Below are 71,769 nucleotides of genomic sequence, written 5' to 3' on the forward strand. Positions count from 1 at the left end.
CATGGAGGTTCTTAAAAAAATTTAATTGGAATTGTCATATGACCCAGCGATTCCACTTCTGAGAACTTATCTGAAGAAAACCGAAACACTAATTCAAAAGAATATATTGCCCTGTATGTTCCTAGCAGCATTATTTATAATAGCCAAGATTTGGACACAGCCCAAGCGCCCATTAGTAGATGAGTGGATAAAAAAATCATGGTACATTTACACAGTGGAGTACTACTTGGCCATAAAAAAAGAGGGAAATCTTAACCCGTTGCGAGAGAATTACACTAAGTGAAATAAGCCAGTCAGAGAAAGACACATTCCATATGATTTCACTCATTTGGAATTTAATGAACAAAATGAATTAACAAGCAAAATCAAGTTAGACTCATAGATAGAGAACAGGCTGACAACGGTCTGGAGTGGGGTTTGGGTTGGGGTGGGTGGACGGGTAGAACACAAAAGAAAAAAAAGGAGAAAAAAATTTCATGCACACTGACAACAGTTTGGTTATTGTGGGGGGTGGCAAATGGGGAGAGATTAAGGAGGGTATAGGGGATAAATGGTGATATTCAGAAACTTGACTTGGGGTGGTGAACCTGAAACCTGTATAATGTTAATCATTGCCACCCCAATAAATTCAATAAAAAGGAATTAAAAAGAGCAAATGCAATGTAGCAAGTACAGAGCCTGGCCAATAGCTTGCACTAAAATTCCCTGGGTTTGCAGACTGAGGGGTCACAGTGTAGGCAGCCGACACAAAGCTTAGCATACAGAGTTCTAAGTTACAAACAGCTAGGTCCCAGGCCTCCTGACTCTATTTGGCCTTCTCTGCAGGGAGTGTTCATTTGGAAACAATATACTTGTTGGCAGTTTGTAGCAAGCTCAGGGGACTATATGAATAGTAGTAAGTTAAGTATACTCTAGCCCCCAGAGTTTTCACTATGCCTTTAAGAAAGAGACTTCCTGTAAGGACTCCATCTTGTCTGGCCCTGAGGAAGTTGTTTGGGACCAGCTCTTGTCTTCCTCAGCAGCCCACCTTGATCTTCAAACCTCCAGCTCCAGACCTCACAGATTCTTTTCACAAGAAACCCGTGAGGACATTGGTGACAGGTCACTGCCTTCAGGCAACAGTATGGGTGAGTTGATAAGCTTGAGGCCTTGGCCTTAGATTCCCACAGGGCTAGAGGAGTTCTGGGTCCCCTCCCCCACCCCAACCGTTAGGACACCTAGGCAGCCTCCATTTTAAAAGAGGAGTGGTAAGGACAAGCCCAAGCTATTTCCCTTCCTCTTGAGGAAATGGGCCAAGTGGTCCCTGGCACACTCATCCTGGTTCCACCTGGAAAACCTCCCCTCCTTTGGATGTGGCTGAGGTGATTTTTTTTCCTTTCTTAAAGGGAAAGACCTGAGTTGTACAGTCCTCTTAAGTAGGGAGGGTCACTTAGGTTGGGGGCTATAAAGTAACATTATTTGGATGCATACTAGAGGTGGGGGAGGGGCAGAGAACCCACCAGTACCCTTGAATTTTTACATTAAGTATTCAGGGTAGATTGTATTACTCCCATAGAAGCTTCTCGAGGCTTGCTTTATGGCCCAGCATATGGCCTATTCTGGAATGTTCCCTGTGTGGTTGTTATGTGCATTGGTCTATGTTTCCATGTAGCTGAATATTTACCAGACATTTTATATGCCACCCAATGAGATGTGTTAAAATTTCTCACTGTTGCCCTGGCCAGTGTGGCTCAGTTGGTTGGACATTGCCCCATGCATCAAAAGGTTACCGGCTCAATTCCTGGTCAGAGCACATGCCAGGTTGTGGGCTCAATCCTCAGTAGGATCATTCAGGAGGCAGCCGATTGATGTTTCCCTCTCATGTACATGTTTTTCTCTACCTCTCTCTCTAAAAATAAGTAAGTAAATATATATATTTTTTTAATTTCCCACTGTAACTGTGGATTTGTCCATTATTCCAGTCACTTTTTGCTTTGCGTATTTTGGCTCTGAAACATGCATACAAATTTAGAATTTTTTAACTAATATCTTCCTATTGCATGAGACCTTTTGTTCTAATGAAATCTCCTTCTTTCCCTCTAGTGATATTTTTTCTTTAGATTACATGTTGTCTTTTATCAATATGGTTAAACCAGCTTTGAGTAGGTTCATATGTAAATGGTATACTTTTGCCACTACTTTTATTTCAAATTTTCTAGATAATTACATTTTGCATGTATCTCTTTTAAGGAGTATTTGTTGGAATGTTTCTTACCCATTCCGATAATATTTGTATTTGAAATATTTAGTCTGAAACTGTTAAGGTCACACAATGAAATGACCTTAGAACACTTTGATTCCATTTACTGCCTCACAGTTTATTGTCATGCATTTCAATTATCTATATATTTAACTCCCAGAATAAATTATTATTATTGTGCTATAGAATCAATATTCTTTTAGATTTGCCTACATAGTCACAAATATCATTAGTCTTTCTTTCCTGCATTTATGTGCCTCCATCTGGGATCATATTTCTTCTGCCTGGAGAAGAATCTTTAATATTTCTTTTAGTTTGAGCCTTCTGGTCACAAATGTTCTCAGTATTTTCTATGTTAACGTAACTATGAAATGCATGTCTTTTCTATAGGAATGTTTTTCCTTAAAGCATACTCTTTCCCCTATGAATATTGTTATACGGACTTGATATCATATTACTTTTGGACACTTCACAACCAAGATCTTTTCAAATACCACGTCTGCACTGTTTCCTCTTCTTTTTACCAGGACTCAAATTAAACATGGGTTAGATATATTCACTACATCTTCTTTAATTCTCTCCCCTTCTCACTAGCTTTTTATTAATCCTCACCCTAGGACATGCTTAGAGAGAGGGGAAGGGAGAGAGATAGAGAGAAACACTGCTTGGTTGCCTTCCGCAGGTGACCTAACTGGGGAATGAACCTGCAACCCAGGTATGTGTCCTGACCTAGAATTGAACCAGCAACCCTTAGGTGCACAGGACAGTGCTCAACCAACTGAGCAACTACACCTAGGCACTCCTCTTCTCTTTTGGTGGTATCCATATTATGTCTCTCCAGACATCATTCCTCTTTATTACATAGGATTCTCCCTTTTCTTCCTTTTTCTTGGCTCTCATCTTTTTTTCTCTCCTCGATATCCTTTGTGCTCTCTTTTCTCTCCCCTAATTCTCTTTTCTCAGGTGGTCACTTATATTGGGGTTATTGGTGGTGTGAGTACATTCGTGTTTTGTTCCCTTTGTGTCGTGTCTTTTTTACCGCAGCGTAGTATTCCATTGTGTAGATGTACCACAGTTTTTTAATGCACTCATCTGCTGATGGGCACTTAGGCTGTTTCCAAATCTTAGCTATGGTGAATTGTGCTGCTATGAACATAGGGGTGCATATATCCTTTCTGATTGGTGTTTCTGTTTTCTTGGGATATAGTCCTAGAAGTGGGATCACTGGGTCAAATGGGAGTTCCATTTTTAGTTTTTTGAGGAAACTCCATACTGTTCTCCACAGTGGCTGCAGCAGTCTGCATTCCCACCAGCAATGCACGGGGGTTCCTTTTTCTCCGCATCCTCTCCAGCACTTGTCGTTTGTTGATTTGTTGGTGATAGCCATTCTGACAGGTGTGAGATGGTACCTCATTGTTGTTTTGATTTGCATCTCTCAGATGATTAGTGACTTTGAGCATGTTTTCATTTTTAATAAATCTTTATTGTTCAGATTATTACAATTGTTCTTCTTTTGTCCCAGGTTTGATTTATTCCCTGGACCAAGAGACTTCTGAGGAAACATCTCTCTGACATTATTTCTTCAAATAGGTTTTCTAAGCCTTATTCCACTTCCTGTTGTTCTGGCACCCCTATTATTCATATGTTGCTTCGTTTCATGCTGTCCCATAGCTCCCTTAGGCTCTCCTCCTGTCTTTTAATTTTTTTCTTCAATTGCAGTTCAATTTGGGTGTGTTTTGCTTCCCTGTCTTCTAATTCGCTAATTCAGTCCTCGGCTTCTCCTAGTCTACTGTTGAAACTTTTCATGGTGTTTTTTTTTTTTTCATTTTTAATAAATCTTTATTGTTCAGATTATTACAATTGTTCCTCTTTTTCCCCCCATACCTTCTCTCCACCCGGTTCCCACCCCACCCTCTGCCCTTACCCCCAGCACTGTCCTCATCCATAGGTGTACGATTTTTGTCCAGTCTCTTCCCACACCCCCCTCAGCTCTTCCCCCACGAGAATAGTCAGTCCACTCCCTTTCTATGCCCCTGATTCTATTAACAGAATTAGTTATTCTGTTCATCAGATTTTTTTATTCACTTGATTTTTGGTTTCACTTGTTGATAGTTATGTATTTGTTGTTCATAATTTTTATCTTTACCTTTTTCTTCTTCTTCCTCTTCTTAAAGAATACCTTTCAACACTTCATATAATACTGGTTTGGTGGTGATGAACTCCTTTAGCTTTTTCTTATCTGTGAAGCTCTTTATCTGACCTTCAATTCTGAATGATAGCTTTGCTGGGTAGAGTAATCTTGGTTGTAGGTTCTTGCTATTCATCACTTTGAATATTTCTTGCCATTCCCATCTGGCCTGCATAGTTTCTGTTGGGAAATCAGCTGACAATCGTATGGGTGCTCCCTTGTAGGTAATTAACTGTTTTTCTCTTGCAGCTTTTAATATTCTCTCTTTGTCTTTTGCTCTTGGCATTTTAATTATGATGTGTCTTGGTATGGTCCTCTTTGGATTCCTTTTGTTTGGGGTTCTCTGCGCTTCCTGGACTTGTAAGTTTATTTCTTTCACCAGGTGGGGGAAATTTTCTGTCATTATTTCTTCAAATAGGTTCAGTATCTTGCTCTCTCTCTTCTTCTGGCACCCCCATAATTTGGATGTTGGTATGCTTGAAGTTGTCCCAGAGGCTCCTTACACTATCTTCATATTTTTGGATTCTTTTTGCTTTTCTGGTTGGGTGTTTTTTGTTTCTTTGTATTTCAAATCTTTGACTTGATTCTTGGGATCCTCTAGTCTGCTGTTGGATCTCTGTATATTATTTTTTATTTCAGTCAGTGTATGCTTAATTTCTAGTTGGTTCTTTTTCATATCCTCGAGGTTCTCACTAAATTTATCGGCCTTTTCTAGAAAATTATTGAAAAACCTTATAACCGTGGTTTTGAACTCTATATCCAGTATTTTGCTTTCCTCCATTTCTTTCATTTGTGACCTGTTTCTTTGTCTCCACATTCTGGCTGCTTCCCTGAGTTGATAGAGTGGCTTTGTGTGTGAGGTGTCCTATAGGGCCCAGTGGCTCAACCTCCCCAGTCACCTGAGGTGAACACTCTTGGTGCACCCCTTTGTGGGCTGTGTGCACAGTCTTGTTGTAGTTAAGCCTTGATTGTTGTTGGTATCACTGAGAGGAATTGACCTCCAGGCCAATTGGCTGTGAGGATCAGTTGTGTCTACGCTGGGAGGGCTTCTGTGCTGGAGACACCCTTATGAGACAAGACTTGCTTCAGTGGGGCTTTGGTGCTCACTGAGTCTGCCCTCTGAGTGTGTCTCTTATGGATCTGAGGAGTTGTAATCTGGATGGTCCCACTCTGACCCCTGGGTACACTGGCTCTTGGATCTCCAAGGAGGTGCTAATTTAGCCTCTGCCTGAGGCTACCCAGCAGGAGCTACAGAGAGATCTGCAGATTTCTCTTCTTTGTTTGGGTTTTGGAGGTGCCCAGATGAGGCCCAGCTGTGAAGCAATGCAAGCTGCTGCGGGGCCTTAGGCCTTCTTTTCGATGTTCTGGGTCTCACTGTCTCAGCTGCAGTTTGTTAGGTACGTTTAGAATTCAAAGGACCAGGTCATTCATATGCAAAACCTCTGCACTCAGCTGGGATGGGGCAGAGTTTCAGGGTGGAGCAAACAGCTGTGGCTTCGTGGGGCGGGATCTCAGGGCGGAGCAAACAGCAATGGCTTCCCATCAGCCCTGCCCTAAGAGGCCCCTGGGTCTCAGTGTCCCATGGTAATTGCTGCAAACCCCTCTGAGAGAAAGCCGTCCTCGAGTTTCGCCCGCTGCCAGACAGTCCAGTTTCTCTCCGTATGAGTCTGGGTCCCCAGAGTCTCACCCGGAACTGGAGTTCAGAGCATTTGGGAGCTTTTGTCTCCCTCCCAATTGAGAAAGCCAGTCATGTACTCAGTTGCCAGCCCTCTCCGCCCATGCACCTCCGTACCTCTGCCTTCTGCAGCTCCTGTGAGTCTCAGTGTGCTTTTCTCTTTCCTTCTAGTTGTAGAATTTCCACTCAGTCAGCCTTCCTGTGGTTCTGGGTGATGTTCCTTTTGTCCTTTAGTTGTAGTTTTGAAACGGTTGTGCGAGGCAGCAGTTTAGGTGTTTGCCTATGCCGCCATCTTGGTTTCTCCTCCCATTCATTCATCCTTGAATTTACTCCTTTAGCACATACTCTTTGGGTACCTAACAAGGAAGCTGCCAGACACACAGCTGGATTACAGCAAAGATAAAGTGATATTGCCCTGGCCTGCATTGCTCAGTGATTAGAACATTAGCCTGTGCACCGGAGGGTTTCAAGTTTGATTCGCAGTCAAGGGCTCATACCTGGATTGCAGTTTTGATCCCTGGCCCAGTCGGGATGCATGCAGGAGGCAACCAATCTCTCTCTCTCTCTCTCTCTCTTCCATGGTGTTTTTTATTGCAGGTATATCACGCTTCATTTCTTCTTGATTTTTACATAAGTTGTTGATTTGCAGCGGCTGCTCCTCAGTTGGCAGCGGCTACTCTGGTGGGTGCTGTTCGCAGCAGTGGTGGCTCCTCTGGCTGGTGTGGGGAGGCTGCTTGCACAGCTGCTGCTCCTCGGATGGGTGCAGGATGAGGTCTGCGTGCAGCTGCTGCTCCTTGAACAGGGGCAGGCTGCGCAGGGCTGCCACTCCTCACTTGTGGGTGGGCTGCTCGTGTGGCTGCTATTCCTCGGATGGGGGTGGTCTTGTTCACATGGTTGCTGCCCCTTGGACGGGGGAGCGGGCCGCTCACACAGCTGCTGCTCCTAGGACAGGGGCAGGCCACATGAGGCTGCTGCTCTTAGGCCTGGAGTGGGATGCTCGTGGGGCTGCTGCTCCTTGGACAGGAGTGGGCTGCTCACGTGGCTGCTGCTCACATGGTCACAGTGCCCTGGGCTAAAGCATTGGGCTGGTCAGAGGGGAGCGTGCTTCAGAACTCACAGGAGCCTGTGCCCAGGGTAGCTGGAGCCTTGGTGACCATGGGATCACAGCCGAGGTAGCAGGTCCTTGGCAGGGGTGGCTGTAGAGTCCCAGGTGTTCTCTGAGGGCACCCTGGGTGGAGGTGAGGCTGGGCTCCCAGTTACAGCATCTCTCTCCTTCAAAAAGGCAAGGCCTCTGAGAACAAGCCGGCTTCCCAGTAATGTTTGCAACAGTAGCAGAGGCTGCTTAGTTAGGCGAGCCCGGTTAGCCTGCCCCTGAAGGTACTGCAGGATCTAACTGTGCCACACACACACACACACACACACACACACACACACACACCACGACCACACACTCCTCTTTTGCTCCCTCACTCACTCACGCTTTTTCCCTCACTGCCGCCTTCTTCCTGCCTCTGTAGTTGGGTCTGGGGTGTTATTGACCCGTTCGTGAATGAAGTTTCCTCTCCAGGTGTCTGGTTTTGTGGCTCGCTCTCTAGCACATTGGCTGGACAGGATAAAATTCTCCTCGACAAGACACGACACAAAGGGAACAAAATACGAATGTACTCATGACACCAATAACCCCAATATAAGGGACCACCTGAGAAAAGAGAATTAAGGGAGAGAAAAGAGAGAACAAATGATATCGAGGAGAGAAAAAAAGATGAGAGACAAGAAAAAGGAAGATCAACCAAAGGACTTGTATGCATACATATAAGCCTAACCAGTGGTCATGGACAACAGGGGTGTGGGGGCATACATGGGGAGGGGTTTGGGATGGGAATAGGGGGATGAGGACAATTATGTGACAACATAACCAATAAAGAAATTTTTAAAAAAAGAAAAAGGAGAATCCTATGTAATAAAGAGGGAATATGCTAATTGACCCTCATGCTGTCTCAAAGATGGCGGTGCCCACAGCCAATAAGGAGGGGATATGCTAATTGACTGCCCTGCCCTCAAAGAGGGGAGCACCCACAGCCACAAGACGGCAACGCCTAGTCCCCTCAGCCCCACCGGGGCAGCACGTGCACGGAAAGGCCGGGCCCGCCTCCAGGCAGGCCTGGTTGTTCTGCGTGCCTGCCTCTGGAGTTCCCCAGTCTCCTCAGCCTCCCAGCCGCCCAGGGCCGGCCAGAGGTGTAGGCGAGCCTTGGATGGCGACTGCCCAGTTAATGCCCAAGGCACAAGCAAGCCTCAGCCGCCCAGGGTTGGCTGCCCAGCCACCCAGGGCTGGTCCGAGGTGCAGGCAAGCCTTGGATGGGGGCTGCCCAGCCACCCAGGGCTGGCCCAAGGTGCAGGTAAGCCTCGGATCTCAGCTGCCCAGCTGCCCAGGGCTGGTCCGAGGCACAGGCAAGCCTCAGATGGTGGCTGCCCAGCCATCCAGGACCGGTCCGAGGTGCAGGCAAGCCTTGGATGGGGGCTGCCCAAGGCTCAGGTAACCAGGGCCAGCTGAGGCTTGCACTGCCAGCAGTGGCAGCAGCAGAGGTGTGATGGGGCGTCACCTTCCCCTGATCGCCAGGTTATCTCCTGCCCCTGAGGGCTCCCGGAATGTGAGAGGGGACAGGCCAGGCTGAGGGACCCCCCCTCCAGTGCATGAATTTTCATGCACCGGGCTGAGAGAGAGAGAGAGAGAGAGAGAGAGAGAACACCACAGAACAATCAGATAAACCAAAAAAATGCAAACATCAAACACCCAGCAAAGAGGGTAGGGGCAGAATCTGTAGAGTCTGAGCTTGTATACAGAAAATAAGGTTAAGAATTGGATGAATATGAGGAGGACCTCAGTTCAGTATAGAGGAAGTAGAAAGGGGATGAGTGGATAAGAAGAAAGAGAAAGAGAAGAAAATAATAATGATAATAATAATAAATTTACAAAAATTGATTTAAAATGGTATAAAAGTAAAAAATAGCAAATAAAATAAATAGAATGATGGGAAAATAATGTGAAAAGAAATAGAAAATAAAGCAACAAACTAAAAAAGGAAAATAAAAAAAAGAAGAAAAAAAAGAGAACAAAATAATAATAAAATAAAATAAATAAAAATAAAAATGAAAAAGTGAAGTGTCGTTCCTTTGGCTGGCTTAAGATCCCACTCTTCTGTACTGTCTGCAGTTTCTGTTTCCTGTTGCTGGGACTGAAGGCCTCTCTTTAGACCAGTCACTGTGGACTCTCCGGGACTATTCAGATTTTTTTTTAAATCCTTTGTACCATTCAGGGTGTATTCTGGGTGTGGCTGTATTGGTTGCCTGAAGACTGGAGGGAGGGGCTATCTCTTCAGGAGAAAATGGCTGCCCAGGTCCCGGGCTCAGGTATGACTTGGTGCCAAACTCACTGCCACTTCTCCTGGACCCTCTCCTCTCCCCAGCCTCTCCCAGGACTCCACAAGTCCGCACCTTCTCCTGCACCCCAGCCACGGGTGAGTGTCCGTATCCAAAAGGTCCTATGAACTAGGTTCAGAGAAGAAAAGCAAAGGCCACAGAGAGGGGAAAGATTGTGCCTCTGCGAGCTCCTCTTCTGCCGGCACTGCGTGGTCTGTTCAGCCCTTCAGGCTGCCCCCTCTGGGCTCAGTCTGTCATGACTGTGGACCCAGATCTAGAATCCCCTGCCAACAGCAGTCCTGCGGACCTCCTTTACACAGTCAGACACTGTGCCTGTCCCAAGGGACGCAGCTCGGTGCCGTGTGGTTTCCCTCTGACCCTCTGGGCTCAGAGGTCTGGCAGACTCTCCTGCCCTGATCCTTTACTTTACCTTTCTCCATGGGTCCTCTGCCCTTCCCGGCTGCAAATTGTCTCACCAGATGAGTCTCCTTTGCCAGTTCAGGGTGGGTGTTATTCATTTCAGCTGCTCATTCTATCTGCTCCAAGACAAGGCTCGCAACACATCTGTCTATTCTGCCACCATTTTGTCCTCTCCCCCTCCAACATTTTGAGCACTGTGATATATTTCATTTTTGACTAGAGGCCCAGTGCATGAATTCGTGCATGGGTGGGGTCTGGCCAGCCCGGCCCTGATCAGTGGATCGGGGCCGGGCCTGTCAGGAGGAGGAGACGGCGGGAGGTTGGCCAGCAGGCCCACCCTAATCGGGGCTCAATCAGTGCCAGGCTGGCTGGAGGGAGGGGCCGTAGGCAATTAGCCGGCGGGCCCTACCCCAGATTAGGGTGGAGGGTGCCAATTGGGGGCAGGGCCGGCTGTGGGGAGGGTCTGTGGGCCAGCTGGCCCCGCTCCTGAATGGGGCCGGGGGAGGGGCCATGAGAGGTTGGCCAGCCAGCCCCACCCCCAATTGGTGTGTGGGGAAGCGATTGGGGGCGGAGATGGCTGCACGAGGGGCCGTGGGCTGATAGGGATGGTGGGGGCCCATTGAGGGTGGGGCTGGCTGGGGGAAGGGGCTGTGGGCGATGGGCCAAATGGGGTGGGGGCCTATCAGGGGCCAGCAGCCTGAGGGAGGGGCCATGGGTGGCTGGCCAGCCAGCCCTGCCCCTGATTAGAGTGGGGGGGCTGATTGGGGGCAGAGCTGGCTGGGGGAGGGGCCATGGGCCAACCAGGGTGGTGGGGGCCCATTGGGGGCAGGGCAGGCTCTGGGGAGGGGCTGCGGGAGGTTGGCCAGCCAGCCCCACCCCTGATTGGGCATTTGCTGGCCACAATGGACGTCATAGTGACCAGTCATTCCAGTAATTATGGCATTCCGGTCACTGGCTTTTTATATATATAGACTAGAGGCCCGGTGCACAAAATTTATGCATGGGTGGGGAGTCCCTCAGCCCGGCCTGCACCCTCTCCAATCCGGGATCCCTTAGACATCCCTCTCGCAATCTGGGACTGCTGGCTCCTAACCGCTCACCTGCCTGCCTGCCTGATTGCCCCTAACCCCTCTGCCTGCCAGCCTGATCGCCCCTAACCCCTCTGCCTGTTGGCCTGATCACCCCCAACTGCCCTCCCCTGCTGACCTGATCGCCCCCAGCCGTCCTCCCCTGCAGGCCTGACTGCCCCAGCCGCCCTCCCCTGCTGGCCTGATTGCCCCCAACCGCCCTCCCCTGCCAGCCTGATCACCCCTAATCGCCTTTGTCTCTGCCCCTGCCACTGTGGCTTTGTCCAGAAGGAGGAGCAGATGACTGGAAGATGTCTGGTAGACCCAGTCTAATTAGCATATTACCCTTTTATTAGTATAGATTATAAGAATCAGTAATATTTCTCCATTAGCTATGATATCTCCCCAGGACATTTTCTAGTATTGATACCATTGATGTGTTGTTCTTGATTTCAGGGCACAATCCAGAAGGTGACACCACAGATAGAAGACCAAGACGTTGGGGTATTTACCGAAGGAGATATAACAATGTGTCTGAACAAGTAAGTTCTGGCATTCATCCTTCATCCCACAAGCAACAAGATGGAGATTCAGCAACAAGTGATGCTCACATGGACAACCGAGTAAGATAGTAAGTGACCAGGTAGCATGGCTAAAATGCACCGCCAATGAAATACATAACCTTGGAGTTAAATATGTCATTCTTCTCTCCAACCAGGAAGAATGAGTAATGATAAGATCAAGTTAATCGTTCAGAAAACTTTATTTTAGCTGAGGTATCAATGGGTGTGAACATGTATAGAAGACTTCCTGAGTATATATGGACTACTTTCTCTCCACTGCCCAACAGTGCTCCCTATACCATTCCACGCTATCATTGGAGAGGCAATTTTCAGGATCGAGTCCAAACCCATATTAACAAGGAAAGAGAGCAAAATTCTCCAGAGACAAAAATGGAGAAGAAGCAGGATGAGACATCAGGAAGCTGGTTCAAGATCACAGTGAGTGTCCTAGAAAAGTGGAACTAATATGTAGAATGTGAACAGAGGGAGCTATGTTGGACTCGTGTAGAAATGCTAGATACCTTTTTGGGGCAGAGGAGTTGGCAATGTGTCTTTTTCTTAGTAGGAGTTAACATCCTAGGTCATCTAAGGGCAGACTTAGAGAAGCAATATAAAGAAAACAGACTGATTGCAAGGAGGATGAGACAGGTAGTCTAAAAGCAAAGGAGGAAACTACTGCCAAGGAGATGAGCAACTCCATACCTGAAGGCACAGTTTGGCCCAAGCTGAATGCAGTAGGACACTGAGTCCTGGGGTCCTTGTGAGAGATGCAGGCTAAGTCTGCCTTAGGTAGAATCTCTTAGAACTTTATAAAAGGAAGTACATGTTAAACATTTTTAATTGATTATTTGAGGAAATCTATTTGAATGCAAAGAATGGTATTTAGGGAATTCATGTCTGGTGCAAAAGTTAGCAATAATGGTTACTATCCTATCTTAAACAATTGTTTTAAAGGCTGAAAAAATATGAAAAGAAAACCTGATTGGGTTTATTCATAACCTTAGATCCCATTATGTCAATCTTCTCTTCTATCTTTTCTTTGGCTCCTAGATTCCATTCGGCATAAAATATGATGAGAAGTGGCTGCTGAATTTGATTCAGAAGCAATGCAGCACCCCCTTTACTCCAGTCGAAGTAAGAGGGAACAATAAGGTGGATGAAGTAACAGGGCCGATGAGCAGTGGCTCTGGTCTCATATTCTGTTCCTCTTGTCACTATCCCTATAGTTTCACTATGAGAAAATGCAGGCCCACTTCTTCGTTGAGAATGCCAGTATTGCCTTTGCATTGAAGAATGTTAGTGGCAATATTTACGATAAGAATAATGAGAAGGTACGTGTCAAAGGCATGACTAGGACTGGCGAGGGGCAAGAGGGCAGGACAGGGGCAAGGTCTTGCTTAATCCCAAGGCTCAGATTTCCTGGTGCTTACCCAGCCCCTCTTGTGTTCTCTGCAGATATCTATCTTTGTCATCCCCTCTAATGCACCCCAGGCTGGGCAGAAGGAGCTGAAGTCAGAAAAGGAGGATCAGATAAAGGTAATGCAGACTCCAGATCAGTTGTGCATCCATATTCAGACCCACTTCTTCTACCCCACCATTTGCCCCCCTTCACTACCTCAGAGTCAGAGCCACTGAACCCCATGGGGTGATGACAAGGGACAGTGAAGTGGATTTGTTAGAAAAGGAAGGGACTGGGGCTACAGGCATCTTGGCTCTCTTTCTCTGGTCTGTGTGGTTCCTTCCCATAATCACAGATGAAGTCAGCAGAGGAATTGGACCAGGGAAAAAGGCTGGAGCCAGAAGACATGAATGCAAAAAGAAACCCCTTATGCACCACCTTACCAGATAATTCAACCAACATAAGGTTAGTTGTACCCTCTTTCACCCCTGGTGAGCTTGACCTACCCTTGATAGTATATGTTTGCAGAGGTCTTCTGGGAGTATCATAGACCCTCCACTCTCTTTTCTGTGTCCTTCACCTGTGTTTAGAGGTGCCCTTTCCTTCCTCTGATCTGCTCATCTATTCTCCTGGTCTGGGGTCAGTCTCCTGACTCTGCACCCAAACTTATCTAGCATGCCCTCTTAAGACTGTATTCCAGGAAGCATGATATCCCCTCATCACCAGTACTAGGGGTGACCAGTCTTGGGTCAGATGCTGGTGACCTTGAATGGGAAAGGTCCTCCAACACAGGTCCTCATGTTGAGACAGGTCTTCCTATTCTGTGCTGAGAAGGGCTACCCTCCCCTGCCCTGAGAGGAGCCCTCTTTCCTTTGATCCAAAAGGGGCTCTTCTCCAAACCCAGGCAGACATGGAAAGTTTATTGCCCTATGTTAAGGGCTGAAGTCCTGGGTGGCTGCTGTCATGACATTAGTTCCTCTGGAACAATGCCACGAGTTGGGCTCTCCTTGAGAAAAACCAGGCTTCCCTGAGTTAAGGGGCCAGAAGTGAGCCACCACCAGTGAGCAGAGGGTCTCTGGAGGCAGCAGTGGAAGGCAGAAGGCACAGAGGGTTGAGGAGACAGAAGGACAGTCCTCTCAGTGCCCCTCCCTCCACATACCACATCACCTGCCTGGTCCTTTAGAGGAGCCCTGGGTAGCCTGACATGGGAAGGATTGCTCAGAAAAGAAACCAACTAAGATAGGCACAGGTGCACAGTGGTCCATGAGAAAAGAAGGCAGTGATCATAAGAGGGGACCACACATTCCCCCTCCCTAAGCTGAGCTGGGCCTGATCTTTTCTTTATTCCTTCTGGGGAAGGTCTCCTGATCCCGTGGTTGCTGTGTTTCCCATGCCCAGTTCAGACTCTCACAGGTGACAAAGGCTCAACCAATATCCCATGGGCCCCAAGTCCAACATGTTCAAGTTTTTCATTCCTAACTGGGATCCCAGGACTCAACAGTGGCCCGTGCAGGAAAACTATGCAGCTCTAAATGCTGCTCTTTATGTCACTGGAGAAGGGAGTCAGGGCATCTAGATGGGAGCTACCTAGCAGAATGGAGAAGGAGTGGGGGTAGGGCAGGAGGGAGGGCAAGTGCTCTTCCTATGGATCAGTTCTTGGGGAGGGTTCCCAGGTCCCTGGAAGGCTGGGACACTAGAGTATAGCTGGGCTGTATGTCTGGTGTAGGTTTGCTTGCTACAACAAGGCAGGGCTGCTCTGCAGATTCAGTTACATTTCTGTTTTGTCTTTATTTTGGCAGCTCCATCCTGGAATTGTTCCCCAAATTATTATGCCTGGTAAGTGTATTTCTCCATGACTGACTCCTTTAAGTGGCACAGACATTTCCCACAACCTGCTCTGAGCCCCTTTAGGTCTGGCTCAAGTTACACTTTTGGATCTGACCCTTAATCCTCATTGGTGGATTAACCCATGTGGGAATCTGACAAAGGCTCTGGACCTTCTTCACACAAGTTCTCCACAGGCTCCAGGGCCCCATGATGATGGTACAAGTGTAGTCCTGCTCGTGGAATTTCCAGGGCTCTTTTGCATCTGACTTCTGACCTTCACCCTCTCCTGGGTCCTTCCTTTTCCTGATCATTCAGTACCACCTGTTGGTCTGCAAGGCTGACTTCCTCTTACTTCTCCAGGATGGCCAGGAGCCACCCCCACCAACTAATTTTGCGATTGAAGCCCACAAGAATGTGCCATCCTGCAAGGTGAGGAGGGGGAATCAAGCAGGGTTTCAGGTAGTGAGTGAAGATGGGGTATCAGCCGTGGTCCTGAGGACTGTTGTGATTTCAGGGAAGTTTCTTTGGATCTGACCCACTGAAGAGTCTAGTCTTGCAATTTCTGCAGCAGTAAGTACTCCTGGAAACACCAGGAATCGGGGGGCCTGGGACTGCTGTTTGGGACTCTCACATCTCATTTGGGGCCTGGTTAACAAAGCAGCTTGTCCCCTTTGCTCCACCACAGGTATTACTCTATCTATGACTCTGGAGACCGGCACTGTCTCCTCTGTACTTACCATGACAAGGCCTGCTTCTCCCTGACCATTTCTTTCAACCCCAAGGACCCAGCCCCGTGAGTATCACAGCTCAAACTCTTTTTCTGGGGGGGTGTCTCCCCAGCAGAATTCTGCCACCTCATGGAAACACCCCCACTGTCTGGACCTCCACATCCTGTTTTGTGTTTTCTCCTAGAAGCAGCTTGTTTGAGTACTTCAAGGATAACAGGAATATGAAGAACCTCCAGGACCCCAGTGCGTGTGGGATGGGGAGGATTGGGCAGGGAAAGGGGGCATGAAGGGTCAGTCATAGGGCCCAGAATGTGGCAACCCTGACTTTTCTGTCCTTCCCCTTCAGACCTGCATTTTCAGCTGCTGAAACATACAAAACGTGACATTACATGCACCCTCTGTGTGTTGCCCAAAACTCAGCATGACCTGAGCTCCTTTGTGGTGGACATGTTGTTCCAGTCGGTGAGCACCTGCTTCCTCCCTCAGACAGGCCCAGAAAGACACAGGTGTGTGGGAGCTGTAGATGGTGACTGAGCACCTGTGTTCCTCCCTTTCAGGAAAGGATGCTCTGCTTCTGTGTCAATGGGGTGTTCAAGGAAGGTGAGTGCCTATAGAGTTCCCTCCCCAGATGTCCACTGCTCCCTCCCCCTTGCTGGGCTCCCTCTCAGAACTCTCCCAGCTTCCTGTAAGCCCTGCACAGTTCGGTAGTTGGGAACACAGGTATGGGGTTTGAATGCTGTCATCCCAGATCCTGACTGTGAGAACTTGGGCCCATTACTTAACCTCTTATTTTCCTCACTTATGAAATGGAACTAATAATACCTACCTCTTGGGTAGCTGAAAACAATGAATTAAATGAACTTGTGAGGTGGTTGTTCTAGAGCCTGGCACATAGTAGGGACCACGTTAGTGGGAAGAGATTGCTCCTATGGTTGCCCTCCTAATTCCTGACACCCTGAGTCCCAGTGAACAGTTGTCCCCTTGGGAATTAGTATGAAGTCCCACCCTGACTGCGGTATTCTGTGTGAGCATGTGAAATGGGTACAACTCCAACATGGTATTGTTGTTTGTTGTTGAAGTGGAAGGAAGGTCTCAGGGTTCTGTGCGTGCCTTCACCCGGACCTTCATCACTATCCCTGCCAGCGATTCCAGGTGAGTGTTATGCTCTGGGTGGGAACATACAGCCCAACCTGGGCTCAGGGCTGTGGGAATGTGGCAGTGCATGTTCTCAGGGTTTTCTCAGTGTTGCGGGAAGCCAGCAGGTTGATCCAAGGAACAGTCCTGCATAGGGGTTAAGAGCGTGGGCTCTGGCGTTAGAACACTGAAAGTGTTTCAGGTTTCCTTCAGGTTCTCTTCATGGCGCCAACACTCACTAGATTTGTCACTGAGTGAAATCACATGACCCTCTCTGTGACCTATGTCTTCCTGTGAAAATGGGATTAACTGTCCTCTCCCTTGGGCTGTTTCACTGAGTAAATGCAATGGGGCTAGGGGTAAAAATCTAGTGAAGCTGGTAGGCAATCTCTCCAAGGGTTGGGATGTGGGAAGGGAAGAGGAATCTGGGGAGCAGATAACAGGTGGGTATGGGAGGAATCTGGTTGCTGAGTGGCAGTGGAAGCAGGATAATTGTTGAGGGTGTGGGGTTGTCCATCCATCAGTTGTCTGAGGTATCATTTTTCCCTAGTCTATGCATCATGAATGATGAGCTGTTTGTGAGGGATGCCACCCCCAACACAACTCAGAGTGTGCATTCCATAGAAGTGCCTACACCCACCACCAGCTCCATGACCACCCTCTCCCAGGAGCAGCAAGAAATGGTGCAGGTTTTCTCCACCAAGTCTGGAATGAGCCTCCAGTGGTCTCAGAAGTGAGTGCTGGGTGTGCATGGGGATAGGATGGAGCTGGGAGGAGCAGAGGAGTGAATAATAGAAACTTGCAGGTAATTTGTTTTGCTCGTTTATTTCACCTGTCCCTCTGAATATTTCTCTCTCATTGCATATAAGCAACACAGTTGTTTTGAACAGGTATGTATTCCTTTATGAAATTCTTTATTTCTTGGACCTCATTCTTTTATTGATACATTTGGGTTTCAGGAATTTTTCCAACATAGAGCTTATTTCGTTGCATATGTAAATGTGGAGGCATATTTGTTACATAGTTTATGAAATGGCAAGGTGTTATCAGATTGACTCCACTTTTGTCCTAATGGATGCCTCCTGCCCTTCCTCCTCCCCAGGTGTCTTCATGATAACCACTGGGACTACACTAGAGCTGTACAGGTGCTCGCTCTGTACAAGGTGAGGTCTGGGAATTTGGGCCAAGTGAGTGAAGAATGGATGGCCTGGGGATGAGACTCAGGGCTCCTGGCTGTACTAATCTCCCAACTAGCTCCCTTCACTTCCTCCAGGCCAAGTACAAGATCTCAGAGGAGGCCCTCCCACTGGCTGATCCTGGATCCTAAGAACACAGCCTCACCAAAAACCCCTTGGGTGTCATCATCTTCATCCTCATCATCTTTGTTATGTTTTTCCTCCAGTCTTACTATATTCCTGTTATTGAGCCAGGAGGTCTGGTTGGAGCTAGTAAGTCAATGCTTAAGTGACACTCATCCACCCAAAGGGCTCGTTGTTTTATGTATCTGTCCCTTCCAGGAACCCTGATTCTTTTCCTAATAAAGAATGATGTTGCATGTTATGTCCCTGAAAAATCCATTTAAGTCAAAATCCATTCATTGGTCTTTAGAGGAGGAAAGGGAAAGTCAGAGATGGTCAATGAGTACCTGGAGAACAATGTGGTAGAGACTCAAATCCTGGATCCCTCTACAACCCAGGCTGTGTATGTCCCCAAGGTTATATGGCTTCTGAGTTAGTGTGCTCTGTTACTCTGGTAGACCTGGGGGAGGTGGTTCCCCTAGTATATTAGTCCAATATTTTTAGGCAGAAAACAGTATTACCTTCTTAGCCATACAAATCTATTCAAATTTAAAAATAATTCCCTTGGGGACAAACAGTATTAAAGAGCAGTAAACATCTAGGAAGAAAAAAATTGTCATCATTTATGACTGATATTGGAGTAATATCCTTGATATATAAAGAAATCAGTAGAGAAAAGGGGAACTGATATTAAAGCAGAATTGTTATTAAAAGCAGTAGAAATGCCCTATGAAAAGCTATCCAACCATAATTACCTACTTAGCCAGAACTGTGAATCCTATATAATAAAGAGCTAATATGCTAATTAGACCGAACAGCAGAACTACCATCCGGACGAGCTTCCAGACAAAGCTGGGGCTGCAAGGGCCGAGCCCCTTGCACAAATTTTGTGCATTGGGCCTCTGGTATTGAAATAAAATGGAGACAAATTTTACTAAAAGAAAGAAGAAACCTAATAGTTGTATTTTTGAAAAATATGTGCACTATATTACTGTATTAGTTTTTTAGGTATTCTATAACAGTACCACAAAATGGATGGCTTAAAAGAACAGAAATTGCACTGGCCTGTGTTACTCAGTGGTTAGAGCGTTGGCCCACACACCAAAGGGTCATGGGTTTGATTTCTGGTCAAGGGCACATACCTGGGTTACAGGTTCAATTCCCAGCCTCAGTCAGGGCCCGTGGGGGAGGCAACAAATCAATGTGTCTCTCTCACATTATTAATTCATATTCTCTCTCTCTCTCTCTCTCTCTCTCCCTCTCTCCCTCCCGCCCTCTCCCTCTTCCTCTCCCTCTTCCTCTCTCTCTCCCTCCCTCTCCCTCTTCCTCTCCTTTTCCCTCTCCCTCTCCCTCTCCCTTCCTCTCCTTCTTTTTCTCTTTCTCTCCCTCCCTCCACTCTCTAAAAAGCAATGGAAAAACATCCTCTGGTGAGGATTAAGCCACACACACACACACACCAGAAATTTATTCTCTCGCTGTCTTGGAGGCCATAGATCAAAACTCACAGTGCCAGCAGGGCCGTGGTCCTATAAAGACTCTAGAGGAGAGTCGTTTCTCGCCAATGTTAGCTTCTGGTTGCTCCTGTTGTTTTCTGACTTGTGTCAACATAACATCTCTTCCTCCATCTTCACATGATCTTCTTACCTGGGTCTCTGTTTCTTTTCCTCTCTGTCTCTTATAAAGTCAACCATCATTGGATTTATAGTCCCCTCTAATCCAGGGTGATTTAATCTTTGAGATCCCTACTTTAATTTTATCTGAAAATACCTTTATTCCAAATAAGGTCACATTCTGAGATTCTGGATGGTCATATTTTTTAAAGTTCACTAGTCTACTCTCGCTCCTCCTCCCCCTCCCCCAAATTCACATCAATCCCATGTAAAAAATACACTCACCTCATCCCACCATCACTAAAAGTCTTAATGAATTCTAACCTCAACTCTGAGTAAAATATTTCATCTCAATATCAACTCAGAAAGTCCCAAATCTCACCATCTAAATCAGGTATGGGTGAAACTCTGGCTATGATCCATGTGCAGATAAAATTTGTCTCTATCTGTGGAACTGTAAAAACAAAAAAAAATTTCTGTTCCAAAATACAATGGTGAAACAGGCATATGACGTACATTCTCATTCTAAAAATAACATAAAAAGGATTTAAAAGGTCACTGGTCCCAAGCAAGTTTGAAACCAAGCAGGGTAAATTATATTAGAATTTAATACTCAATAATCATTCTCTGTGGCACCATGCTTTATTCTCTAGGCCTTGCCCTCTCTGGACTCTGCTTCTGTAGTTGTGTCTTTGTCCTCAGAGTTATTCTTTTCCTTTTTTTTTCTAAGTCATTTATTCATATATTCATTATTATGTTGTCAAATTCAGTTTTTTATACTATTCTTTGTATTTCTTGAAGTATGTCACATGTTAGCAGCTAAGTAGCTCTATCACCCTGTTTCCTATCTGTAGAATCCCAGAAGTCTGACAGCCTTCTTTCATTTTGTCCCTCCTTTGTTGCCTTCAAGGAAAGCTGGCAGCAATTTTGATTGTATAACATTTTTCTCAAAAAACGTGTGGGTCTCCTATGTATGTCCAGGGGATCCATGCCACCAGACAAGAGGCTTCTCCACAGGACAACCTCATTTCTATTCCTGGGTTCTGCTGAGAGGCTTGACGGGATCCATTAGACACACATCTAATGTCTTCAGCAAAAGGTGTTCAGTCAGACTCTTGGCTCTTTTTTCAAAAAACACACTTAAAAATATTCTGCGACCTAAATAGGCTGAGTATTCTCCAAATCACCAAGTGCTGGTTCCTTTTTACTTAATAGTTCTTTCCTCAATTTAATTCTTTCATCTTTTACTATAAACAGCAGGAACAAACCAGGCTCTTTACTGTAAACAGTTGTTGAGGTTAGAAACATCCAAACTGTAGAGAAGGTTTATGAGTTTATTTAAACTAAACAGAGGACATGCCTGGGAGCAAGATCTACTTATGCACCAAGAGGTCACCAGTTCGATTTCTGGTCAGGGCACATGGCCAGGTTGTAGGCTCAATCCCCAATAGGGGGTGTGCAGGAGGCAGCCCACTGATGTTCCTTTCACATCGATGTTTCTATATCACTCTCCCTCTCCCTTTCTCTACAATCAATAAAGACATATTTTTAAAAGATATAAAGGTAGATAAAAGACCTAAATGTAAGTCATGAAACCATAAAAATCCTAGAAGAAAACATGGGCAGTTAAATCTCAGACATCTCACGTAACAGTACTTTTGCAGATACATCTCCCAGGGCAAAAGAAACAAAGGAATGATTAAACAAATGCTATTACATGAAACTAAAAAGTTTCTGCACTGCAAAAGAAACCACCAACAAAATGAAAAGGGAACCCACTGGATGGGAGAACATATTTGTTAATGATATAGCTGGTAAGGGGTTAATTTCCAAAATATATAAACTACTCATACAACTCAACAAAAGGAAGACAATCCAATTAAAAAATGGGAAAAATGCCCTAGTCAGTTTGGCTCAGTGGATGGAGCGTTGGCCTGCGGACTGAAGTGTCCCCGGTTTGATTCTGGTCAAGGGCACATGCCTGGGTTGCGGGCTCGGTCCAACATGCAGGAGGCAGCCAATCAATGATTCCCTCTCATCATTGATGTTTCTACCTCTCTCTTCCTCTCCCTCTCTGAAATCAATAAAAATATATTTTAAAAAATGGGAAAAGCGCCGAAACCGGTTTGGCTCAATGGATAGAGCGTCGGTCTGCGGACTGAAAGGTCCCAGGTTCGATTCTGGTCAAGGGCATGTACATTGGCTGCGGGCACATCCCTGGTAGGGGGTGTGCAGGAGGCAGCTGGTCGATGATTCTCTCTCATCGATGTTTCTAGCTCTCTATCCCTCTCCCTTCCTCTCTGTAAAAAATCAATAAAATATATTTTAAAAAAAATGGGAAAAGGACCAGAATAGATACTTCTTCAAAGAGGATATACAGATGACCAATAGACATATGAAAAAAATGCTCAAAGTCACTCATCATCAGAGATGCAAATTAAAATGACATTGAGGTATCACCTCACACCTCCACAAAAACTACCATCAATAAATCAACAAACAAAAATGCGGGTGAGAATATAGAGAAAGGAACCCTCGTGCACTGCTGGTGGGAATGCAGACTGGTGCAGCCACTGTGGAGAACAGTTTGGAGTTTTCTCAAAAAAATAAAAAATGGAGCTGCTGTTTGACTCGATTCCACTTTTGAGAATATATCCTAAGAATACCAAAACACCAATCAGAAAGAATACATGCACCACTATGTTCATAGCAGCATTGCTTTCAATATCTAAGATCTAGAAACAGCCCAAGGGCCCATTAGTAAATGAGTGGATAAAAAAAGCTGTGGAACATTTACACAATGGAATATTATGCAGCTGTAAAAAAGAAGGATCTCTTAGCCTTGTGACAGCATGGATGGACCTGGAGACTATTACGGTAAGCAAAATAAGCTAGTTAGCCGAAACTGGTTTGGCTCGGTGGATAGAGCGTCAGTCTGCGGACTGAAAGGTCCCAGGTTCGATTCCGGTCAAGGGCAGGTACATTGGCTGCGGGCACATCCCCGGTAGGGGGTGTGCAGGAGGCAGCTGGTCGATGTTTCTCTCTCATCGATGTTTCTAGCTCTCTATCCCTCTCCCTTCCTCTCTGTGAAAAATCAATAAAATATATTTTTAAAAATAAAAAAAAAAACTAAAAATAAGCTAGTCAGAGAAAGACAAATATCACAAAAACTCACTCATATGTAGAATCTAATGAACAAAATAAACTGACGAACAAATAAGTCCAGAGGCATGGAGGCTTGAAACAGACTGACCGATCTCAGAGGGAAGGTGGGGCGGGGGAAAACAGGAAGAGATTAACCAAAGAACACATATGCATATATGCATAGCCCTTGGACACAGACAATAATGTCCTGAAGGCCTGGGGTGGGGTGTGGGCTGGGTGAAGGGGAGCACAGGAGTGGGGAGGGGAGGGGACATCTGTAATACTGTCAACAATAAAAAAGGTATAAAGATAGTCACAACCAGATTTGGTTACTAATAGAATATAAGGAACAATGAAGAAGGGACAATGGCTAGGTTCTGGGTTGGCCAATAAGTGGATACTAAGGCAGGAAACAAAGGAAAACTAGGCGGGTCTAGGTAAGAATAATTTACATGAGAAAGAGTGAGACAGTATCTAGAGAGACTTTTAATCTTTTTTGAGGGTGAGGAATCACAACATCTTTTGAGAATCTGCTAAGAAGTATGCTCTCTCTCCCTAAAAAAAAAAAAAAAAAAGTGAATCTATTACCACTACCACCCTCACGTATACTAGTACACATAATTTTGAATAACATTTAATGATTTCCACAGACTTTCATGTTCACAATGCCTAATCTAATGTTACTCAGGATGGTCTGCAGAGAATATTCTTCAGGCCCTTTCATAAATGAGGGAGTACCAGAGTGGGTATGGAATGGCAGATAGTGATCCTGCAGCAAGGCTAGGTTCTTCTTAAGTGCCCTGGAGGCAAGGAGGTTAGGGTGAGGATCCCAGCAGTCTCCACTTCCTAAGCCAGGTGAGAGATAGCAGAAAGGTCTGAGAGAGGCCTCTACCTGGACAAGGTGAAAAAGAAGAAAGAGCAGGATGACTGGGGAGGCTCTTACCCCAGCAATCACTTATCTATGATTCTTGGAATACCCCACCACCAGGTGTAGAAGAGACCCATCTGATTTCCAGTATGAGGACAAACCACTGCCCCCACCATGTATCTGGGAAGTGAATCACTAGGTGGGAATTTGGGAAAGAAAAGGAGGGAACCCAAAGATTTGCTCAGGTCAATACCTTGGTCACCTCTCCATCCATATAATAGGAGTAAGTAACAGTCAGGAGTATGAATGTAGGGAATGAGAGGCTCTGGAACAAGCATGTCAAACTCAAAGGCTAACACAGGCCAAATAAACAAGGTTTAAGTTTAGGTGGGCCGCAAAAAAACAAAAGCTTCAATTTTCATAGAAACGTAGGTTTATTTCCATAGAGACATGATGAATACAAAGGGCTGAAATAAATGAGTCATCGTTAACATAAAGTAATAGAACATTTTAATAAAAATTAATATTTTTCTTGAACATTAACTTACCAGACACTGAATAACTGCACAAATTAATAAGTGTGACGCAAATAAACTTATTTTTCTTGTTCTCTGAAAGCGAAATATTTCCTGTTGCACACACCAACCAAGTCAGTCCAAGACTAATGATGTGGCAATCAGATGCTAAAATATTCGCTGCTAGTATTAGAGGAGAGAAATGGTATGCCTGCGCGTAAGGCACCTAAGGGAAATGAATGCAAAACGATTATAGTAATCAGTCATTAGCGACCATTGTAGTTCGTTATTAATAATTATGTATAACAGGATATTGTAAAAATTAAGTTACAAAATTTTTATTAAAACGTTTCTTACATACCTCAAAACCATCATTAGTATTAGCCATTAAACTTCAGCAAATGATTTCAGTTGTCAGCAAATGCTTTTTCATATTTAATGAATGTTTATTATGATAGAACTAGTGGCCCGGTGCACGAAATTCATGCACATTAAAAGGGGATTAATTAGAGGAAATAATTTAATATTGCTACTTGCCCTTTCTCTATAATAGAAGTGTCAGAGATGAAGGAAAATTAATAAAATGTATATGAAAACCTTCCTCCTGTCAGAGTCTGGGGTGCACCACGGGACCCGGAGTCAAGTCCCCACCCACCCACATGCGCCTCAAAATCGTGTGAGACCCAGACCCGGCTGCCCCTGCCCCCCATTTTTATTTTATTTTATTTTTAAAATATTTTTATTGATTTTTTACAGAGAGGAAGGGAGAAGGATAGAGAGCTAGAAACATCGATGAGAGAGAAACATCGACCAGCTGCCTCCTGCACACCCTCTACCAGGGATGCGCCCGCAACCAATGTACATGCCCTTGACCGGAATCAAACCTGGGACCCTTCAGTCTGCAGGCCAACACTCTATCCACTGAGCCAAACCAGTTTCGTCCCCCCCCCCCCCCCCGCCATTGGGCTAGATCCAGACCCGGCCAGTCCCACCCTTGTGAAGCCCTGCCAGGCAAGGGGCGTAGCCTCAGGTCCCCTGGCCCGGTGCCAGGACAGGGGGCATGGCCTGAGGTCCCTTAGCCCAGACCAGGGCAGGGGGCATGCCTTGAGGTCCCCTGTCAAGACCCTCTGGGTGGGGGGCATGGCCTGAGGTCCCCCATCAAGCCCTGCTGGGCGGGGGGCGTGGCCTGAGTTCTCCCGACCCAGCACTGGAGGTGCACCTTGAGGTCCCCTGTCAAGCCCCGCTGGGTGGGGGGCATGGTGGGAGGTCCCCTGTCAAGCCCCGCTGCATGGGGGGGGCGCAGCCTGAGGTCCCCTGTCAAGCCCCGCTGGGTGGGGGGCATGGCCTTAGGTCCCCCATCAAGCCCCGCTGGGCAGGGGGGCGCAGCCTCAGGTCCCCCGTCAAGCGCCGCTGGGCAGGGGCACGGCCTAAGTTCTCCCAACCCAGCACTGGGGGTGCACCTTGAGGTCCCCCGTCAAGCCCCTCTGGGTGGAGGGCATGGCCTGAGGTCCCCTGTCAAGCCCCACTTGGTGGGGGACGCGGCCTGAGGTCCCTCAGCCTGGTGCTGGAGGGGGGGGAGCAGCCTGAGGTCCCCCAGCCCAGCACCAGGATGGGAAGTGCACCTTGAGGTCCCCTGTCAATCCCTCCAGGGGCAGGGGAGGGCGTAGCCTCAGGTCCCTGCTGATTGCTCGTTAAGGCTCCTTATGGGAACTTGGCTTCAGCTCTGGGTGCAGCCATCTTTGTGACAGAGTGATGGTCAATTAGCATATTCCCTCTTTATTATATAGGATAAGATACACACATTTATTAATAAAACTTAAAATTTGACCCAGAAGGGGGTAAAGGTAGATTATTTACATTAAATGGCCATGATCTGACAACTGGACTTCTTCCCAAAGATCTACTTCACAGATCATTTTCAAAACACCAACTGTGTTTAGGAACGCACCCCCCCCCCTCCTTTCTGTAAAATTTTGAAACAAGCTAGAATGTTCCAAAAATGAAGTTGTATGGAGCCCAAGGAAAATGTTTTCTGTGTAGTGCCAGAGAACATAAACAATGACGTTTTATACTCCCCCAGGTTGAAGCGTGTCTTTTAAAAATGAAATTTCATACTTTTCAGTTTTTTGGACCATACTGATTTTTAAAAAGGAAATAAAGAGAAATGGTTAGGAAGCAGATATATAGCCAGAGAGAAGAGGAGAGAAAGCAGAAAAGGCCAAAGCCAATGCCAAGGATGTGCTCCTGTTGGGGGGGGAGGGAGGTGCAGACCCTCCCTGGTAACCAGGGAACAACCCCCAATCGTAGGGTGGGCCCTCAGATTGGAGAGGACCAGGCTGAGCGACAAGAAGGTACACGCTGGGCCCAGCAGAGAGTTGGAGGGAGAGATCGGCTCGGGCAGTTGGGGGCGGGTCCGGGGCGGGTCCGGTCAAACTCCTCTCCCCTCGGTGTGTGTGTTGGGGGGGGGGGAGCTCTCGAGCTCCTTGGTGACGTAAGCCCTCACGTGACCGGGAGCTGCAGAGGGACGCAGCCTCCGGTGCAGTCGTCACTCCCTTCTGGGTACCAGCTCCCGCTGCCCTGCGCCGGCGGGCTGGCATCGGGCCCAGGGACAGCGGAGCAGGTGAGGGCTCGGGACGCGCGGGGCCCAGGGCGGCGGCCGCCCCGCAGCCCCGGAGGCCGGCGCAGGGGATCGGGGCCCCGGGCCCCGCCGGCTTTGTCCCCTCCGGCATTCCTGGGACTTAAACGGCGACCCCGTGGGGGGGGGGTGCTGGGGCGGCGGGGCTCCCGGGAGGGCAGCCGAGCAACTCCGCGGTGGAAATCACCGCCGAGTGCCCGTGGGAAAAGGGTGAAGCCGCTACGGGGAGAGACGCGGCGGGGGGGGGGGGGGGGGGGAGAAGAGACGCAGCCGGAGAGGCGGGGGGGGGGGGGGTACCTGGCGGCGGCGAGTCGGTGAGTAACCTTTGGCCACAGTCCCTGCTCCCTCCACCCGGCCCTCTGCAGATCTGTGGAAGTCCTCCATCCCTGGTCCCCTGGCCTCCACTTTGGTGCCTGAAGAGGCCTAGGGATGAATCTGTAGGGGAAATGGTGGGTTTGGGGCGAGGAACGGGAGAGAAGTGGGAGAGCTGGGACTGGAGGCCCATTAGAGGGTGTAGGGAGCTTCTCAGGTGGGAAACATGAGTTTTTAAAAATAACCTTTGCTATCCAGGACTCTGAAAGATGAGTAGTAAGGTATCTGTCCTCCGTGCTGATCTGTACACCAAAAATTTAATTCCCTCCCCCCCCTTTAAAAACAACAACATATTTTATTGATTTTTTACAGAGAGGAAGGGAGAGGGATAGAGAGCTAGAAACATCAATGAGAGAGAAACATCGATCAGCCGCCTCCTGCACACCCCCCTACTGGGGATGTGCCTGAAACCAAGGTACCTGCCCTTGACCAGAATCAAACCTGGGACCCTTCAGTCCGAAGGCCCATGCTCTATCCACTGAGCCAAACCGGTTTCGGCTAATTCCCTCCCCTTTTATCTTCTAGGAGTAATGGCATCCAAAGAGGAACAAGTGGTTAAAAATCTCAACGTGGAAGATGCCAACCAGGAAAATGAAATAAAGGATGAAAAGGAGGAAGATGCTAATAAAGGAGAGCCTGGTGAATACTGTGTGCCAAGAGGAAATCGTAGACGGTTCCGTGTTAGGCAGCCCCTCCTGCAGTACAGATGGGACGGGGGTCAGAGGCTTGGAGAGCCACAGGCAAGGATGAGACAGGAGAATAGGGAAAGAGTTGGGGAGGAGATGAGACAGCTGATGGAAAAGCTGAGGGGAAAGCAGTTAAGTCACAGTCTGCGGGCAGTTAGCACTGACCCCCCTCACCATGACCATCACGATGAGTTTTGCCTTATGCCTTGAATCCTGATGTTTTCCCTGAAGTTGATAGGGAGATACAGCTTTCTAAACACACGTTTGTAATGTACCTTTGTTGTAAATCTTTTCATGTCACTTGTTTCTGGTGGGTCTTTACTACCAGCTTCTAGTTGAATGTGGTGCTTTTCACCCAGCTTGTGAGATTTTGTTACCAGGAGAATTTCACCTATTGCATGGAAAGATGCTTATCATATACAGTATTGTGAAGTTAATAAAGCAATTTTGAAAAGTAATCTCTGTATTCTTTTCACTTCATATATTAATTTAATACATGAAAAGAAAATGCTGAAATTAAATATATCAAATGACTAATAGGGGGACTCATTTTTGTGAGATGGGTTGATGTGTTTTAGTTTATATTATCTGAAGTTTGAGAAGAAATAGAAACTATTGTTTAAAATATGCTTTTAATGATTTTAGAGAGAGATGAAGGGAGAGGGAGAGCTAGAAACAAAGATGTGAGAGAGAGAAACTGATCATTTGCCTCCCATATGCACCCTGACAGGGGATTGAACCCACAAGCTGTGTGTGTGCCCTGACTGTGAATCAAACCAGAAACCTTTCAGTGCATGGGATGACGCTCAACCAAATGAGCCACACCAGCCAGGGTGGAAACTATTTTTTAATGATCTTATGAAAGCAGGAGGGTCAGTTAGAAAAATACTTGGTCATAAAATTTGGATACTTTAGCCCAGGGGTGGGGAACCTTTTTCTGCCAAAGGCCATTTGGATATTTATAAAATCATTCAAGGGCCATACAAAATTATCAACTTAAAAATTAGCCTGCTACATTTGGTCATACATTTATTTTTTTTATTTCTTTATTGATTAAGGTATCACATATTTGTCCTCATCCCCCCATTCCCATCCCACACCCTTCCCCACACATGCCCCCACCCCCCTGTTGTCCTTAACCGCTGGTTAGGCTCATATGCTTGCACACAAGTCCTTTGGTTGATCTCTCCCCTTTACCCCCACCCTCCCCTACCCTCCCTCTGAGGCCATACATTTAATTAACTCACCCCTAATGCCTTGGCAGGGCCAGACCAAGTGATTTTGTGGGCCTTTAGCCAGATGAATAAACCCAGGACTTCCTTATATATTGGAGACTATATTTGCTTCACATGACTGCTTTCACTGTGTCCCATAGATTTTGGATTGTTGTGTTTTCATTGTCATTTGTTTCCAGGATGTTTTTTATTTCTTCTTTGATCTCTCTGGTAACCCAATCATTACTTAATAACATGCTATTTAGCCTCCAAGTGTTTGAATTTTTTAGTTGTTTTTAATGTAGTTTATTTCTAATATTACGCCATTGTGATCTGAAAAGATGCTTGATATGATTTCAATCTTCTTGAATTTGGAGAGACTTTGCCTGTGTCTCAATATGTGGTCTATCTTTGAATATGTCCCATGTGCACTTGAGAAGAATGTATAGGTATTCTGTAGCTTTGGGTTGAAATATTCTGAAGATATCGATTAAGTCCATCTGATCTAGCGAGTCATTTAGGATTGCTGTTTCTTTGCTGATTTTTTGTCTAAAGGACTTATCCAGTGATGTCAGTGGGGTGTTAAAAGCCCCTACTATGATTGTATTGCAGTCTATCTCTCCTTTGATATCTTCCAGAATTTTTTTTATGTATTTGGGTGCTCCTGCATTGGATGCATATATGCTTACCAGAGTTATAGCCTCTTGTTCTATCAATCCCTTTAGTATTATGAAGTGGCCTTTCTTATCTCTTGTTGTGGCTATCACTTTGAGATTTATTTTATCAGATATAAATATTGCTACCCCAGCTTTTTTTTTTTTTTCATTTCCATTTGCCTGAAAAATATTTTTCCATCCCTTCACTTTCAGTCTGTGTGAGTCCTTTGTTCTGAGGTAGGTCTCTTATAGACTGCATATGTATGGGTCATGCGTTCTTATCCATTCAGCCACAATATGTCTTTTGATTGGAGCATTTAGTCCATTTACATTTAAGGCTATTATTGATAGGTACTTGTTTGTAGCCATTTTTATTCTTTATGCCTGTGTTACTTCTTCCCTTTCTATTTTTTCTTTTTACAACAGACCCTTTAGCATTTCTTGCATTGCTGGCTTCATAGTGATAACTCCCTTAGCCTTTTTTTGTCTGCAAAGCTCCTGATTTTCCCTTCATTTTTGAATGATAGCCTTGCTTGGTAAAGTATTCTTGGATTTAGTCCTTTGCTTTGCATCATTTTGTATATACTTCATTCCATTCCCTTCTGGCCTGATGTGTTTCTGTTGAGAAATAATTTGATAATCTAATGGGCAATCCTTTGTAGGTAATTCTCTCTCTCTTGCAGCCTTTAAGATTCTCTCTTTGCCGTTAACATTTGCTATTGTAATTACGATGTGTCTTGGTGTGGGTCTTTTTGAGTTCATCTTGTTTGGGACTCTCTGCTTGTGTGACTTTTGTCTTCCCTAAATCAGGGAAGTTTTCTGTCATTATTTCTTCAAATAAGTTTTCTAATCCTTGCTCCTCGTCTTGTTCTTCTGGCATCCCTATTATATGTATGTTACTTTGTTTCATGTTGTTCCAAAGCTCCCTTAGGCCAGTGATGGCGAACCTATGACACGTGTGTCAGCACTGACATGCGTAGTCATTTCTGATGACACGCGGCCGCTGAGGCGGCCGCATGCCGAGGATGAAACATTTGCGGCTCCTGAGGATGAAACATTTGCGAAATAATGTTTTTTTCCTCAAAGTGACACACTACCTGAGTTATGCTCAGTTTTTTGGAGAAGTTTGACACACCAAGCTCAAAAGGTTGCCCATCACTGCCTTGGGCTCTCCACCTGCTTTCTAATTTTTTTCTGCAATAATTGTTCAGATTGGGTATGTTTTTCTGCCATATCTTCTAACTCACTAGTTCTGTTCTCTGCTTCTTCTAGTCCAGTGGTTCTCAACCTTTCTAATGCCACGACCCTTTAATACAGTTCCTCATGTTGTGGTGACCCCCAACCATAAAGTTATTTTCGTTGCTACTTCATAACTGTAATTTTGCTACTGTTATGAATCGTAATGTAAATATCTGTGTTTTCTGATCGTCTTAGGCGACCCGGCTAAGATGGTCTATGTTTTCTGATGGTCTCACGATCCACAGGTTGAGAACTGCTAGCAGGGTCGCCTAAGACCATTGGAAAACACAGATATTTACATTACGATTCCTAACAGTAGCAAAATTACAGTTATGAAGTAGCAACGAAAATACTTTTATGGTTGGGGGTCACCACAACATGAGGAACTGTATTAAAGGGTCGCGGCTTTAGAAAGGTTGAGAACCACTGACATAGAGCAATGGGCTGCCGGCTATTGGGTTCCCCTTCCTTTACAGGGAGTCTGAATCTGTTTGTAATAAATTTTCCACACTTTGCTTAAATCTTCTGGTCTGCATATCTCATTCTTCAGCATCGCGAGACATGATCTCAGGAAAACACCTCGGCTCACCATTCTGGTTATCACCAATTTGGGCCAATCGGCCTGGGAGGGACCGCAGGAAAGCTCCAGGGCATGTCCGGCCCATCTCGCCCAGTCCCGATAAGCCAGACCCCAGCAGCAAACTAATCTACCGGTCAGAGCATCTTCCCCCTGGTGGTCAGTGCACATCATAGCGACTGGTCGAATGGTCAAAGGAACAGTTGGACACTTATCATATTAGGCTTTTGTTATATAGTACTGTCTCCTCAGGTGTGTTTAATTTGTTAATTCAGGGTGGATGTACTCCAATTTAGTTGCTTTTCTGGCCTGGCCCTAGAAGGAGGTGCACAACACTGCTGCCTATTCGGCCACCATTTTTCCATTTTTCTAGAATACTTTCTTTAAGAAAATATTACCACCTGGCTGGTGTGGCTCAGTGGTTGAGCATTGACCTATGAACTAGGAGGTCATGGTTCAATTCTTGGTCAGGGCACATGCCCAGGCTGCGGACTTGAGCCTCAGTGGGGGGTGTGCAGGAGGCAACCTGATCAATGATTCTCACCATTGATGTTTTTATCTCTCTCTTTCTCTCTCCCATCCTCTCTGAAATCAATAAAAAATATTTTTAAAAGTAAAAATAAAAGCTGAACAGAATAGAGATTCTTTAAAAAAAGAAAATATTACCAAGCTTTGGACTGGATATGTTACATTAACTGTTACATATTTTAAAGCACCAATAATTTTCACAATCACCATTGTTTTATGACTTGTGTTATTATACAAAAATGTTTCAGTTTGAAATAAATACAACAAAATATCTTTAATGACCATGAAGAAAATAGTAATAAAACTCTCATCATTAGAACAATTCAATCTATCACATAAGGGCTACTAGGTTGGTGAACCATAGTTTCTTGTATAAGGAATGCTCTGCTTAGAAGCTATTTATGATTCTAAACAATTATCTTATTTTTCCTTGAGTTATTAAAGTTATCCTTCAAGTGTGTATTTGTACAGTGAAAATTAATAGGGAAGTTTATTGAATTTGTTAAATTGCTACATTATGCATGTCTGTATTTTTAAACTTTTAACCCAATCATTTAAAAATGAAGATATAAAAGAGAAGTTAAATTGCACTAGAAATTTTAAAAAAAGTAAGTTAAGAGTTTAATGAGATGATTTATTTTTAACTAATCAAAGAGCTTCTCAGACCTTGCCTGATCTTCAGAATTGCCTGAGGCACTACTGAAAAATACAAGTTTCTGGACCCCTTCACTGATCTAATGAATTAGCAACTTGAAGACATGGGCCTAGGATTCTGTGTGTTTGACACACATCTTGGATGACTGCTAATGTAAGGGCAGATTTGAGAAACCCCTGGCCAAACAGGATTGATAAAATACTGAAACATTTGTTGGCCTAGGGATGGAAAGAGCTAGGAATAAGAATATCCATTCATTCCAGCACTGTACAAAGGGGAAAAATTATGAAAAATAAAAATAATAACAATAATATAAACAAACATTTTTAAGACTTTGCATTTCTATCAATAGAAAAACAAAAAGTGGGTTGTGGTGCATTTATGCAATGAAACACTATATATCAGTTGAACTGAAACTCAATATGGATGAGTACCAAGGCATAACATGCAAGAAAAATATGTTTCAAAACCATACATTACCTACAGTACCATTCTCAACAGTCCTAAAGTCTCAAAAAGTGCTGTATGTTCTTTATAGACAATAAAAATATCTAGCAAAGGTGTAAAAACATTGGGCACATCAGCTTTAAAGTGTAATGGTCTCTGGGAAGAGAGTGGAATGAAAGAAAAGTGAGATGAATGCAGGTATAACTAATAATTTTTTAAAAATCTAAAGCACAGATGGTGAAATAGCAATATGTTATAAATTGGTTGATAAGCATACTGATGACTATTATGTTTTTCTCTCTACTTTTTTGTAGTTTTAGGTATTTAGAAATGATTATGTTTTGTGTTTATCAGAGCATGATAAATCAGATACTGTGATATATTCACACCAATGAAAATACATAATGTCATGTATTTTATGGAAGACAATATTTGCAGTGTTATTGGTGAAATATCTTATATAATAAAAGGGCAATATGCAAATCGACCAAACGGCAGAATGACCAGTTGCTATGACGTGCACTGACCACCAGAGGGTAGATGCTCAATGCAGGAGCTGCCCCCTGGTGGTGAGTGTGCTCCCACAGGGGGAGCGCTGCTCAACCAGAAGCTGGGCTGACTGCTGGCGAGCGCAAAAGTGGTGGTGGTGGGAGCCTCTCCCACCTCTGTGGCAGCGCTAAGGACATCCCTAGAGGAGGGCCTCCGGACTGCGAAAGGGCGCGGGCTGGGCTGAGGGACTGCCCTCTCCCCAGTGCACAAATGTCATGCACTGGGCCTCTACTTGATAATAAAGCTTGAAAAGTTAAAAAATCTATCAACTAGGGATTGATTCAATAAATTATGTTATAACGTCAACACATGTGTTTTCAGAAATTTCAAAGAATGAATACTTGTAGAACCAAGTGTCAGAATCAGTATAGCATAAGATGTCCCTCCTTTCGGTTCCACTTTTAAAACAACTAGTTAGGCACCCATCTAGTAACAAAAGTGCTTCTGTGGGAGTTGTGGGATTCAACCCCATACAATAAGGGAACCAGGAGGAGTGTTGCTCACCTGTGCATCTGGTAATAGGCACACTGACCTTTGTATAGGCTTTGGAATCAGCCTATGAACCTGCTCTAATCTCTCTTAGCCACCATTTGGGGAAAGCATGCAGAGTGCTAACTCAGGCAGTGACCCACAGATGTGAGAGACTTTATAAAAATCTAGAATTCCTGAGGGGGAGATTCCACTTTAAAAACATACGTGTTTGGATGCATTGAAGAGGGTAAGAAAAACTTTGCTACTGCTGCCCATCCCTCAAGGCAAAACAGCATGAGGCTGAAGTAGCTGGTAGTGACCTCTCCCATGGGGGAAACTGAGATTAGCAATTGAGTGCCTGGCTACCCCAGCTTTGCTGAATGCTGCTGAAGAAACTTGTTTCTCTCCAGCGGCACCCAGAGTACTGAGGCAGGAATTCCATGATTGGTGGGGGAGGGAGATATTGGGAAAGGGGCAGGCATTAAAGAGATCTGTTACTTGCTGACTGTACACCAGGCTTCAGCAGAAAGCCCACATGCCTCTGGGAGAACTTCACTGGAGGATCGCCACACTGGTCCCACAGGCACTCCCAAGGCCATGAGCACTAAACTCATATCCCCGCCACTCTGCAGCCAACTTCTAGGGTGCATTCCCAAGTGCAATAGTGAGATTGGGCTCCAGTAAACATAGTGCTTTCAGATAAACAGACTAAGGTTTCTGGGAGGGGAGAAAACACCAACTTAAGCCATAGTGCCCATCTTCCGGAAAACAAGAGAGGTTTCCAGCAACCAGTCTGGTAAGCTGTTAAGAACCAGAGAAGACATAAAAGTTTAAAAATTCTACCACAAGAGGAGCAAGAAGTGTGGAGCAGGTATATCCATACAAGATCAGAGAAAACACCAGATATAAGAAGGACAAAAAACAAACAAACTCCCACATGAAGGTAGCTAATAAAGTTTGTAAAAGGTGACTGCTGCTTCACATGTGAACACAGCAATGCAAAACACCAAGGAAACATGTCTTCACCCAAAGATGAAATTTTCCAATAACCAAAGTCAATTATAGAGAATTTTGAGTTTTAGTTGATAAAGAATTAAAATTATCTGTTTTGAGGAAAGTCAAAGAGCTACCACACACACACACACACACACACACACACACACACACACACACACAGAAAGACAATTCAACAGAATCAGAAAAATAATACATAATTTATAAAGAAATAGAAATTACAAGAAAGAACCAAACAGAAATTCTGGAACTGAAGAATTCAGTGAATTAAATGGGGGGGGGGCGGGGGGGAGGGATGCAATAGAACACATCTACAGCCAAGTAGACCAAATGTAAGATATAAAAAGTGATCTAAAAGATAGAAAATTTGAAATAACCAAAATACAGGAGAACCAAGAAAACATGAAAAAGAGCAAAGAAAGTCTATGGGACCTATGGCACTCCATCAAATGCACAAACATTAAAATAATTGAGATTCTAAAAGGGAAAAAGGGTAGTGTGGCAGAAAGTTTATTTAAAGAAATAATAGATGAGAACTTCCCAAACCTGGGGAGAAACATGGACATCCAAGTTCATGAAGCTAATAGATCACACTCGACTCAATGCAAAAATATCTTCTCCAAAACACATTAAATGAAACTGTAAAAATAAAAGCAGACAAAGAAACAAAGATTTAACCTACAAAGCACCCCTCAAAAGGCTACCAGCAAATTTATCAACAGAAACCCTACAGGCCAGGAGAGAATGAAATGACATATTTTTTGTGTTAGTCAAGAATACTCTATCTGGAAAAGTTATCCTTCCACTATAAAGAAGGAATGAAGACTTTCCCAGACAAACAAAAACTAAGGGATTTCATCACCACTAGATCTGCCTTGCAATAAACACTGAAATGAGTTCTTCAAGCTGAAATGAAATGATGATAATCAGTGACATAAAAACATAAAATGTATACAACACACTGGTAAATATAAATATACAGTAATATTAGAAAATTCTGTAAGCTAGAAAAGAGATGAATCAGTAGTAAATCCTGAGTAGACCATAGAAACTAAACATCAAGCCTTCAAGAAACAAATTGTGAAACCCAAAAAGACTCGGGAACTGGAAGAACTAAAAATCTTCCAAGGCAGTGACCAGAGGGTGGATCTGATTATTGGATGATTCACGGAAAGCATCTCAAAAGAGCATTTAACCACCCTTATGATTTGCACCACCTGAAGTAATTATAATTCCCACCTCAGGCACAACATAACCCAAATTTTCTTCACACCCTCCCTCTATTTTACTGGTCACCCTAACAGCCACTGCACCCCATCCTACAACAGTTTATTCTTCCTTATTGTAAGTGTCAGGGTAGGAGGAATCTGGTAAATGTTGATTTTAAAAATCAAGCTGCCAAAAAATTTTTTAAAAGCAGACCCATTTAGATCTGCTTTAGGACTGGTGGTCAGCTGATCCAACAGGCATGAAAGAGGGGCAAGAGCAGGATAGGAGAAGCACCAGGCACCTGTCAAAACCCATCCAGTGCTTTTAAAATGTGTCTGAAGAAGACTAGAGCATCTGCTTCAAATGTGCTTGTGGCAAGTTTAAATCTTCTCTCTTCTTCTTTAGTATTGTCCAATTTCTCTGAAGTTAAGTTCATATTAAACCACTTAACTTCTGCTAAAATAATTTGAAACAATTGCAGCTACCTTACTGAAGCAGGATGTTATTGGGACACTTAGAGCCACTTTCGCTCTTGAGAGCAACACCCATTTTTGAGAGCAGGTGCTGAAATTAATTCCCCATTCTTCAACCAATGATAAATTTTATTACAAAAATATTCCAGGTGTCTTTTATTGACATCTTCAGGGGAACAGAGGAAGAGATTCCCTGGCATATTGCACAGCAAAACTTCATCAAACACCTTTCATTAAACAGATTTGCATTCCTTCCTGCAGCCTCATGAGATGGATGAGCATCAGGTCCTGTTCTTCCTTGACAATCTCCTTCTCTCCAAATCTCAATTCTAAGTGGAGCCATTTCCCTCTCTCAGCTTCTTATGACTGAATCCTCACATACATCACATACATCATCCTGTTCAGCACATAAAGGGCCCTTCTTCATATCCCTCCACTTTGAAGTATGGGAGAATTGTATATAAAAAATGTGTTTTTTTCGTTGCCACATTGATTTTCTTATTTCCCTATCATAACTTCCAATATAACACTTCCTCTCCACAGGGATTTTCAGCAGATGGCCCACAGTGTCTCTTTTGAGCAGACTATGTAGGCTGGAGTTTTGGTTCCTGCCTGCAGCCAACAATTTCAGTAAGTCCCTCTTTTGTCCATGAAATATCAAAGGTGTTCATTGGTGTCTAGTAGTGGACAGATCATCACTGCTTACCTAAAGTCTGTTCTACCACACCAGTTTTTAGCAAGGTTTATGGTGGGGATGTGTTCATTGGGTATTCCATACAAAAAATATGGGTGTGTGGGCAGTCATGTTTCCTAAGCTCATTCCTAAGAGTGAACATTCAGGGTTCTGATTCATGATTTGAGAAATGTGGAACAGAAAATATTTTTTCCATGCAATTTTGGGGAAATGACTGTCCCAGGTCCATTCTTTTATGCAATCGGTGATTATTTATTTTAACCTATTTTTTGATGTATGATTGACATGCAATTAACTATACATTTAGAGTGTGAAACTTGTCATTACACACTCAAGCACCCATTATATTATAACCACTATAAGGATAATGTGCATATCAATTAACTACCCGAAAAATTCCTCATTCCCCTTTCTAATTCCTCCCACTCTCTCTCACACCCCCTCCACCATTCCCAGATAACCACTTATTTGCTTTCTTTTGCTATAAATAAGTTTGCATGTTCTAGAGTTTTATATAAATGGAAGAAGACTTTTTTCTTACAGATTCTTTGATTTTTCATAATATTTTCAGATTCATCCATGTTGTTAAGTATATCAATAGTCTATTCCTTTTATTATTGAGTAGCACTCCACAATTTGTTTTTCCATTCACCAAGTGGTAAATGTTCAGTTGTTTCCAGTTTGGAGCGATTATGAATAAAGCTGCTACCAAGCTCATGTTAAGTCCTTGCATGAACAACATACAGTAATATTCATTTCCCTAGGTGTGGAAGGGATATATTATATGGTAGACATATGATTGCCTTTTTTAAATTTTCTACTGTTTTTCAAAGTGGTTGCATGATTTTACATTCCCACCCAGCCAATGATTATTGAGGTTCTACTATGTTCCAGGCACTCTTCTAGATGCTGATATATAGCATTGAACAAAGCAGACAAATAGGCAAGTCCTCATTCAGAAGAGCTTATGGGAGTCCCAAGGTGATCTCTGGGTAGCAATCTCTGAGATAGAATATAGCATCTTGGATTATATTACAGTGTTCCATAGGGATGAACGCCTGTAGAATGGAGGAGGGACAAGTAGGTTTGGACCAAGGGAAGTCAGTCTTTGATGCAGGCCTAGTGATAGCTTTTGCCCATCCTGTGTGGAGTTGTGGAGCTAAAATGTGCTACCAGATTATATCTAAGTGACTATATACCCTACCTTCATCTATGAAAAGCACCACAGGGGAGCATTACTATGGGTGAGACAGCTCTCTCAAGCAGAGGTTACCCCTGAAACCACTATCTGTTGATATCCATGCCAGCAGGGTGGACAACTAGTCCTTCCTCGAAGGGAACACCTAGGCAGCACAACTCTGTTCATCACAGTCTACCCATTGCTCTGATTGGATCCACTTCTCCACATATGTCGAGGGAGCAAATTATGTAGGATCCAGAGGGTCTATATTACTGTAGGAAACTTAAAAGATGAAAATACCAGCACATAGTGCTGTAGTTGGCCTTGCAGCCAAAACTAACACTCATCCCTTTGTGCCATTATCCATTCCAGATTCCCTTCATCTTCAGCTCCTCAATCTGATAGTCTTAATAGGTTATGAGTGGCATTATCTATACTCTCAACCATGGTCATCTTAACCTCTGTTCATCACAGTCTACCCGTTGCTCTGATTGGAGCATCTTAACCTCCCCTGGATTGGGTTTCTACCATGTCCTTTTGCTGTCAAATCTAGGCAGGGATGTACCAAAAGGCACTCAAAGGATCAATTTGGAGCCAATCGTTTTCCCCCATCCTCAGTGTGTAATATCATCATCATCCCTACCCTCTCCTGAAGGTTAGGGTCGATTTCCTCTGCCAGGATGCTGTCTCTTCTTTCTGAAGGATGCTTGATAAGCACAAGGAGGACAAAGTGCAAAAGTGGCGTTTGTAGCTTATGTATAATCCAATATCTCAAAGTTCTAGGAGTCATGCACCCCAAGTTTTCCAATCTGGGCAAAAGGAATAATGGCACGTGTGATCACTCCTGCTTACCCCCCTTGTTTCCAAGACCCTTGGATGATTCCCTTTGAGAACTAGAACCATGCAAAAGTCTCAACTCATGGTGTATACTGAGTCCTAGAGGATAACTTGAAATGCCACTAAATATTGCCTACAAACAGAACTTCATCTGAGCCTTCATCAGTCTATTCCAATCTTATGTTAGGCAGTGGCTTCTGGGTGGTACAAAATGGCATTTGAGCACTGGGTTCCATGATTATGGGTTAATTTTCACACCTTGTTGCTGTAAAGCAGGTCTTCTCATCTGATATGATTATTTATTGGAATATCCTGACAGTGAGTCAAACACTCTTTATGCTCTCAGATAAAGGTCACGGCTGAGGTAAACAATTACCTGGAGTATGTGTATATTCCTCTCAAAAGATTGACCTTATCAGGGTGAAAAGGCCCAATCTATTCAACCAGTCCCTGTATTTGGTGCTCAAGATTAGTTTCTGTTGCTGAAAGGTTGGCAATTAAACAGCAGAAAAGTTATATCCACATAGATAAGTCAAGGCTCATACTGTTAGGCCAAGACATAGCCTCCAACTCTCCCACATGGCCACTTTGTACATGTTCCCATCAATAGGGATAAACACAGTTATAAAAATTTATCAGCCCAAGGACTTTGTGTAAACCCTCTCCAACCAGTCACTAGTGCTTCCCCCAATCCATATATGAACTCAAGCTCCCAACAAAATTCTCCTTTTCTCTTGATTGAAACCAATGTTACATGCTTCCTGATGGGACTTGCCACTATGAAGTGATTTAAATTATCTCACAGGAAGGATATATCTCTCTTGTCGGGTTAAAAAAAAATAGAGAAACTGAGAGGCTATTAAGTACATGCTTTGCTAGTTCCCCCATTTATCATGGTGTTCCCTGTCCTCCAATGAAGTGGTAGCCTGCAAATCTTATAAATGACACCACATGCATGTTAATGGAGTGTTGGCATTTTACATATGCCAACGACATCTCTCCAGGGAAATGTATGTGCACTTTATTCATATTCCAAAGATAATTGAAAATATTTAAGCCAAAGCGGTGAATAATTATAGGCATTTCAGATTGGTGAAATAGTTTGGGACTGGAAAGTTTTGTGGTCCCCTGATCTGACTTCTCACTTGACCTCTATGTTAATGACAGGCCTCCTGTACCAAATATATTTGCATTAGAACAAGGCATTCCCCAATGGATACCTTCACCAAAGCTGAAACCTCCAAGAATTGTTGCAAACATTTTAACTTACCCTTTACTTCCTTATGTCTGTGTCTAACTCATGTGTATGCATATATTTTTCTCTAACAACATGATGAGCTTCCTGAAGAATTTTCACAGGGATCTTAAAAGTTTTCATAAAAATGTTCCATATGTTGACTGTAATGGTTACATATGTAAATGCATTTATCAAAATTGATCAAATTATAGACCTAAAATGGATGCAGTATATTGAAGGTAAATTGTAGTTTAGTAAATCTGATTATTAAAAAAACTGTATCCCTTCCAGAATCCAGAGCTGTGATGTATCCTAGGTGTATATTTTGATTAAAATATTCTGTTAGCCAAAACCGGTTTGGCTCAGTGGATAGAGCGTCGGCCTGCGGACCGAAGGGTCCTGGGTTCGATTCCTGTCAAGGGCATGTACCTTGGTTGCGGGCACATCCCCAGTGGGGGGTGTGCAGGAGGCAGCTGGTCGATGTTTCTCTCTCATCGACGTTTCTAGCTCTCTGTCCCTCTCCCTTCCTCTCTGTAAAAAATCAATAAAATATATTTTTTAAAAAAAGTAAAATATTCTGTTAAACTGTAGAGTTGGGTGTCTTGTTTGTCTGTTTGTTTGGGTTTTGCTGTAACCAATAATATTCTCAGCAGCTCCAGACTTATGTATCCAACCACATGACCCCACCAAGATTTTTCATAGGCTCCACAAACAATATGACCAAAACAGAACTGTCAATTTCCTGACATTGACACAACCTAATTCTCCAGTCACTTCCCCATCTAATCAAACCACGCTAAACCTGTAACAAAGATCCATATTCAAAGAGACACACTTGATTCCTTTCTATCGCTCACCAGAAACATGGACTTTGCCAGCAACTTCAGTACTTCAAGGGTACTTCTCATTTCAAACCACGCTCATCCCTCCCATAGTAAGAGCCTGCTCCATGTCACTCTAACTCTCTCACACTCATGTCTGTGGTAGACTTCTACCTCATCTCCTTGCTCCTACCATTCCTATATTTCAATCTGTTCTCCAAAGAAGTCAGAGAGTGAGCATTAATAAAGTAGATTATAATAATATCCTTTTCTTTCTTAAAGCATTCCAATGGCTCCTTCCTATTAAAAGCAAAACCCAGAGTCCTTATAATGGCCCACAGGCCTTCTGTGATCTGGTCCCTCCTACCACTCTACCCTCACTACCTAATAGAGTGCTCCTAATGCACATTGGCATCCAACCTGCTTCCTAAACATGCCAAGCTTGTTCATACCTTAGGGTCCTTCTTCTTGATATTATCTCTGCCTAGAGACCTCAGCTTCCATATCTCCATACTGCTGACTACTTTTGCTAACTGGGTATCAGATCAAAATAATTTCTTCAGAAACCCTTCCCTAGTATTCCCACCCTAGCCATTGTGTATCACATTTCCCCATGATCTTTTCTTACAAGCACCTAACTCTTGAGTGTGTCAACTCTTCTAGAATGTAAGTTCTGTGAGAACCAGGATCATGTCTGTCAGGTTTTCTGCTTTACTCCAGTGCCTACCACTGCCTCTCATATAATTATTAACCAATAAATAGGTGTTGAATGAATGAATGAGTGAATGAATTACATAGATTAAACATATGCACACTGAGTTGTGATGAGTCAGGCAGAGTCTGGAGAAGGGGATTTGGGAGGATGGTAGAAGGAACTGTGGTATCACTCAAGCAGCAGTTTTGTTTGAAACCATGAAAATTGTGGATGGAAAATTGGGTAGAAATGACACACTAATTGAGGGTGTGCTTCTAGTTGTATTGGGTGTACAAGTGTAGAATATATTCTATTCCAATTCTCCTTCCTTAATAAGAGAACTCCAAATTTATTTGGGACAGCAACGTCCCAGAAGTCCACATTTGTAGGCTCCTTGCACCTAGGTGTGGCCATCAATTTGCTGATTGTGGAAGTGCTGTGTAGTAGTTCTAGGAAGACAGGTAAAAGGGAGCTGAATTTCACAGACTGAGGTGTTTCTCACACCATCACTTGTGGACTGAATTGTGTATCACCAAATTCACATGTTGAAGCCCTAACCTCCAGTACCTCAGAATGTGACTATTTAACAATAGGGCCTATAAAGCGGTGATTATGTTAAAAGGAGGCCATTAAGCCCTGACCGGTTTGGCTCAGTGGATAGAGCGTCGGCCTGCGGACTGAAGGGTCCCAGATTCCATTCCGGTCAAGGGCATGTACCTTGGTTGCAGGCACATCCCCAGTAGGGGGTGTGCAAGAGGCAGCTGATCGATGTTTCTCTCCCATCGATGTTTCTGACTCTCTATCCCTCTCCCTTCCTCTCTGTAAAAAAAAAAAAAAAAAAAATCAATAAAATATATTTTTTTAAAAAGGAGGCCATTAGGCTGGGCCCTCATCTCATCTGATTGGTGTCCTTATTAGAGAAGTTTAGGACACAAGAGTGCATATGCCCAGAGGGATGACCATGTGAAGAAGGTGTAAGAGGACGGCCATCTGCAAGCCCAGGAGAGGAGCCTCAGAAGAAACAATCTGGCAGACAGCTGGATCTTAGACTTCCAGTCTCCGTAACTGTGAGAAACAAATTTCTGTTGTTTAAGCCACTCTGTCTGTGCTATCTTGTTATGGCAGACCGAGAGCTGGTTTTCAATTTTGGCAGCTAATTGGAATCAACTGAGGAATGTTAAATATACTGAGGACTGGACCTACCCCTAGAGATTCTCATTCAATTGGTTGAAGGGATTCTAATGGATGTACTGTGTTGGAACCTACAGTTATAGGAGAATAGTTTTCTGGATTCTAAAAAGCTGACGTGATGAATCTGACATCACTTGGAAGATATTCTCCCCCCCGCCACACACACACACACACATCCCAATTTCTTGCTCTTTCCATTGTTTTCCCCCACAGCATACATCTCCCTTCGTTTTCTGCCCAATCCAGGTCCCCACAGATGAAACCAGAGATTCCCCCATCCTGTTCCACATCCGAGATCAATCCTAATTCGAGACACATTAAGCTGCTTCAGCCCCACTTCTGCCCTCCCAGCTGATAAAAGTAAGTCTCTTATTCTGTCTGTTAGCCAGAGCCAGTGCAGCTCTCTAGAGCTACATCTGGCCACTTAATCCAATTAGAAAATGGACAAAAAACATGAACTGATAATTTACTGGTGGTGAATAGCTATAAAGAAAGATATTGAACATCTTTAGCCATCATGTAAATTAAAATTAAAAACACAAAGAAAACTTAAGGACACCTATCAAAATGGCTAAAAAACTATGGACAACACCAAATGCAGGCAAAGCTATGGACAGATAAAGTGAGTCACTCTTACATTGCTAATGGGAATGCAATATGGTGCAGGCAATCTGCAAAACAATGTGGCAATTTCTTTGAGAATTAAACATGCAATTACCATATTATACACCAATTTCACAAAGACAATTAACCCAGAGAAATAAAAATTTGTGTTCATGCAAAAACCTGTACATGAATGTTCCTATGCGTTTTATTCATAACTAGCAGCCCGTTTGCACGAAGATTCGTGCAATAGACCTTCATTCACCTGGCTGCCTGCACCAGTTTTCTACCAGCACCAGGGACCCAGGCCTTGGCTGTGGCCACTGCCTTCTGCCTTCTTTCAGGGTCGGGGCTTGGCCCCGGGCGGCGGCCTTGGGCTCGGCTGCACCCCAGCCTCCCTGCTACGGATCACAAGAGCCGACCCCCAGTGGTTGCCTGCGATCCGTGCAGGCTCCCCGCTGGTGCCCAAGGCCGGGAAAGCCTCCGCCCGAGGCTTTCCCAGCCTTAGGCTCGGCCGCACCCCAGTGTCCCTGCGATGGTTTCCTGGTGGGCGTGGTGAAGGTACGGTCAATTTGCATATTACTCTATTATTAGGTAGGACTAGAGGCCTGTTGCACAAAATTCATGCACTTGGGGGAGGGTCCCTCAGCTGGGCCTGGGCCCTCTCAGTCTGGGACCCCTCACCCCTTACCGCCTGCCTGCTCACTGCTCCTTACCGCTTGGCTCGCTGCTCCTTAGCACTGCTGCGGAGGCGGGAGAGGCTCTCGCCACTGCCGGTGCACTCACTAGCTGTGAGCCTGCTTCTGGCTGAGCAGCACTCTCCCTGTGAGCACACTGACCATCAGGGGGCAGCTCCTGCATTGAGCATCTGCCCCCTGGTGGTCAGTGCGCATCATAGTGACCAGTCATTCTGTTTGTTCTGCTGTTAACAGTCGCTTAGGCTTTTATTATATAGAGGCCCGATGCATGAGAATTCGTGCAAGAGTAGGCCTTCCTTCCCCCGGCTGCCAGCACCGGCTTTCCTCTGGCACCCAGGAGCCAGGCTTCCCTCTCTCCGGCCACCCACAGGCACCCGGGACATGGGTTAGCTTCCTCCAGGCCGGCCGCAGGCACCTGGGACCCCGGGCGGCTTTCCCCAGGCCCGGCTTTGTCAGGAAGGACGTCCAGACGTCCAGAAGGTCATTTAGCTGTCTGGTCTAATTACCATATTACCCTTTAATTATTATAGTTACAAAGTGAAAATAGTCCAGATGGCCTTCAACAGGTGAATGGTTAAACAAACCAGGGTACATGCATACCATGGCATACTACTCGGAAATAAAAAAGAACAGACTATCAATACACTTAACTTGGATGGTTCTCAGGGGAGTCGTGCTGAGTGAAAGAAACCCATTCCAAAAGGTTGCACACTAGAAGATTCCATTTATATGACATTTAAAAAATTACAAGTGTTTGAAAGAGATTAAGATATGGGGCCAGAGAGAAGTTTGTTCTAGTATGATGGGTAGCATGAGGGGAAGTTGTGGTGATGGAACAGTTTTGTATCTTGTTTGTGATGGGTTATAGAATCTATATGGCTGGTAAAAGTGCATGGAAATTAGTACATATAAAACTGAAAATTTCAGTAAGCTCTGTGAACTGTACCAAGAGCCATTTCCTGTTTTTTTATAATGCTATAGTAATGCAAGATGTTACTGTTGCAAGGTGGTGGAGGGTATACATGACCTCCATGCATAATTTTTGAAACTTCTGGTAAATCAATGAATATTTCAAAATAAAAAAAAGAGGGGAAATAGGGTTAGGTACACAACTCTCTAAATTTTGTCAGTGACACTTTAGATATAAGACAAAAAGCTAGTAAAAAGTTTAGCATAGGTTTAGACCAGTGAAATGATCAAGAAATCCATAGATACTACAATGAATATGGCATTCTACTTGATAAAGGTGTTAAGTTTGTTTATAGAAATGAGCATCACAGTTTGTGAGTTACTCTGAAGTGGTAGAGAAATTATCAGGGTACAGGGAGCAAAGCTTGGGTTTTAATGTAGTCCAGGAATGGAGTCCCTACTCTATAATTTTCAAGCTCTGCAAATGCCTGATATAAATGCTAGAGACTTCCATGGATGAAGGGGAAGACTGGACCTTCTGGTCTTGGCCCTGTTGGCTCATGTTGGGACAGGGGAAGAGCAATCCAAGACACAAAACATACAATGTGCAATGTAACTCTTTAATATGAAATTAAACAGGGATCTTGAGTGGGAAAACTACAGAACAACTGGCAGGCTTCAAGGTAAACTTTGGATTCCTGGTCAGTCCGGCTTCAACCTTAGTCATGGTGTGGCCTCAGACTGCAAGAGAGATATAACAAATACGATGAGGATGAAAATGAGAGTACCTAAAGGCTCATTTCCAGGGCTTTGTTTATAAGATCCTAGGTCACTGCATGAAGGCTTCCTCTGGGATCTTGCCCTTCATCTAGAAAAAGTCAAGAGAGAGCATTGGGAAGACAGCAGAGCAAGGAGCACTGAGATTCATCCCCAGGCCACCTGACTTCTGTCCACTTGGCCTTGCTAAAAGCCTGGGACCCATTTCCTTTTATCTCTGAATTCTCAGACTTCACTTTTTAATGAGGAAAGAACTTTTAAGTTTGTGTGTCATCTCATCATCGTACTAAAAGCACTTATCGGGGGGAGGACAGATGACCTCCCTTAGGACCAAGTGGAGACACTTTGACCTCACAATGTCACTGCTAAATCTTGCCACAGAAATTTACCAAGATGTATACACCAGAAAGACTAGGTGGCATGCATGTAATGCTGAAAATGCAGTGAAAAGACAAATAATTATCAACTAGAGGCCTGGTGCACGAAATTCATGCACAGGTAGGGTCCCTAGGCCTGGCTGGCAATCAGGGCCGATCGGGACCTGCCTTCCCCCGGGTGTTGGCTGCTGGCCGGGGCCTTCCTTCGTTCCACGCCACCCCCTGGTGGTCAGTGCATGTCATAGCAAGCGGTCGAACTTCTGAGGGGATAATTTGCATATTAGCCTTTTATTATATATGATAATACTTATGGACTACTGGAATTCAACTGCTTAATATACAGATCTTAGCAGTAATAAGGTAGCTTAACATACACTTAGAGGAAACTACATTGGTGCTAATAAAAAGAAAAAAATATCAAAACAGTGTATACAGTAGGAAAACTGGGTTTTACTAAATACTTCAATGTACTAGCATAAAATTAAGTTTTTTTCACATGTGAACTTTTGTTAAGAAGGAAAGATCTAAAATAATTACTCTAAGTTCCCACTATGCAATCCTCCCAACTCCCTCCTATCCCCACGAACACCCACCACTCACTTTTGAGACCATTAGAAGCTCATCCCAGATGGGGTGGAGGAGACTTGTTCCATTTTCTGCTTCTCCTGAGAGAGGGTGGGCCCAGTGCTGAAGGAAGGTGTGGGTACTTGGGTGGAAAATGCATTCTGAGTCTTGTTGGGAGTGATATCCCTCACAAACAATTCATCATTTATGATACATAGGCTGGAGGAAAAATGGACTTTCAGACAACTGATGGATGGACAACCCCACACCCTCAACAATGATTCTGCTTCCACTGCCACTCAGCAACCAGATTCCTCCCAGGCCCACCTGTTATCTGCTCCCTAGATTCCTTGCCTGGTAGCTCTGCCCCTCTCACAACCACACCCTTGGAGAGATTGTCAACAAGCTTCACTAGATTTGTACCCCTAACCCCATTGCATTTACTCTGTAAAACAGCTCAAGGGAGAGGGTAGTCTAATCCCATTTTCAGAGGAAGACATAGTGTCAGAGAGAGGTCATGCAATTTCACTAAGAAATAAGTCTAGTGAGTGTTGGCATCATGAAGAGAACCTGAAAGAAACATGAAACACTTTGTGTTCTAACTCCAGAGCTCATGCTCTTGACCCCATGGAGGACTGTTCCTTAGATATACCTTTTAGCTTCCCATAACACTAAGAAAGCCCCAAGGTCATGTACTGCCACATTCCCACAGCCCTGAGCCCAGTCTGGGCTGCATGTTCCCACCCAGAGCACAGTACTCACCTGCAATTGTTGGCAGGGGTAGCGATGCAGGTCCGGGTGAAGGCACACACAGAATTCTGAGACTGTCCTTCCCCTTCAACAACAAACATCAACACCCACCTTGGAGTCACCAATGCTTTACATTCTCAGACAGTGTTCCCAGTCAGGATGGGACTCTATACTCAAGTCCAAGGGGATAACTGTTCACTGGGAGTCCGGGCGTCTGGAATGGGGGTGGCAACAACAGGAGCAATCTGCTCCCATTGACACAGACCCGACTACATGGGAGACCCTAGGACAGTGATGGCGAACCTATGACACGCGTGTCGTAGCCATTTTTGATGACACGCGGCCACTGAGGCGGCCACATGCCGAAGATGAAACATTTGCTGCTCCTGAGGATGAAACATTTGCAAAATAATGTTTTTTCCTCAAAGTGACACACTACCCGAGTTATGCTCAGTCTTTTGGCGAAGTTTGACACACCAAGCTCAAAAGGTTGCCCATCACTGGCCTAGGACAACAGTTTCACCAGTTCATTTGATTCATTTTTTTTGCAGCTACCCAAGAGGTGAGTATTATTAGCTGTATTTGGTTAGGTAATGGGCCCATGTTCCCACAATCAGGATCTGGGATGACAGACATCAAACCCCACACCTGTGTACCCAAAGCCCCAGCTATGTGGGGCTGACAGACATGGACAAAGGTCAGACCAGATGGTTTGGGGACAGACTGGAGGCAGCACACACACAGGATAGTAATAAAATAGAAAGGATCTGGGAAGCTGAGAGAGTTCTGAGAGGGAGCCCAGCCAGGGGGAGGTAGCAGTAGGGCATCTGGGGAGTGGACTCCACACACTTACCTTCCTTGAATACCCCATGGACACGAAAGAAGAACAGGCTTTCCTGAAAGGGAGGAGTGCAGTTGCTCAGCCGGCTGCAAGTTTGACATGCTTGATCTACACCTACCACCCACCTGCGTCTTTCTGGGCCTACCTGGGGGATGAACAGGATGCTTTCTGACTGGAACCATATGTTCACGATAAAGGAGTTGAGGTCATGCTGTGTTTTGGGCAACATACAGAGGGCACTCACAATGTCATGTTTTGTATATTTCAGCAGCTGAAAACGGTCTGTGGGGGAAGGACAGCGAAAGTTAGGGTTGCCACTCCCTGGGGCCTATGACTGACCCTTCATGCCCCCTTTCCCTGCCCAATCCTCCCCATCCCACACGCACTGGGGTCCTGGAGGTTCTTCATATTCCTGTTATCCTTGAAGTACTCAAACAAGCTGCTTCTAGGAGAAAAAGATAACAGGATGTGGAGGTCCAGCCAGTGGGGGTGCTTCCATGAGCTGACTGGTTTCTGCTGGGGACACATCCCCCGCCCACCCAGAAAAAGTTTGAGCTGTGATACTCACGGGGCTGGGTTGTCTGGGATGTAGGGAATAGTCAGAGAGAAGCAGGCTTCATCGTGATAAGCACTGAGGAGATTCTGTCTATCTCCAAAGTCATAGATAAAGTAATATCTGTGAGGGGACAATGAAGACAATCTAACTCTATGGACTGGACCTCAAGGGTGACTTGAAAATTCTCAGGGCAGACCTGTGCTTGAGTGGACTGGACTGTCCTAGCCCTCCACATTCCTGGTGGTTCCAGGGGTACTTACTGCTGCAGGAAATGCAGGATTTGATTCTTCAGACAATCAGATCCTTTATAGCTTTCCTGGAATCAAAGACATTTGAGACCATCTGGCTGATAAAGCCTCCCTTACAATAGCCCAAATTATGATCTTTCTTTCTCACCTTTATTAAGGGTTTTATTAAGTAGGGTCTGTCAATGTCAATGGCAATTGGAGGGTATAAATCATGTCCATCCTGGAGAAGGGAAGATATGTTAGTAGTACAGACCAGGGAGGTGGTCTTGGGTGATTAAAAGAAAGGATGTGACCAGGAGACGGAGAAGGTCAGAGGTCAAGAGTGAAAGAGCATGCCCAGCTGGCGTGGCTCAGTGGTTGAAAGTCAACCTACGAACCAGGAGGTCACGGTTCGATTCTTGTTTGGGGCATATGCCTAGTTGCCAGCTTGATCCCCAATGTGGGGTGTGCAGGAGGCAGCCCATCAATGATTCTCTCTCATCACTGATGTTTCTATCTCTCTTTCCCGCTCCCTTCCTCTCTGAGAACAATAATAATATATTTTAAAAAGAGTGAAATAGCTATGGGCAAGATTCCAATGGGTGTCTGCATCATAATGTCCAGGAAGTCTACCGTTTTATGCAACTTGTGTATGTGTGTGTCTTTGTGTGTTGTTTCTCTTTCTTTCCCTCCCTCCTTCCTTCCTTCTTTTGCTGTCTCTCCTCCCCTCTCTCTGTGTATATACAATTTTCACAGAGATCATATTCATGTCTTTTTCAAAAGTCTATGTCCCCCAAAAGGTAAGGGTCTGATGCAAACATGTAATACAGGAAAGATACAAAGGGCTTGAGGGCAGGTGTGGAGGTCGTTAATATTAGCAAGAGAAAATGATGAATGTAGGCACTTACCAAGCGTAACAACTTGGGGAAACATGTCACGATGGCGCTGTTCAAATCCAAAAATAGAAAGAAGTGGTTGATAGTTTGGGTTACAATGCTTCCATTTACTTAAAACACTGATGGCATGAACAGAGATAGGTGTTCTGCCCACGCAGCAGCATCCTTTACCCTCCTCAGTCTCTGATTTCAAAGCTTCTGGGTTAACTTCCCTGTTGAGCACTAACCATCTACCATATGGAATCTCTGAAACACAGAGTCTTCTCATCTCTATCCACACCTTCATATTCATATTACTTCTCTTCCTTCTTCCCTTCCTCACCTTTTCCCTTTCTCTCTCTTTCTCCCTCTCCATTCTCCTGGTTACTCCTCCAGTGCCACAAAACACAGCATTTGGATTTCAGACTCCAGGGCTTCTTCCTTCTCTCTGCCTCCTTTTCCTTCCTCTAGGCCACCACTGATGGCTCCAGAGAGAAGAGGGAATGTGATGGGGGCTCAAGGCTCTGTTACCTCACTAGGGGTCCAGCATCCTGCCAGGAACAGGACATGCCCCAGAGAAGGCCCAGGACTCTGGGGTAAGGAGGGAAGTGAGGGAGGGAAAGGGAAGGGGATGAAGACAGGAGAGTAAGGTAGGAGCAGAGATTGAGAAGGCACAGAAGAGTAGAGACAAAGGAGACAGAAAAAGAAAAGGGAAGGGAAAGGAGCTCTGCCCTGGCAGTGGAGGTGGGGCCAGGAAAGAAAAGAGAAGAGAGGGGACATGGTTCCCCTGCGGGAGCCCTTTCCTTCATCTGCCCCTGGCTGGCCCTGGGTCTCCAGGTAGGAATGGAAAACATGCACCTGTTGGCCTCAGGGCCATGGGATATTGGTTGAGCCTTTGTCACCTGTCAATCTGAACTGGGCATGGGAAATGTACCACCCTAGGGATCAGGAAACCTTCCTCAGAAGGTGTTAAGGATCAGTCCCCAGTTGAGCACAGGGTCAAGGGTCTGTGGCCCCCTCTTATGTTCATCACCTTCTCTCCTCATGGCCCCTGTGCACCTATGTCTGTCTTAGTTGGTTCATTTTTTGAGAAATCCTACCTGCTTAAGGTTACCCAGGGGTCCTCTGAAGGACCAGACAGGTGATGTGATATGTGGAGGGAGTTCCAGTGACCCTGACAGGACTGTCCTTCTGTCTCTTCAACTCCCTCTGCCCTCTGCCTTCCATTGCTTCAAGAGGCCTTCTGCTCACTGCCTGTGGCTCACTTATGGCCCCCAACTCTGGCTTCTACCAAGAATGGCCCCTCCTTGATATTGTACTAAAGGAATGCATGTCATGATGACTGCCACCTTGGGCCTGGGCCCTTGACATGGGGCAGGAAAGTCCCCACATTTACCTGGGATTCTAGTGGAGAACCTTTACATGCAAGGGAAAGAAGGTTCTTCCCAAAATAGTTAGGGATACTCTGTATCCTCTAGAAGCAGGAAGGATTGTCTCACATGCGTCTGTGGTGGAGGATGTTTCTCACCCCAGATCAGCAATTATCTGCCTGGAGGCTCAACACTCTTAGCCCTGGTGAGCAGGCAGCCCTGTATCCTGGAGTACATTCTTGGTGAGCATGCTAGAGGAAACTATATGCAGAGTCAGGAGCCTGACCCCAGACCATGAGAGCCAGTGAGCAGTTCAGAGGAAGGGTAGGAAACCTCTAAGTATAGGTGAGGGCTACAGAGAAGAGAAGGTAGGGCTTCTACTCCTCCCAGAGGACCAGGGCTGCTACCATCTGTGACATGGCACTGTCAGGGATAGTTTATCCTCCCAGGAGTCAAAGGACCCCAGGAATGATGAGAGGGGCTCACACTGACCTTATGTAAGTGGACTCGTCTGAAAAGGTGCTGCACAAAGGGTTATCTTCCAGCCACAGTTCTTCCAGTTTCAGGCCTTTGATTTTGCCCAACTCCCAGGTAGAGTTAAGCTGAGAAATATGGGGGGAAACTGAAAAATAGTCCGAGGAAAAAGGGACATACCAGCCCCTGAACCCACAGCCCACTCCCTTCCCCACAGGTACCTTCGCTTACTTCCTGTCATCACTCTGATGAACACTACCACCCATATCAACCCAACTTTGATCTGTCCCTCTTCTCACCTCATTTTTGGAAAGGTTCAGGATCTTGACTGTGGGTGCCATCTGTATAATATCAGACAGGCCATCCAGCTGGCACAGTCTGTTGTTGTGCAAGTTCAAGGACAACAGCTTTGGGGAAGAAGAGTTAGAGTGATGCTTACCATCTAGGACCTTGGAGACAAATCTGCCCACTGTCCCATCTGTTCCACCCCCTACTGTAACACCAGCACTGGGTCTAAGGCCTCACCTCAGGGAAATCCTTTTTAATGATCTGCAGGGTGGCAGCCATGCAGTTTCTTCTATTCAGGATTATATCAACATCATGGTCCACCAAGTCTTCAGGAAGCCAAGAGTAGGAAATAAGAAGGCTGACAGAGGTCAAGGACCGCACCAAAACTTCCCTTGTTTCCATCCCTAAGTCTCCCTCCCAGGCAGAACCCTCTGCCCTCAAGTGCCCTAGAATTACTGCTGTCAGAAATACCTGGGTCATAGCGGAGCAACTGGAGATCAAGAGCTTTCTGAGAGACATCATATCGTTTGCACATGGCCAGCTGCAGAGTGAGACGGAGAGAGAGGTTTGATGCTGTGGTGGTGACAGGGAAATCAGGGTGGAGGAAAAGGGGGGGGGATCTGAGGGTAAACATGTACCCTTGAGTCTGCATTACCTTTAGCTGTTCCATTATTTCTGGCTCCAACTTATCCCGCACAGAGTAAGGTACAGCAGAAATACTTACAGAGATAGCTATCTGCAGGAAGAAGAGGATGGGTTAGCACCACAAATCCTCGTCCTACAGAAAGTGACCAGCTCCTGCCTGTCTTCCTGCACAGGGACTAAGGACAGATAATGCCCTCGACACATACCTTCCGGTTCTCCTCATCATAAATCTTGTAGCTGACATCCTTCAATGCAGAAGCAATGCAAGCATCCTGGACAAAGAACCGGGCCCTGTTTTTCACGTAGTGAAACTATTGGGATTGAAGCAACAACCATAGTGTCAGAAGCCAAAGGCCCCGCTGAGCCGTGTCTTTCCCCCTTTACTGTGCCCCCCTCATGTGGCTTCACCATCCTCTCTTACGTCCACTGGAGTGAAGGGGACACTGCAATGGCTCTGGATAGAATCCATTAGCCATGTCCTGTCATACTTTCTTCCATAGGCAACCTAAGGGCGAAAAGGGCATGGAGACAGGAGGGACAACATGAAAGAAGGCTGGAGAACAGACGTAACCCAGTGTTCTTTTGCTACCTTCTACTGAGCTTTAAAGGGCTTCTAAAGTAAAGACCACTCACATGATTTCTTATGTTTGTGACAAATATGGAGTTCTTAAATACATTCTCTCTCCATTTATTTTTAAAAGTATACTTTTATTGATTTCAGAGAGAAATGGAGAGAGGGAGAGAGACAGAAACACCAATGACGAGAATCACTGATTGGCTGCCTCCTGCATGCCCCACATTGGGCACGGAGCCCACAACCAAGGCATGTGCCCTGACCCAAATCAAACCATGACTTCTTGGTTCAAAGGTCGATGCTCAACCATTGAACAACATGGGCTGGGCTATTATCTCTCCATTTGAAGCTCTCCTCCCCATAAAAACTTAAGGTGTTAGACATTTCCTTCCTTTTATAAAGTTCCAGGGGATCCTCTCTAGGACACTGCTTGCCCCTCTGAGAAGTTTTCCACAGACTCTACCCCCCATTTCCCACATCCAGCTTGAGCCAAACTGAGACATCTAGTGTGGACTTGCTCCATTTCCTTGACAGTAGTTCCACCTTTCCTTTTAGACAGCCCCCTGTTTATCATATAGTCAGCCTGTTTCCTTATATTGCTTCTCTGAATTTGCCCTTAAATGGTTAATAAAAAGGACAAATTGGCAACTCTCCCCAGCAAAGTACCGAGCGTCTCTACATGAGACCAACACAGTCCACCTGATCTTTCTCTTCACATGCCATACATTTTTTTTTTTTCAGGACACTCACTGTGACCTTGAACCAACTCCCCAGGGTTCGATCTTGTATCTTCTCCTGCATTTCACTACTGAGATGTGCTCTATTACTCCACAGAGTAACACGCAGACAGCCTTTTTTATACCATTGCACTCTCCTCCTGTCCCGTCGTCCTCTTCTATAGGGAGTCCTGCGGGGGGGGGGGGGGGAAGAAAAGGGTGACCATGAATGCTAAGAAAGTCTTCTATAGATCCTTCATCTCTGACACCAGGACTACAATTAGGATTGCTCAACCATGATTTCACTTCTAACACTCTTCAGTTTTCCAATGAGAGAAGAAAAGGAAAACCATGGACAGTGAAATAGTTACACAGTCCCATGGGATGCTCCATGCAAACCAGGCTGCCTGGTCACTTATTGTCTGTCTTGGTACCTCTGGACTCCCCTTATCTCCACGTTTCCATCATCCTTCAGGACGTGTGGAGGCTGACGCTCATATCCACCATGTTGGTAACGACGGGTCCTGTTGCCAAAATTACGTCGTCGCAAAGAATTCCAACCTTTCTTCCTTCCTTGAGTTGAGCTACCATCATTATCTTCTGAAAGAAGGAACAAAAATACAAGTTTGGAGACATATTTGTGCCCACTTACCATGTACCATGTCTTAGGCTAACACCATGTCAGGGCAATAAAGTGCCAACCTGCCCTAAGAGACCAATCCCAGAAACCCAGAAAGGAAAATCCTCTGCCTGTCCAGATAGGAGAGCCTTATCTGACAGATGGTGCTATCAGGGGGAAAACAGTGCAGGATGAGGAAGGAGGAGCAAGAGCAGGAAGAGAAGGGGATAGGGGAGGAAAAGGAGGTAACTGTTGAAGCTTATTTTTTTTTTTAATGGAGCAGGGTTTAAAAAGAACAGAGGCGTATGCATTCATGGGTTAGACTGGACACCAGCCATACATCAGGAAGGCTGTGCTTCCTTTGCCAGTGTAGTGCAAGCTTTAATGTCAGATGGAGCAGAGGTAGCAGCCTCCTAAACTGTCCTCCTCCATCCTGCCTTGCCCCCAACAAAACTCTACTTGAAATATCCAGAGTGAGCTTTCTCTTTGCCCAGTCTGAAATGCCTTTGAGTTCAGGAGACAGCTCTTCCAATCTCAGCTCTTCTGTAACAAGGGTCTGAATGACGAACTGGAATAATGTTTCAACTACCATTTCCAAATCTCCAGGGATTCTTCTTTTCTCTTTCTGCTATGGATTTCTAATTTGATCCCGCTATGGTCAGAGAACATACTCTGTGTAATTTCAATTATTTTTAAACTTGTGGAGGTTTTTTTTTGATGGCACAGGAGATGGCCTGTCTTGGTGGATGTTACATAGACACTTGGAAAAGTACTGTATTCTGATGCTGTTAGGAGGAGTTGTCTATTTGTCACACAAATCCTGTTAGTTCATTGTGTTGTTGAATCTTAAGATCTCCTATATACTGATTTTTTCTCTAGCAATGCTATCACTTGCTGAAAGGGGGTGTTAAAGCCCAACAACTATCATTATGGACTTCGCTATTTCTCCTTTCAGCTCCATCAGTTTTTGCTTCGTATACTTTATTTTTTAAATATATTTTTAAAATTTCTTTATTGATTAAGGTATTACAACAGGGTCAAAAAGACCAAGCTCACCTCAAATCCTATGCCCAGAACCAATAATGTGTGACTCTGTGTTAGGGCTGAAGTGAGCTCCGAGACTCACTCAAAAACTGCTTCGTATACTTTTTGACCCTGTTGTTTGGTGCATTCACATTTAGGTCCATTATGTCTCCCTGGTGGATTGCTCCTTTTACCATTGTGTGATGCGTCTTTTTAATAAGTTTCTTGTAAATTTTCTACTTTATTGGAGATTGTAGCAACAGGTATGCTCATAAAGTGTCTTGGTTATATGTTACTCTGTATTCATTCCTAAGTTATGCTGATATCCACCTCTGTCCCCAACATATGTAATTCAACATGTGGAAGGATTTGGCAGTTTTTTTTGGCATCTACAGAAATAAGATGGTATCAGTTGTCTCTCTCATATGTGGATTCACTAGGGTATTTTATTTTTACCACATTCAACTGAAACTGACAATACTGGTGGTTTTGGGGGACAGGAAGATTATTGGAATTAGACTTTTAGAAACCAGCTTCCTTTGGGTTCTAATATTTAACATTCTCTAGGTTTTTGTGTTGTACCTTTTGTACATTAATTACTCCATATTGCCTCAGGACAAATTATAAGTAAAAATCCATTCACTGCTGATAATTCCAACCAGGCCTCATGTGAATTCCTCTGGGGAGTCATTGCTGTCACTGTGTGGCCCACTGTCGGGACAATCCTATAACTCACAGCCTTTAAGATGTTCCATGTGTGGCACTGGAAGTGAAATTGAGATGTTCTGATCTCTTATATCCTTGCTCATTTAAAAAAAAGTTTTCAATTTATCTTTTAAAGAGAGAGAAAAACATGGATGTAAGAGATAAACATCAATTGGTAGCCTCTCACATGCATCCAAACTGGGGATCAAACTTGCAACTAAGGTATGTGTCTTGAATGGGAATCGAACCCACAAACTTTTGGTGTATGGGATGATACTCCAACCAAATGAGCCACCTGACTAGGACACACATTGTAATGGTTTTTTATTGTTGATACACTGTAATTTTGATTTGCATGTCTCTGTTGGTTAGTGATGTTTCCTTCTATTCCTTGCTTGTGGAGTTAAAATTATGGAAGGATGTTGTTGAATCATGTCAAATATTAACAGATGATAACAGCACCTTCTTCCATACACTCATCTGTTTTCTTTCTCATTTTCCAGGGGACTTGTAGCAATGAATATAAATAGCACCTATGTTTCCCTTGTAAAACACCAGATATTGTGCTAAGTGCCTGACCTAGTAATGCTAAGAACTTATGAGGCTTATTGAGTCACAGGTATTTCTCCAGGGGTTTTCAGTGTAGTTCCATATAATAACTCAATTCTTGCCATTAACTCATGAGTTATAAACTGTTACTATCCTCAATTTAAGGAAAAAATATATGTGAGTCACCATGAGGTCAAAGATACCTGATCCGGACCATAGAATTTATCAACAGAATTCAAACACTGACCAAGCTCACCTCAAATCCTATGCCCAGAACCAATAATGTGTGACTGTGCTAGGGCTGAAGTGAGCTCCGAGACTCACTCAAAAACTATTAGGCAGTGATGGGTACGGTGTCTGGGACCAAGATGCCCTGAACTCCAGCCATCTGTCAAAGAGAAACATCATTGCACACTGTTCCCCTGTACTGTCTCTCTTTTCTCAGACTCTGTGGGAACTGTTTCTAACATGTATGAGGTGGTATGTCCTTGTAGTTCTGACTTGCATTTCCCTAATAGCTAGTGAGGTTGAATATCTTTTCATATATTTGTTGGCCATTTGTGTGTCTTCTTGGGAGAGTTGTCTGTTCAGGTCCTCTGCCCATTTTTAATTGGATTATTTGCTTGTTTAGTGTTGAGTTATATGAGTTCTTTATCTATACTAATAAAAGGGTAATATGCTAATTAGACCAGGTTGACTGGACATCTATCTTCCAGTCGTCCGGTCCTCCTTCTGGACAAAACCATGGTGGCGGGAACTGAGACAGAGGCGGTTAGGGGCAATCAGGCTGGGAGGCAGAGGGGTTAAGGGGCGATCAGGCCAGAAGGCAGAGGTGGTTAGGGGTGAACAGAGAGGTAGGCAGAGGCAGTTAGGGGCAATCAGGCAGGCAGGAGGAGTGGTTAGGGGCAATCAGGCAGGCAGGCAGGCAAGTGAGCAGTTAGGAGCCAGCAGTCTCGGATTGCAAGAGGGATGTCCAACTGCCAGTTTAGGCCCGATCTCAGAGGGGTCCCAGATTGAAGAGGGTGCAGCCCGGGCTGAGGGATGCCCCCCCCCGTGCACGAATTTTGTGCACAGGGCCTCGAGTATCTATACCAATAAAAAGGTAATATGCTAATTAGAGTGGACATCTTCCGGACATCCATCTGGACAAAGCCACAGTGGCTGGGAGGCCCAGGGCTCAGGCAGCTGTGAGCCCTGGCAGCTGTGAGGCCCGGGGCTCAGGCAGCTGTGAGTCCTGGTGGCTGCGAGGCCCGGGGCTCAGGCCTCGCAGCCGCAGTGGCCGGCAGTGGCAGTAGCAACGGAGTGATGGGGGTGGCACTTTCCCCTGATCAGCCCAATCAACTCCTGCAGAGGGAGGCCAGACTGCAGTCACCTCCCCACAGAAGCATGCCTAAGCCGTCAGCAGGACATCCCCTGAGGGCTCCAGACTGTGAGAGGGGGCAGGCCGGGCTGAGTGACCCGCTCCAGTGCATGAATTTTTGTGCACCAGGCCTCTAGTATTTTCTATATTAACCCCTTGTTGGAGCTGTAATTTGTAAATATCATCTACCAGTTATTTGGTTGCCTTTTTGTTCTGTTGTTGGTGTTTTATTGTGGTTTTTTTGCTGTGCAGAGCTTATTTTTAAAAATGTATTTTTACTGATTTCAGAGAGGAAGGGAGAGGGAGAGAGATGGAAACATCAATGATGAGAGAGAATCACTGCTCCTGCCCACCCCACACTGGGGATTGAGCCCGCAACCCAAGCATGTGCCCTGACCTCCTGGTTCATAGGTCAACGCTCAATCACTGAGACATGCCTGCCGGGCCAGAAGCTTTTTAGTTTGATATAGTCTCATTCATTTGTTTTTGTCTTTACTTCCCTTGCCTTTGAGGTCAAATTCAACACGGAAATTTTAAAGGTAATTCTCAAACTTGTTTAAATAATACAGCCACATGAGGAGATTGAAATATTCACTACCACCAGTCCACACCAATGACACTTAAAGAAGATTGGGGTCAAACCCAGGAAAATGCACTTTTCAACTCCCCAGGTGACTGTAGTGTGCAACCAAGATTGAAAACTACTCTGTTAAAATATCAGCTTTTGGTTTGCCACCTTATTTTGCTCACTTTCCACTCAGTGTTGTTTTGGGGCTCTAGCGATTCCATAAGCTTACTTAGATCAGGGACTGGAAAACTATGGCCCATGGGCCAAACCTGGCCTGTGGCCTGTTTTTCTGGAGCCTTTAAGATAAGGATGGTTTTTACATATTTGAATTGTTGAAAAATCAAAAGAATATTTTTTGACAAGTGAAAATAATTTTAATTTCAAATGTTAGTATCCATACATAAAGTTTTACTGCAACACAACCATACTGTTTCAATTGTGGCTATTACTCTACAATAGCAGAGTTTAAAAGTTACAACTGAGATCAAATAACCCATAAAGCCTCAAATATTTATGATCTGTCCCTTTCCAGAAGAAATTTGTTCATCTCTGGCTTAGAGTGAGTGTCCTTAGAGCAAGTGCACAGTAACTCTGATAAATGGCTAGAGGTCCCTTTGGCAAAGCTCAAGAAGATTTACTGTAGATAGTTGTGACTTCATTGTAGGGCCTTGTCTAAGTAGTCTATTCATTCATGGTTTCCTAGGTCAGGTGTGGGAATTGAGTAAAGGACCATCATTGTCCATCAAGATGGCTCAAGTCCCAAGATCTAGAGTTTATATCTATTTTATTTTCTTATATTTTATAATTGTATTTTATCTTTATACTGATCAAATGCAACTTTTGTGAATGTTAAGATTTTTCAAGATCCAAGAGTTATGTTGATCAATAAGCCACCTTTTCAAGGGTTTCTATAGCTCAAACCATTGTCACTACTCTTCCATCCTTGTTGCCCTTTACGGTAAACAGCACTCACATAGACTTGGCAGGTTAAGTGCTTTTACTTGGCCTGTGAACCCAGGATTCCAACATCGCCACTGAAATAAGGGGGCCATATCAATGGCAGCATCTCCCATCTATCTGAAGCCTGCACAAGTCAGTCACTTCAGAACACTTCAAAGTCAATACGTTCCCCAATGCTGTAGGGAAAGGAGTGTCCTCTGAGTCCCTAACAGCAGCTACTTGGTCCATCCAAAATTGAGTTCAAAGGCATTTCAATTCAAGTGTCCACAGGTGATAGCTTTTGCAATTGTTCTACTGCTGCCTGCCATGGAATACCAATATTTCATCCTCTAAAGTCATTTGTATCCTTAGTATCTTCAGATCTGCCTAGGTCAGGTAACCTATCCCAGATCCCATTTCCTTTGGGGTCTTTTGCTTGCAACCAATTTTGTTGTCAAGTACTCTTAATCAACCTTCCCATTTGCTCATGATAGAGCTTATTCTAGCTATTTCATAAAAATAACATATCCTCAATTAAATATATTACATAGTATACAAAAACTCTTTGAGGGCCAGATAAGCAGGTTTGGATGTTGCACAGCCCAAGGAGGCCCAAGCATGCTATGTAACTGTTATTGCTGGAACACCACTGTTGCCTTTCCGCTACTTGACATGTATGACACTGAATTCTAGAAACCGTGCTATGGCTGTCCCATAAATACCAGAGGCCTCTCCCATCATACATAGCTGAGCCTGCATGTGGCTCCCACATTATTCAGTTCCTACTCCAAGTCTCACTGTGGTGCATTATGTTTCATACATGGAGATCTGTTTGAGACCCTAGATGCAAGGTACACATGCACACACACTCTCTCTCTCTCTCTCTCTCTCTCTCTCTCTCTCTCTCCACACACACACACACACACACACACACCTCTATTCTTGTTAGCTTTCCAATCTTTATAGCACAGGATATCATATGAGTGTTTGCCAGTGGTGGACTGCTTGCAAAGTTACCCTATGCATAGTATAGTTCACAGAAGCAATTTTTTTTTTGCTATTGTTAATGGTATTTTCATAATGAAAATATTATTTTCTATTTGTTGGAGTTGCATCCAATAAACTTGTTAGTCTTTATTATTACAATTATTGTAGGTTCTCTTAAGTTTTATATGAAGACAATTATACTCATGTTTCTTTTCATTGATATTCATTTATGTATATATATTTATTTCAGTTTAATACAATGCCTAGGAAATTCAGAACTTGAACAAAAGTGTTTGCTTATGAATCATCTTTGCCACTTCTGATTTAAAATGAAAGGTTTTTAATGTCTCACTATTATGAAGCACATTCGTTGTAGTATTTTTTAAATACCTAGAATCAGTTTAGAGGAGTATTTTTGTATTCCCAGTTAGCTGAGTTATTTGTGTTCTTGTTCATCATTGGTCGTTGAATTTTACTGTATGCCTTTTATCTCCAGAATCTTTGTGATAATCACCCTTTCTTACTCCTTTATCTTACTAATGTGTGATATTGTTATGAATCTCCTAATGTTAAACCAAAATTGCAAGTTTGAGATAAACACAACTTTGTCATACTGTTCTAGCCATTGCTGCATTTATCTTGCTATTACCTTATTTCTATTTTTTTACCTTTATATAACTAAGAGTGATCAATAATTCTGAGACATTGTTTCTCAAAATATACTTAATACTAGAGGCCCGGTACACGAAATGTGCAGGGGGGGGGGTAGGGGTGTGTGTCCCTCAGCCCAGTCTGCACCCTCTCCAATCTGGGACCCCTCGAGTGATGTCCGACTGCCCATTTAGGCCCGATCCCACACATAGGGATCGGGCCTAAACCGGCAGTTGGACATCCCTCTCACAATGCGGGACTGCTGGCTCCTAACCACTCGCCTGCCTGCCTGCCTGATTGCCCCTAACCACTTCTATGCCAGCCTGATCGATGCCTAACTGCTCCCCTATCGGCCCCATTGCCCCTAACTGCCCACCCCTGCCAGCTTGGTCACCCCTAACTGTCCTCGCCAGCAGGCCTGGTTGCAACCAACTGCCCTCCCCTGCTGCCCCAGTCACCCTTAACTGCCCTCCCTTACAAGTCTGGTTGCCCCTAATTTCCCTCCCCTGCTGGCCTGGTCACCTCCAACTGCCCTCCCCTGCAGGTCTGGTCACCCCCAACTGCCCTCCCCTGCAGGCCAGGTCCCCCCAACTGCCCTCCACTGCAGGCCTTGTCCCTCCCAACTGACCTCCGCTGCCGGCCCAGTCACCACTAACTACCCTCCCCTGCAGGGCTGGTCCCCCTCGACTGCCCTCCCCTGCAGGCCTGGTCCCCCTGAACTGTCTTCCATTACAGGCCTGGTTCCCCCGCAACTGTCCTCCCCTTCAGGCCTGGCCCCCCACAACTGCCCTCCACTGCAGGCCTTGTCCCTCCCAACTGACCTCCGCTGCCGGCCCAGTCACCACTAACTACCCTCCCCTGCAGGGCTGGTCCCCCTCGACTGCCCTCCCCTGCAGGCCTGGTCCCCCTGAACTGTCTTCCATTACAGGCCTGGTTCCCCCGCAACTGTCCTCCCCTTCAGGCCTGGCCCCCCACAACTGCCCTCCCCAGCAGGCCTTGTCGCCCTCAACTGCCATCGCCTGCAGGCCTGGTCCCCGTCTCAACTGCCCTCCCCTGCAGGCCTGGTCGCCACTAACTGCCCTCCCCTGCAGGTCTGATTGCCTCCAACTGCCTGATCTTTCAGGCCTGGTCCCTCCAAACTACCCTCCCCTGCAGGGCTGGTCCCCGCCAACTATCCTCCCCTGAAGGTCTGGTCCCCCCCAACTGTCCTCCACTGCAGGCCTGATCGCCCCCAACTGCCCTCCCTTTCAGACCTGGTCCCTCCCAACTGCCCTCCCCTGGTGGGCTGGTCTCCTCCAACTGCCATCCCCTGCAGGCATGGTCCCCTATAACAGCTCTCCCCTGCAGGCATGGGTCCCCACCAACTGTCCTCACCTGAAGGTCTGGTCCCCCCCAACTGCCCTCTACTTGCAGCCTGGTCCCCCCAATTGTCCTCCCCTGTAGGCTTGGCCCCCCCAACTGCCCTCCCCTGCAGGCCTGGGTTCACCCCAACGGTCCTCCCCTGCAGGCCTGATTGCCCCCAACTACCCTCCCTTTCAGGCCTGGTCGCCCACAACGGCCCTCCCCTGCAGGCCTTATCCCTCTCAACTGCCCTCCCCTGCAGGCCTGGTTCCCCCAACCGCCCTCCCCTACAGGGCTGGTCCCCCCCAACTTCCCTCCCCTGTAGGCCTGGGTCCCCCCAACTGTCCTCCCCTGCAGGCATGGTCCCCCCCCAACAGCCCTCCCCTGCAGGCCTGGGTCCCTACCAACTGTCCTCCCCTGCAGGCCTGGTTGCCCCTAACTGCCCTCCCCTGCTGGTCTGTTCCCCCCGCAACTGCCCTCCACTGCAGGCCTGGTCCCCCCTAACTGCTCTCCTCTGCTGGCTGGTCACCCCTAACTGCCCTCCCCTGCAGGCCTGGTCCCTCCCAACTGTCCTCCTCCCCTGCTGGCCTGGTTTCCCCCAACTGCCCTCCTCCGCAGGCCTTCCAACTGCCCCCCTCTGCAGGCCTGGGTCCCCCGCAACTGCCCTCCCCTGCAGGCCCTCCAACTGCCCCTAACCTGCAGGCCTGGTTGCCCCTTTCTGCCCTCCCTGCAGGCCTGGTCCCTCCCAATGGCCCTCGCCTGCAGGCCTGGTCGCCCCCAACTGCCCTCCCCTGCAGACCTGGTCCCCCCAACTGCCCTCCACTGCCGGTGACCTTATCCCTTCCCACTGCCCTCGCCTGCAGGCCTGGTCGCCCCCAACTGCCCTCCCCTGCAGACCTGGTCCCCCCAACTGCCCTCCACTGCCGGCGACCTTATCCCTTCCCACTGCCCTCCCCTGCCGACCCGGTCACCCCTAACTGCCCTCCCCTGCTGGCCTGGTCGCCACTAACTGCCCTCCCCTGCAGGCCTGATTGCCCCCAACTACCCTCCCTTTCAGGCCTGGTCCCCCTGAAGTGTCTTCCCTTACAGGCCTGGTTCCCCCCCAACTGTCCTCCCCTTCAGGCCTGGCCCCCCACAACTGCCCTCCCCTGCAGGCCTTATTGCCCCCAACTGCCCTCCCTTTCAGGCCTGGTCCCTTCCAATTGCCCTCTCCTGCTGACCTGATCGCCCACAACTGCCCTCCCCTGCTGGCCATCTTGTGTCCACATGGAGGCAGCCATCTTTGACCATATGGGGTTGGCCATCTTGTGTGTTGTAGTGATGGTCAATATGTTTATTACCTCTTTATTATATAGGATTAGTATTTTTATTTCTTCAATATAAAAAGATTGTTTACCTACAATTTATGCATTTAATATAAATTTTCAAATTATCAGCATATATTTTTCTTATCTTTTACATTTTTAGTGTAAGTACAAGCAGGATGCCTTTTCAATTCAAAAGTGGTTTATCTGTGCCTTCTAATTTTCTTGACCCATCTTGCCAGAGGTTTATTATATTTTGAAAGCACTAGCATCTAGGACATTACTCACCTTTTCCTATCTGTGATCATTTTCATTATAATTTGACCCTATTTTTATTATTTTTCCTTGATGATATGGAAAGGTATGATATTATTTTTATTAAGTATTTGATAAGTGAACAGTGTTTTCATCTACCATCAGGTTTTCTTTTATAACTCGTCCTTGAATACATGGACGTCCAAATATGCAATACACTAGTTTACTTGGAAAAGACATGTGGCTTACAGTCCTAGGGATTTTAATCAAGTCCATCATGTCTATTCACTTCCATAGTTAGAATATCAGATGATTAAGGGAAATGGAATTGCAGCACTAAAGTAAATGACGTTCTATTATTAATAGATATGAACTTCATTTAAAAAGATAGCATAAATATAGAAAAATTGAAGTAGAAAAAGCACGAACTTTATATATATATATATATATATATATATATATATATATATATATAGAATGTGGTCCGTCACTTACTGCATATTTGATTTTAAGAAGTGCTTAATGTCTCTGAGCTTCAATTCCACAATATGGTATTCAGGGGTGCTGTTTGCCAAGTGTTTCTGTTTCTCACCTGTTGCAGACACCTGGTAGAACTTCACTTCTTGCTTGATCCCTCTGTATTGGAGGGGATGTGTATGTGATTAGTTCTGGCTAACATGTGTTATTTGGGAGCAAGAACACATGGTGATTAGTTTGAGATTCCCCCCATCAAGGGACCGCCTCCCCTCAGGCAGTCACTGATAATTTTCTAAATGGTTGCTCCTTTGACAGTTTGAGTCTCCAATATTCCAATCAGGATTGCTCTGACCTCCAACATGTACCATCCTGTGATGGATGTGCCATGCCATGGACATGTAGTATGAGTGAAGAATAAGCCACCGAGATTTGGGAATTTTCTATTACCATGGCATAACCCAACCTTTTCTGTTTCATATATCTCATCTGTAAATTAAAATAATACCTTCTTGCCCAGCCAGCGTGGCTCAGTGATTGAGTGTCGACCTATGAACCCAAGAGGTCACGGTTCGATTACTGGTCAGGACACATGCCTGGGTTGTGGGTTCAATTCCTACTGTGGAGTATACATTAGGCAGCCGATCAATGATTCTCTCTCATCATTGAGGTTTCTCTCTCTCTCTCTCTCTCTCTCCCTCTTCTTTCTTCTCTGAAATCAATTAAAATATATATTTTTAAAATAACTCCTTCTTAACATTTTTTCTAAGAATTAAATAACTTATGTGATGAAGTTATCACAGTACCTGACATATAATAGAAAGTGAAAGATGGAAACTATAATTATTAAATAATGATAAAAGGTTTATTTTGAAAAAGTATGGAAAATTGGTATGAAAGATTCTGCATCTGCTCATTTTTACAGGTAAGTTGTACCAAACTCTAAGAGTGGAACAGTTTTTTGTTGCTATATATAAGACTTCCTAATGACTTGCACTTAGGCACTCATTTCTTGCCATCATGATATCAGAAACCTATAAATTGGGGGTATGTAAAGAATGAATAAGTGGAACATTTAAGCAGGAGAGAGACTAATAAAGTAATGTGCTAGAAGAGAATTAGTTTGAACAGGGTCTCCTAAAATGTTTTCTAAAACACACTAGTACCTCAAATCGCCTGTAGAAAAGTGTTCCATTCCCATATAAGTTGAGGAAATGACCTTCTTTAGACTGAATGTTTACGTTTCCACTTAATCTCCAACATGATGGTGTTTGGAAGTGGTGGGGAGGTGCCCCGAAGAATGGCATTATGCCTTTATAAAAGAGACCCCAGAGATCTGTTGCCCTTTCTGCCTTATGAGAACACAGCAAGAAAACAGCTGCTTATGAACCAAGAAGTGGGCACTCACCAGACAAAGAGCCTGCCTGTGCCTTGAGTTTGGACTTCACATACTCCAGAACTATGAGAAATGAATGTCTGTTGTCTATAAGCCACCCACTACTTGCTGTTCTGTTATAGCAGCCTGAAGGAACTAAGACCCTGCCACTCTCTTTGAGATTCAAGTTGCATGTTAGCATAATGTCTTAAAAATACTACAATACAGAAATCCTTTTACCTTTATTTCGGTATATCCCATATTTATTTGATGGAAGATAACCTTTTTGTTGTTGCTGTCTCTCAGACATAGTGTCCTGTAGAAAAAACTCGGAAGTGCTAAAATGAGAGAAAAATAAAGTGTCTTATTATAATAAAAACAGCACTTTTTAACCATTTATCAAACAATATTTAAATCATCCATAGATGTAAAGACAATCCTTTATTTGCTGAAGTATACTCACTCTGGACCATCTACATGATTTTTATGAAATGTATCCCTTGTAATTTTACTTAAAATATTTTCCTAAATAAATTCACTATGGTTTCCTATGTGAAGAAAAACAGGCAGTGTTCAAGGAGTCTAAGAAGCAAATGGTTAGAAAATCAAAAGCTAATAGTGTTTGGTTGGACTAGTCTAAACCACTTAGGGATCCCAAGCACAAAAAGATTACCGCATCCCAACTCACACGCTTTTTTAAAAAATCCTCACCCAAAGATATGTTTTTTAAATTGATTTTAGAGAGAGAGGAAGGGAAAGTGAGAGGGAAAGGAATAGGGAGAGGAAGTGGGGGGAGAGAAAGAGAGAGAGTGAGAGAGAGAGAGAGAGAGAGAAGGGAGGGGGGGGGGAGAGAGAAACATCAATTGGTTGCCTGTTTGCTTCAAATATGTGCCCGACCGGGGATCAAACCTGCAACTTAGATATGTGCCCTGACCAGGAATCAAAGCTGAAACCTTTGGTTGTACCAGACAAATGACACTCCAAGTGAGCCACCCAGCTGGGACCCACATTCACTCTTTAAAAACTACTGAACAGACTGAATCTTCACATGATGCTATGTTCACACTTATATTTGAAAAAATCTAATTCCTTTTGAAAATTATTGCTCTTCCTTTCTCTCTATAGAGACAAATAAGGGACAGAAATGAAAATCAGATTTGGAAACGGCTATACAAATTGGCATCTGAGAGGTCTCAGGTGTCCTTAATAACACATAGTCAAAGGGAGACAGAGTAAGCCATCACACTGTCATCCAGACAGTGAATATGGCAGGATGGTAAGCAAGAGCAGGGAATTATTTTTTTTTTAATCAGAAGTTTTCTTTGAACCAGAGATTATCTCATTTAAGCTTCACAAAAAAACCTTATACGCAGGTACCATTATTATTCCCAATTTGAAGGTGAGAAACTGAGTAAAAACAGGAAATTATTGGCTTGAAGTTGCACATCTGGTAAGTTGCAGAGTCAAGGAGACTGAAACTCAGATCTGGCTAACTCTTAACTACCATGAATGTTTCTGCTGTATAAATCTTGAGAGTGAAGCAAATGGCCACCTTCCACTTCTAAAAACTCTCATTCCTCAGTTTTATATGCACTCCCAAGCAGAGCATCCCCCAACTGATTTTTCCTTTAATCGGGGAACAACTTTCTGCTGCCCAAATGCTTCCAGTCACTATGGGGAGAATGGGGGAGGGGTGTAGAACGACCATTGAGAAAAAATGGGAAAGCGGCAACACGTTGGTTTACTGGCCTCCCCTCAAGAAATTTGGCAACCTGCCCGCCCTGTGGAGGCCTGCAGCTGGGAGGTGGGGGTGCCTGGGGTCTGCCCGGCACGGGAGTTGGAAGTGCAGGTGGGGGGCTCGGGGGCGGCCTGCCCACGCCCCGCCCCGTGCAGTATTTATTGCTAAGTTATTGTCCAAGGGGGCGGCGCGGGCCGGGCCCCAGTATTTATTGCTGTACACAGTGTATGTTTGTGATATATAAGGTTTTCTTTATTTTGCGTATGATGAATAAACACCTGTTAAAAAGGAAAAAAAAAAAAAGAAATTTGGCAAATTGAGACATGGAGCCATGGGAGTACCTAATGATAATGACCCTGCCACAGCTAGAACATCCTGCCTATTTTATTTTATATTATTTAATTAATTTTCCCATTTACCCGTTCTATGACCTCTTCCACCTCCACCTATGACCCCCGCCCCACAATCACCACACTGCTGTCCATGTCCATGAGTTCGCTCTTTTTTCTTTTTTGCTCAATCCCTCCATCTCCTCAACACCTCTTCTAACAACCCCCCCCCCGCCACACACACACACACACACCAGAACTGTCTGCCAGAAGAGCAGGGCTTTGGTGTGGCAGTGAAGGGAAATGGGCCGGGGTCTCACCCTTTTTCCTGAGCCTGGGCCCTGAGAGAAGTCCATAAACCCCTGCCGCGCCCTCTCCCGCCGCCAATTCTCTGAGGAACCTTCTAGTACAGACTCGGGACCCTCCTACCGAGTGGGTGGCGCCCCTCTACCGAGTACGGCCCACCGCCCAGGGAGGCAGGACAGGAACGGGGAACGATAGGGTGTGAGCCGGTCTCATCAAAACCCCCCTCAGCCAGCGCGGACCAGTTTTAACGGTTTTCTGAACCCACCGGCAGGTCTGACTCCTACCGGCATGTCCGCCATTTCAGTGTGAGGAGTCACCACACACTTAAATGGCGGACATGACCATAGCGGGGGTCAAAAGACTGCCGGATGCATGTAAATGCGAAGGCCCCTCATACAGCACCGTAGCGGTTAACATGACTGACTGCGGAATCCACGGCACCCCAGCTGTGGGGCCTCACCTGACTTCCAAGACCTCTCCTGACAAGAGTCACAAGACGGAGACACTCAGGGTTCTAGAGCCTTCGCCGGTCTGAGCGCAGACTCTCGCGTGATCATATGTGATGATACCGCCAATACGTGATCATAGCGTGGTGCGTGATCATTGCGTGGTGCGTGATCATAGCGTGGTGCGTGGTGCGTGATCATAGCGTGGTGCGTGATCATTGCGTGGTGCGTGGTGCGTGATCATTGCGTGGTGCGTGATCATAGCGTGACCCTAGGATATACATGACCCGCAGTGATTGGGTAGCGGCAGGGTTCACCCGAGTGGCCGGCTCTGCCTGTGCTGTGATGGCAGAAGCCACGGAACTGCTGAGTTAAAATCTGCGCAGTTCCGGAGCCCACAATCTTCACATGATTGAGATGGCTGAGCCTGACATGTGACCATAGGCGCATACATGTCCATACCATCCACGCAGCCCGAATAAGCCGTTCATTGATGTGATTTTGAGGGCTGAGGCCTTCGCATGCCACTAACTAGTAAGGGCCACATGACAGGATGAATCCACATGGTGGGCTGGGTTTTTTAGGAGTCCACGATGCTCTAGTGACTTGACGAGCTAGATCTACCTCATGACCACAGTGGCAACAGGTTCAGAGAGACCAGGTGAGCTCAGGTGCCGACAGGATCAGTAGTTCTGGGCCTGCCACATAACTGTAGTGTCCACATGAGGGCAGCACCCACGTGACCATAGCCTTAGGATCCCACAGTGCTCGCGAGCTGGGTCAGCTTCATGACAGTAGGGTCCTCCTGACCTGCCTGTTTCACTAAACCCTTCTCTTCATGAGACCTGGAGACCTGAGATTGCCCACATTCCTGGGCCCCCAGTGACGGTGGTGCCTCCGGTGCCCTTCCTCAACACAGAAGCTGGGCTTCACCTGTCCCCACCTCTTCTCTAATGTGCTAATTTTATGGGGGGTTTCTAATAACACGTGCAATTTAATACATAAATTAATACATAGCAATGAAATAGATCCTCCCTCAAATCATAATTACTGCCATATTGTAGGGACTACTTTAGAAGAATTGGTAGTGGGTACAGGTAAGTGTTGTTGACTTAATTTCATGCAAATCTAAAGGAAATTAAAGCCATCCTAGTAAGTGCTTCTCCGGAGGACCAAGAATCCACATGGTGGGCTGCAGAAGGGCACTGTCAAGTGGCTCAGATTCCCAGGGGCTGAACAGCCCCAGGAAGGGTAACAGGGGTTCCCTTCTAGCCACAGCTTTAGCCTTTTTACCTTACCCAACTCCCAGACCAAGTTCGGCTGAGAAATAGTGGGGGGACTAGAAAAGCAGTCTCAGGGAAAGAGGGACATCCAAGACTGTTAACCCAACCCACCTCTGCCACAGATACCTTTGCCTGCCCACCATCATCACTCTGATGAACACTACCACCCACTCTCAACCCAGCTTTGATCTGTCCCTCTTCTCACCTCATTTTTGGAAAGGTTCAGGATCTTGACTGTGGGTGCCATCTGTGTAATATCAGACAGGCCATCCAGTTGGTACAGTCTGTTGTTGCGCAAGTTCAGAGACAACAGCTTTGGGGAAGAAGAGTTAGAGTGATGCTTACCATCTAGGACCTTGGAGACAAATCTGCCCACTGTCCCATCTGTTCCACCCCCTACTGTAACACCAGCACTGGGTCTAAGGCCTCACCTCAGGGAAATTCACTTTAATGACCTGCAGGGTGGCAGCCATGCAGTTTCTTTGATTCAAAATTATATCAATTTCAAGGCCGACCAAGTATTCAGGAAGCTTAGAGGGGGGAATCATAAAGCTGAGGAGTCCAGGGCCAACACCCACCCCTCTCTAATTACCATATCTTATTCTCCTTTCCAGGTAGGCTCTCTGCCCTCACCTGCCCTACAATTACTTATGCCAGCTGTACCTGGATCAAAGCGAAGCATCTGGAGTTCAGGAGCTCTCTGGGAGACATCATATCATTTGCTCATGATCTGCTGCAGAGTGAGATGGAAAAAAAGCTGTGAGGCAGTGGTGCTGACAGGAGAATCGGTGGCTAGGGGAAG

General features: G+C 45.2%; 2 protein-coding genes and 1 pseudogene across 2 annotated transcripts; 2 read left to right on the forward strand and 1 right to left on the reverse strand.

Moving 5' to 3' along the window:
- Positions 1-1,067: 1,067 nt before the first annotated feature.
- NXF3 (nuclear RNA export factor 3) lies at positions 1,068-18,204 on the forward strand. The gene is made up of 18 exons (XM_054716934.1): positions 1,068-1,127; positions 11,463-11,637; positions 11,857-12,007; positions 12,620-12,703; positions 12,796-12,900; positions 13,025-13,105; positions 13,324-13,433; positions 14,768-14,804; positions 15,156-15,224; positions 15,310-15,365; positions 15,481-15,588; positions 15,708-15,766; positions 15,870-15,985; positions 16,081-16,123; positions 16,603-16,675; positions 17,208-17,390; positions 17,760-17,820; positions 17,931-18,204. Exons 1-18 carry the CDS (start codon positions 1,124-1,126, stop codon positions 17,982-17,984), a joined length of 1,569 nt encoding a protein of 522 aa, XP_054572909.1. The 5' UTR covers positions 1,068-1,123; the 3' UTR covers positions 17,985-18,204.
- An 8,400-nt stretch (positions 18,205-26,604) lies between these two features.
- Positions 26,605-28,243, forward strand: LOC103302183 (protein BEX2-like). The gene is made up of 2 exons (XM_054716939.1): positions 26,605-26,712; positions 27,625-28,243. Exon 2 carries the CDS (start codon positions 27,630-27,632, stop codon positions 27,993-27,995), a length of 366 nt encoding a protein of 121 aa, XP_054572914.1. The 5' UTR covers positions 26,605-26,712; positions 27,625-27,629; the 3' UTR covers positions 27,996-28,243.
- Positions 28,244-47,446: 19,203 nt separating this feature from the next.
- Positions 47,447-55,926, reverse strand: LOC103302182 (nuclear RNA export factor 2-like; annotated as a pseudogene).
- Between the last annotated feature and the right edge of the window lie 15,843 nt (positions 55,927-71,769).

The sequence above is a fragment of the Eptesicus fuscus genome, chromosome 1 (genome assembly GCF_027574615.1).
Source record: "Eptesicus fuscus isolate TK198812 chromosome 1, DD_ASM_mEF_20220401, whole genome shotgun sequence".
Classification (NCBI taxonomy): Eukaryota; Metazoa; Chordata; class Mammalia; order Chiroptera; family Vespertilionidae; genus Eptesicus; species Eptesicus fuscus.

Excerpts from the sequence above, each read along its gene's own strand:
- NXF3 (XM_054716934.1), top strand. Across the intron at positions 16,124-16,602 it reads CAATGGGGTGTTCAAGGAAG|TGGAAGGAAGGTCTCAGGGT; the intron begins GTGAGTGCCTAT and ends TTGTTGTTGAAG. Across the intron at positions 16,676-17,207 it reads ATCCCTGCCAGCGATTCCAG|TCTATGCATCATGAATGATG; the intron begins GTGAGTGTTATG and ends ATTTTTCCCTAG.
- LOC103302183 (XM_054716939.1), top strand. The coding sequence starts at position 27,630 with ATGGCATCCAAAGAGGAACAAGTGGTTAAAAATCTCAACGTGGAAGAT.